This window comes from Chenopodium quinoa, unplaced genomic scaffold (assembly GCF_001683475.1).
Source record: "Chenopodium quinoa cultivar QQ74 unplaced genomic scaffold, ASM168347v1, whole genome shotgun sequence".
Taxonomy (NCBI): Eukaryota; Viridiplantae; Streptophyta; class Magnoliopsida; order Caryophyllales; family Amaranthaceae; genus Chenopodium; species Chenopodium quinoa.
This window is the reverse complement of record NW_018744620.1, coordinates 2,105,459-2,177,547: the sequence shown is the minus strand read 5'-3', so window position 1 is coordinate 2,177,547 and position 72,089 is coordinate 2,105,459. Positions and strand designations below refer to the sequence as shown.

The 72,089-nt window shown below is 36.8% G+C and overlaps 2 protein-coding genes and 1 long non-coding RNA gene across 3 annotated transcripts; 2 read left to right on the top strand and 1 right to left on the bottom strand.

Annotated features, from left to right (window-relative positions):
• Positions 1–11,613: 11,613 nt before the first annotated feature.
• On the bottom strand, positions 11,614–29,313 carry LOC110700176 (OPA3-like protein). Its single transcript, XM_021877685.1, has 5 exons — positions 28,813–29,313; positions 26,504–26,638; positions 19,521–19,607; positions 12,051–12,239; positions 11,614–11,827 (listed from the first exon to the last, which is right to left on the bottom strand). The coding sequence occupies exons 1-4, from the start codon at positions 28,939–28,941 to the stop codon at positions 12,090–12,092; spliced, it is 501 nt and encodes a 166-aa protein (XP_021733377.1). The 5' UTR covers positions 28,942–29,313; the 3' UTR covers positions 11,614–11,827; positions 12,051–12,089.
• Positions 29,314–52,361: 23,048 nt separating this feature from the next.
• On the top strand, positions 52,362–55,972 carry LOC110700175. Its single transcript, XR_002507162.1, has 2 exons — positions 52,362–52,944; positions 54,959–55,972. It is a non-coding gene; the product is annotated as an uncharacterized LOC110700175 (long non-coding RNA).
• Positions 55,973–57,012: 1,040 nt separating this feature from the next.
• Positions 57,013–57,461, top strand: LOC110700227 (B3 domain-containing protein At5g57720-like). The gene is made up of 2 exons (XM_021877735.1): positions 57,013–57,072; positions 57,162–57,461. The coding sequence occupies exons 1-2, from the start codon at positions 57,013–57,015 to the stop codon at positions 57,459–57,461; spliced, it is 360 nt and encodes a 119-aa protein (XP_021733427.1).
• Positions 57,462–72,089: the final 14,628 nt, after the last annotated feature.

Here is a 72,089-nt window from a genome sequence, read left to right as displayed (position 1 = left end):
GCTTCGTCACCATCTCCATTCTTTGATTCAAGGATCCCATCACTGGGAGTGCTGGATGCATCCGGAGGGGATCCTCTTGCCTCTTCAGCCTAATCTATCTCAGGCGGCACACCTTCTGTGCTCTCTTCCCTATAATCCGGATATACAGCCGTCCATCTAGTCCGAGCCATAGTGTCCTGCACAGACACAGAGACGGTCAAATTTGGAGATGAACAAGAGGGGTCCAAGCACCCAGAGGCGGCACCTCCAGTCCTAGACTCAGCCGTACCAGGGGACCGGCTGCCTACTAAACTAGGTTGTTCCGTGTGTGCTGTTGGTGAATCCATTTATGGAGTGATATGCACACAAACGGAAAAGGTATGAAAGAGCTGAGAGGGGTAGAGACGGTACCTCTAAGGTCTGCTGAAATGAAGTCCAGTGTTGACCGGCTGTAACCAGCAAGCGGAAATCGAGCAATTGCTTGCAAGATACACTGACGGATGACCGGATTTACCCACATGGAAAGCAAGTGAATTTGCTGATAAGTACCAAGACGGTTATGGGAAGTTCTGCTTGTTGGGTACACAGGCAGATGACCGGCTATAAACCCTTGAAAAAGAAAATTGTTTGCAAAGTACCAAGGCGGTTCTCAGAAATTCTCCTGTCTTCCAAAAGCACAGACGTTATACCGTCTGTATCTAGTTTGAAAAGAGAATTATCCTGAAGATACACAGGCAGTTTTCAGATGCTCTCTCTCTAGAAACGGTTAACTCTCTGAATTTTGGAAATGTTCGAAAAAAGAGGAGGGTAAAAAGCTATTTAAGGAAGGGTAATTTTAGGGGTACCCTCGTAATTTCCCTAAAAGGTAAATAGTTAAACTAATCACCAATATACAAGTGACAAGTGTCACAGGTGGCACGTGGCACGCCACGTCACACCTGTGAAGGGCAAATGTTTTGGGTAAAAATACCCAAGGCCACATGGCCCAATAAAATGGTGACATGTGTCACCCTACGAAAGGTTCAAAATGAACCAATCCTCAGTTGACACGTGGCATCTCCAATCATTGAGAAAAAGACGGCCCTAAGGCCCAATTCCCGAGTAAAGGCCTGCAACGTTGTAGCCCGACATTCCCAAGACTCTATAAATAGAGAGAAGTTCCCTCCTAGGGAATACGGGGATACACGTACACACATACATTCATTATTCACAAAAAACCAGAGCAGTCGACGATTGCAGATAATTAATTTTCGACACCGAGAATATACCTGATCTCAAAATCTGAGAGGTACCCACCTTTCTTTCCGCACTTTTTACATCTTCCAAACACGTTCTAACTTGATCGTCGGAGGCAGAACTCCACCCAACCGGAGTCTCCGTTGTTTTGCAGGTACAGGCGCCTGAAATCCAGCCTTGGTGTTGTAACTCTTCCGAGGAACACAGAAAACCCCGAAACAGACATACCCGATTAAAATCATCCTGAATTGAATCTCTTAGCAAAATAGCAATTTAGAATTATAATTGAAAAATTAGATTAGATTAGAAGTGAACATTCAAGTTAACCTGAATTTAAGTAAAATTAAACCCCCTAATTTAATTGGGCAGAGACCCTAAAAAATGATTCAATCAAATATATAATTTATAATACTAATACAGGCATTAGGAACGACACATGTCCACTGGCAGAGCCAATGGACATTTAGTGCTAGTAATAACTATACTTGTAGTCGGCTGGCGGAGCCAAGTGGGTACAAGGGGGGACAATTGCCCCCCCCCCCCTATTTCTTAGAAGAAAAAAAAGTTATAACCAATTTGTGTGTAGATTAATGATAAAGAAGAAGTGGTTGTCCAGTGGTTAAAGTGATTATTAATTTTTTTATTTCTTTTATTTTTTGTATTTTTTTTACGGTATTTATTTATAAAAAAATAAAAAAAATAAATTCTTCCTTTTTATTTCTCTTATATAACATCCAAAAAGAATTGTTCTTTTCCCAGCCCGCAACCCCCATTGATTCAACTAGAATTAGTACAAGTATTATTTAGTGAAATCTTGTTCTAACTTAAAAATTACCTTAGCAAATTACGTAATTTTTTAAATAATTGGTCAAATTACAAACCCAAATTATTGGTTGTAATAGGGATTTTGGGCAAAAGTATTTGATCTTATTAATATTTGTCAATTTAAATTAAACTGTCTAAGGGTTTTTGTCAAATTATAGAACGACTTTTTTAATCCGTCCCCCCGCTATGAAAATCCTAGCTCCACCACTGCACATGTCACTTCCTAGCTAGTTATGTTCTTTCCCTAGAAAATTCCCCCTTTTAATTATTTTCTCATTTACCCCCATTTTTAGCCTATCCCACCTACTATAATATATATATATGTGAAATATTCACAAAATCATTTTAATATTTGTAGTAAGTTTGATTCATATACTTTCTATATTTGTAACAAAACATTTTCCCTATCATAACTATTACGTCATATCTTATAACTATTACACTATATGCTATATCTCTAAATAGCACAATCAGTTACAGAATTATGCGGGTAAAGTACTGCTCTCTGGTGTGAGACGTCTGCGGAGTTTTAGCTGTCTGATGTTGTAGAGGCAATGGCAATTAACTTTGCTCTGAAGTTCGGTCAGCGTTATGGTATGCGAAGGGTGGTGTTGCAATCAGATTGCCAAGTAGTTATTTCAAGACTTGATAGAGCTGCAACCTTCTTCACCGATTTAGATAATATCATGGATGACATTATGTGTATTAGCTCCTCTTTTGAGTATATTAGTTGGTCTCATGTAAGGAGGGGAGGGAATTTTTGTAGCTCGTCATTTGGCTAGAGTTATTTCGTTTGGTGTAGAGCAAGTTTAGGTAAACCATTGTTCAAGTGATGTAGCTCCGTATGTTTTAATGGACTCTATGTCCCATGATTGATTGATTAATAAAGCTCTAATTTTCCCTAAAAAAAATTAAAAATAGCACAATCAGTTACAGAATACTAAAAATAACACGTGTCACTTCTTAGTGCTTTTTTCCCCCCAAAGCCATCTTCTCTTATTTTTTTTTTAGTCAAATCTTCTTAGAATAATATTAAACATATTAATTATTTTAATATAAAATTCCTATTTGAGCACCATAGTTTTATCATGTAATAATAATAAAAAAAAAATTCATGTCATTTGTTATAGAAAATATGTGAAAATTATAACCAAAATATTATATTAAACCATATATTGCTAATATAATTTCTAATTAAATCCTTAAAAATATATTTAAATTCTATAAGTAAAATTGACAATTTTTCAGCTAAATATTCTATCATCACCTTAAAGAAAGATTATATCAAATATGATTAAAAAATAAATATTATTTTAAACAAAGTATATTACATGCTAGATCACGTAGTAAATACATGCACTAAAAAAAACGTTGTAAAATATGAATATGAAACTTTGCCATGTAATTATGTAAGTAATGTTTTATTTTTATATTTCTTTTACCATGTAATTAATACGTACTATTGTACTTTTTTTATACGTAGTATAAACAATGTTGAATCATTCAAAGTTTTAAAATTAAACTAATGCAACAATCAAGATAATTCAATTTACTACCTCCATTAATTATTATGTGCAACAAAGGATTATTTTATATCTCACAAATGATACCCCTTTGTTGCACATAAGAATTAACGGAGGTAGTATATAACACTTTATTAATGAAATTCAAGGAAATATATTTATTTTATAATGGTTTGACATACAAAATTAAGTACAAATGGACAAACTTTATTTATAAACCTTTTATTATATTGTTGTGTAAGGTTTATAATAATTTTTTCTGTTTTGTACTCAAATTTTATGTATATTTTTACATAAATAATGCTTGATGTATATTTTTGCATAAAAAAAGGTCGAGATATATTAATATTTTTTTATTATTATTTATGATTAAGATAACAATAAATGAAGTTTTAGTTATAACCGTGAATGGCACGGGTTCTAAGCTAGTATATAATCAAATTGACACCCAATTCAATTCAAATAATCTCGAATTGAGTCTTTGATTTCAATCACCGAAATCCTAAAAATTATAGTTAATAAAAGCTCAAAGTGAAAAGAGAAAGAGAGATAACCTTGGATGTAAAGAGGAATGAATATCTGTAGAAATTCAGGAAAAACCAAACCAAAACCTTAGAAACCCAAGCACAATATTTTCACCGTCATGCTTTTCTTCAGTTGAAAAGTTTCTAGCAATTTTTCATGTTCGCACGTTAACTATGAAGTATACAAATATTGAAATACATATACTTAAATACCTTTTGTTTTGTCAAAAAAAAAAAAAAAAAAAAAAAAAAAAAAAAAAAAAAAAACCATACTTACATTCTTTTTGTTACTTTTGTTTGTTGAAGGTCTAATAATGTCTTCAAACCACTACAACAAATTAGCAATTTTCGAGGTTTCTAATGGTACTCTTTGCGTTAGAGGTCCTCCGCCCAAAGTCTTACCTTAAGGAATTGTTTTACTTACAACCTCTTGACCATTTCGGGACCGGAAATGTGAGTACGATCCTGTTTAGTCAGAGGTATTTTATCGATCAAACCTATTGGCTGGCTCAAAATCAAACAACCTAGTGTTGGTTCATATCGAGGGAGAATATCTAATATCTCTTAAGGAGCAGCAAATCGGAATACTTGATGAAGGTGCCACAAGGTTTAATGTTATAGTACTATACATTGAGATATAATAATTTTATAAGTTTTCCTCTTAAATTAACTTGCACTATTTCTTTTTTTGAATTATTTTTTACAAAAATCCTGTTAGATTTCTTGAATCATGTGGTAATGTTTTCATCTTATATAATTATAATTCTCACGACGAAAAAAAAAATTACTACGTAAACTAAAATAATTACTACGTCAATACCACCTGAATTTTTCTAAATTCTAATAATCAATTTAAATGGCTTTTATACTTTGTAGCTTCAATTTTATGGCAAGTTTAAAGCAACGAATCCAATTGACCCTACTTAACTCATATAAATTTACGTACAATAATTAAAATATAATAAAACAATTAATCATTATAAGGAAATAATATGTTTGATCAAAAAATTTAATTTACTCAAACTTATATGGGCCAATAGATGCAAACAACATATTATGATACATGTACAATATATGTACAAAAATAATATAATTTTAAAATACGTAGTATTTTGGATTTGTAGTTGATAAATTGTGAGTTATGAAATAAATTTGTAATGTTATGATTCGAGCGTAAAAATTTAAGGAATCAATAAATATAAATTTAAAAATTAATTTTTTGTAATTAAGTAGTAAAAGTATCTATGTTCCATTAAATTTTAATATTTATTTATTTGAACTCACTTGAAAAACTTGTTGGATCTGTCACTTGACATAATTTTTTTTTTATCACGCACGTTTAGTAACTTTTACAAAAAATTATAGGGGTCAAATCCCTATGAGCCTTAATGAAGATCCTCCCCTGATTACTTGTGTTATTTTGTAATTATAATGCTAGTCACATGGTTTATACTGAAATTGCCCCCACCTTGCATTGGGACACTAGCCTCCTCGGCCCTGATTTTTTACAATGACATGGACCAAAGATGGGAGAATATTTATTGTGAGGTGGTTAGCAACGATTTCAAGGGGTATTGTATGAGTTTTATCATTATTAAAACACTTTATCAAAATGTATACTAATATTTGACTAATAACTTCCTTCTTACTTTATACTATTATATACAGGTTGTGAATAAAAGGTGTTATGATAGAATACAACAATCCTGGTATCTAATCAAGAAAATTGTTGCACAAGCTTATGGTCTTATGAAACTTGAAAAGATTTTCAACACTTGCGGGAAAATCATAAGTTGAGTGATTATTTTAATAAAAATTTATAATGCTTTTTCCTTCTTATAAAATTCTTTGATAATTATATCTTATTTTTGTTTTGTCCTTTGTTGACCCTCAATGAGCTTACATTGAGTCTAGTCGATATGTACAAGTTTGCGACTCAATATAACGAGTGGTTCAACACACTTATAAATGAAGTTTGTACGGAGATAGTTCAAGCTTCGAACACAAACATTGTAGGAAGTATAGCACGTGCAATTCTTGTAACTCGAAGAGATTCGTGCCTTGAAACAGACCATGCATCAAAACTCGTACGTGTGCGTGGTCTAAAACCAAATGCAACCAAATCATGAAACTGGCAGGTAACTAAATTAAATTTTAGAATTGATCAAACATAAATTATACTCAATAAATGCACTACATCCTTTCAAACCAATGTTGCCTGTTTTTTTTATTAATAGATTTTTTCCGAGTTAGTCATGCACCAAGGTTGTGGTATCGATACGATGTTTCCACCAAAACTTTACAACATGACAAATCATATTGACTATTGCATTCAAACTTACAGTGTTGGTCCATGTTTACGTTGGATATCAATTTTCTATGGTGCCAAAGTAAGTTTGTGATCTATTTTGATATTGATCTTATATAGAATAATTACATCTAGATAACATGTTTCAATTGAATTAATCGTAGGACATGCAATCATCACTTAAGGACTTCGCAAGTAACATTATTTTCTTAAATCGGCTTATGGATCCATTCAGTCCTTTCGGGTAAATTTAATATCGATTATTATCATATATAAAGTACAAGTAGATTGATATGTGATCTTTATTTGTCTGTCTCATAATTTTTTTGGGTAGATCCAATAGGCCTAATAGGGTGTTGGAAGACATCTCAGATACATTAGTGGCAATAATAACTGAACAAGGTGTGATCTGTTTTGAAAATTTAAATTTTAGTATAGGAGTTTAATCAATATGGTCATTTATTTACTCTTTTTGTTGTGTTTTTTGTCCAAAGGGTATTACTGTTTGGATTATGATGGCACAAAACCAAAAGATCTAAAATGGTTAAAGAATCAAAGAGAAGAGGAGATTGAGATAATGGCTAAATGGATTCAAAAGAGCCACTACCCTAAGACAAATAACCTAACATGGTTTGTTGGACTTGTTATATTTTAATCTCTCTTATACCCTATTAGTTTAATTGTGTTAGAATTAACTATTAGCACATAGTGGTTATAGTAGACATAGCTATTGATGCTAGCAATTTAAAACACTCCCTTTAAAATGTATGAAGTATTATATTTTAATATACTATATGGAAATATCATTACAATCAACTAATTACCAAAAAGTTGATTGAAGATAATTTAAGGAAAATTAAATCTAATACGAAGCACAAATTAGAATAACATTTTTTTTTGTAAGTATTAACAAACATGACTTAGATAAATATTCATCTTTTTTTTTCTAAACTATTGTTGCTGCGCATGAGTGATCTCCAAAGACAAACCTATTCAAGTGCTATTAATTGGTAATGACCTTGATCTTGTGCTCTCTGTAGTTCGATGATGTAAGGTCTCTTCTCTCTAACTTGTTTGTGCTACATTTTTTAAAGCATTAAGATTTCTTACTAATTTGCAATGGCGGATCTTAGACTAAAAAGTATGGGGGGTTAGGTTTTGAACTTTAATAACTTCTAATTAAAATAATAGATAACTATTAACAATAAAACAATAATATGTCGAAATCAATTTTAAGGCAATAAAGTCAATCAACCCTATTTAACTTTTATAAAACCTTGTTACAAACATACATTTAACATATGATAATTCAATAATTAATCACTGTAAGGAAACAATATGCGAATTTGATTTTAAAAAATTTAATTTATACAAACTTATATGGGCTAATAGATGCAAACAACATATTAAGATACATATACACTATATGTACAAAAATAATATAATTTAAAAATACGTACCATTTTGGATTTGTAGTTGATAAATTGTGAGTTACGAAATAAATTTATAATGTTATGGTTCGAGCGTAAAAATTTAAGGTCTCAATAAAAATAAATATAAGTATTAATTTTTTTTAATTAAGTAGTAAAAGTATCTATGTTAGATTAAATTTTATTTTTCATTTACTTAAACCCACTTGAAAAAGTTGTTGGATCTGTCACTTGGCATATTATTTTTATCACACGCGTCTAATAACTGTTACAAAAACTATAGGGGGCGGACAGCTATGAGCCCCAATGAAAATCCTCCCCTAGGCGCACGACACGTTGAATGTCAACCAAGACATTTTCTAAATTGCCAAGGTACTATATATGCATATTAAAATATTATCCTCAATATATTTGCTCACATGGAATGAATTCACAACTCTCATTAATTGGTCATTTGGAGCCTCACTCTTGAACATCCTCCAAGAGCTAGTACATAGGCTCGTAAAGTAGGACTAGCTAAAGTCCCATGCAATGCATGAGTTTTACTAAATTATATAACAAACTGCAATATTAATTCTCTCTATTTTTCTTGCATCTAATTGGTTTTTAACAACTCACTTGCACGAGGAAGAAGAACGAGGTACGCACACAGCGGGACTTAGCAATTACTCTATACTAAGAAAAAAAAAATCACATTTATAAACTAAGTAAAACAAATTTAATTTATTTATTTACCTATATAGACATCAAGGTTTTTTTTATTATTTATTTTTTATTTTTGACAAAATGATGAAAATCTAGTTATGTGTTAGACTTTATAAATACAAAAATAAAAAAATATATAGGGACAATTGATTATTTAGAACCCATGCTATACATAAACTATCATGTCCCTATTTTGTTGACACGATTCAATATAGACATTGGTTTATGCAAAATTAATTAACTTTTATTTTACTTTTCTATATATAGAATCAAAATTTTAAACATAAGTGAGTAGTAGGTTTTTATTATAATTAAAAGTAAGGTGAGGATAATAATAATAATAATAATGATAATGATAATAATGATAATAATAATAATAATAATAATAATTTTAATAATAATAATAATAATAATAATAATATGGAAAAACATATATAATCGCCCAAATAAAAGGAAATATTATAGGCTATAAATACTATTCATGAAGTATTGAGAAAAAAAAGGGAAAGACAAAGTTGATGACATGTGTCATCACTGGTTTTGCTTTTTGTATTAAACTAGATATAAGCGCGTGCGATGCACGGGTCTTTATTAATAACTAGTATTTAGCCCGAGCGATGTCCCGGACCGATACTTTAAATATTATTGTATTATAGTTTTCATGTGTTATATTTTATGTAAATGAATTTCACTTTTAATTTTATTTTTTGATGTACATAATAATCTTAAGTACATCTTTTTAGTTTAGATTTAATCTAAGAAAACACTTTGTGTTCTAGTTAATATATAGTACGGAGTACTCCTTACCACTTAACAAGAAGCAATTGTAAAATTAAAAATAAATACACTGTCATGGTCTACATTAAGTATATTTAAGAAGAATAAGTAAACAACATTATTAGATAGTTATATGGTATGACTTCTTATTCATTTTTCAATTGACCCAAGTTCAATACTTGCCACAAACATTTTTTAATTGACGTGTACTATTTATATTTCTAACTTGGTGACCTCGCATATTGTTGGTTTCTAATTGGATGATGTGGTATCCAATTGGTGGAATGGAGGGTGACACGTGGCGTGTATCCTTAATTAGGAACGCCTTTTAATATATAGTATAGATTAAATTTAACATTTAATATAAAATCGTAATAACAAATATTAATACAAAATACTACTAATTTTTCTAATCTTATACAATTAAAATTCACACATATATAAACACTATATATTTTGTAACATTTTCGTTTAAACAACAAAATAAACCAATTCTTGAAGAAAAATTAGAAAGAAAATAAACTACGTGAAGCTAGCTTTTTTCAAATTGTGTACACGATTAAAATGAATGACCTTCCACGATCCTTTGTAAATCAATTGCTAATTGTGCCGATGAGTAGCATATTTAATCCCGCCCCTTGCAAAATTAATGATTAAATTGATCTGATCACCGTTCATCGCATTCAAGATGTTTAACCAATAAAATAAGTTTATTTGTCTATAAAAGTTATACGTTTATTTGTGTGGGACATTAGATGGGTTTATTATATAGGATAGAAAAAATGCTTAATTTATAGTGGTGATAAAGTTTTATCATTAGATATGATTATCTTTAATATGAAAATTTTGTTAATGTAGTGTTTAATCTTTTCATTCAATAAATGATAAATGATGAGCGGATAGATTTTTTTTTTTCAAGATAAAATTTAAAAAGAAAGGATATTAGTTAGTTTAATACAAAATATATTTTATATTTAATTCAAAACTGAGTTTTTCTAAATGAACGTGGTTTTAGTTTTTTTTTTTTTTTAAAAAAAAAAACATAAAAAAAAGCATAGTTTTAGTTGAAAACAATATACAGTAAGTTTTTATGAAAAAATACTAATCCAAAAGAACCTTTTGATTACCTTTATCATTTATTTTTTAGTTCTTTAATTTAATGTATAATTTAAATCCAGTTTAATACGAAGTACATTTTTATTTTTATTTTTATTTGATCCAAAATTGAGTTTTTCTAAATGAACGTGATTTTCGTTTTTTTTTTAAAAAAAAAAAATGAACGTGGTTTTAGTTGAAAACAAAATAAGTTTAATATTTTTTTTTTTGAAAGAATAATTTTAATATACTTTAAAATTTTTTGAAAGAATAATTTTAATATACTTTAAAATATATTTTATTTAATTCAATAGAACATTTTTTTTTACCTCTATCATTTATTTTTTTAGTTCTTTAATTTAATGTATAATTTAAATCCTAAAATCTAAATATAATTTAATTTCTATCAAAAAAAAAAAGATAACTTTTAGTTTTTTAAATAATTTAAATCTTAAAAAATTACTATTCGTTGTATTTATCTACATGAGGAAATTCTGAAATATCGTTTGTCACTTTTGCTTAGGTGGCGTGTAAATTTTTTAACTTTAAAATAAAATACAAATTTAATTTTTAATTGGTCGAAATAATACATTTGTTTATGTGGCGTGCCGAATGCTCCCGAAAAATGTATTCTTTATTTATATGATGATATATTAGATTATTGATTTGATTTTGAAAAAAGACTATCATAACATAACCTTCACCTATCTAACAAAATGTTGGCTACATATCACTAATCTGCAAAGCCAGATTTTGTAGGCTTAAAAATTGTCGTAACACCTACAAAACCAGTTTTGTGTTGGCTCTAGATACGCATCACGCAACCGGCTATCAAGAAGGTTAGTCAGCACTTATTTCTCTCACCAACCTAATTTCTTGATATCTTAAATGTCCCAACAACTAACCATTGCTAAAACGTAAACTCTATGTGTAAGGCCCTTAAAATCCTCCAGAAGTCCAGATGTGAAATTGACTCCACTCTGCAACTGCAGTCGAAGCAGAGCAACCAAGCTTACATTCATACAATTAAGAGACAAGAAGTTAGGAAAGTTATTAGCGCTTAAAGCTGTCTTTCCTAGCAAGGCTGAAATCATATATCAAAGAAATCAATTCTTCAAAAACCACTGCCAACAGACAGGCATCTCCTCACAATAATTTTAGAAAAAAATGCAGAAACCATATATATTTAACTACTTAAGGATTGCCACCAGGAACTCAGGAAGATGTTGGTATAAACAAGCCAACATGGATATGAATTACAAAATCTAGTATATAAGCCTGTTTACAAACAACATTTTATCATATGAATTAGTTTACAGGTACAATGAATTATTTTAGACAAAATGTTTTGAGATTTTTCTGTCCGCAATTGTGGACTGTATAGATTCTAGATTGGCTGAACACTTTTCACATCTGTCAGATATTCTGCCATGAATAAAGCATCAAGGTTAGAAATGAGAAGGATAATCAAGGAATAAAACAAGAGTGAGAATCATATTGCAATAAATCAGCTTGTACATATACTTGATTTTGAATATGTTTCATTCTAACATCAATAAGATAGAGAGCCGAGAGCCTAAGCTAAAGTTATGCTCAGAAAGGATACGATGAAATACATAAATGTACGATTGACAAACGTAATCCTTACCATGATTAATTAAAATAAGTATCTGCATGGTCAGTCAGACTATTTTGGATCCTGTGCTACAGGTGGCTGTTTGCGGATGCTGAAAATTCCACTTTTTCCTTGTTCTTTCGCCAGTTTTTCTATCTCTTCAAATCTTTGTTTAAGAGCCTCAATTTCTCTAGTCAAATCCTCATCTCGCTGTCTCAATGCCTAAAAGAAGCAAAAATGGAATTGTAAAATTGTTCACCAAGAAGCAGATTGAGGAAAGAAAAAAAAAGAGGGAGCAAGACACTATATTTTGACATGCAATTTGTGTACCATATTTATAATTTCAATAGTTGGGTAGCAGGTGATCATTAGTTAATGAATAGAGACAGCAAAGATTAATCTGCTACCCAATTTGTGTACCATACTTGTGTATGTACAACAAGCTATTACTGTTGATGTATACAGGAAACTATGTCCAAACTAGTTTTATTCCAGTGCTATGGATAGAGAAGATTAATCAGGCCAATAAGGATCAAAGGAAAATTCGAGTTTCAAGATGAATCAGAAGGGAGAATAGCAAAAAGTAACACTTTAAAAAATGAAGTAAATAATAATCTTTGATGATAAATTTATTACATAAATGAAAATAGCAATTTGGCAATTGCACTTAATGCCTATTATTAACTAGATGCTTGGGGAAATTCAACAAGAAGAACAATGTTGACTCTGACTAGTAAGACATAAATACAAGATCAAGTGAGTGTTTTCAATCTTCTCATTATTCAATTGAAGTTGAACAAAATACAATCACATAAAACGACCCTGAAAATTTTCAAAAAACAAGAAATATGACAAATTCAACTGGTTTTTTGAAATCATCCAGCAATCCAGCTCTAAAGTGCACATTGACGCGGGAATATGAACAATAACATTCAGATAGAATGATGCTAGAATAACATCACAAGCTTGGGCATAGGGACTATGATTTTTACATCTCAGAAATCCTTATATGGAAACAATAAACTACATTATATTAGTGACTTGATTAAGCATTCTACGTTTCTACAAGTATAACACAAGCCACGTCTTCCTAGTAACTTGTCACTATCATCTGCCTTTCGTGATCGAATACAAAATATCTACAACCAATCAGAGAACTGCATCAGGCTTTCACCACAAAAGTCAAAGCACTATACTACGTACAAAAGATACGCTAAACATTAAGTATTCCTAAACACACTTTGTTTTAATTCAACTCCTCAGAGACTAAATCCTTCTGATTATCCTCCTATTGGCGCATCATCAAAAATGTCTGGAATTAAATTTAAAGTTCTAAATCTTCACCATTAAAAACATATTTAAATTATAGCGAAATCTTATAATAACCCAGGGCTTAAAGACTTCACCTTCTTCCTAGCTTCAACTCATATTTGTGTCTCGCAATTATTGGAGATGAATGTTATGCACCCACCAAATGGATCACCTGTGCACTTCACAGGAAAAAGGAAGAGGGTATATTTGGCAATACAGGTGCTTCAGCTTACATCTTTTTGGGAATGGGGAGTTTTGTTATGCTTGATTGTTTCAGGAGGAAGGCAGGGGAAAATATGGGCAATCAGTAGATATCTAGCCAATCTAGGATAAGAAATTGTAAAATAGAAGGGAAGAGAGAGGAGGGCATTAAGAAAATTGTACTGAATACTTGTATTGGATAAAGCTAGCTTAATGAATTGTATCTGCTAGTATTAATAAAAACCCATCTTTCCTAAATTTCTTCTTTCTGCAAGTTGCTTTTGCTTCTTTTCTCATTACTTTTTATGTCCTTTTTCTGAATAAGTTCTTTAGAGCATGAGACTGATGTAAAGAAAATATCTACAGACTGTGATCTTCAAAGGGAGTTTAGTAAAGCCCGCAACATTTGAAATAAGTTGTTTTAAGTTACCCAAGGTTTGGTTTATGTATTCAAATAACTGCCCCTATTGACTTGTGTGGTTAGTGGTAGCCCTGGTAGGACTGTTGCTCCTCATCTTTCATACTCTGTAAAACCAGACTTTGACATTCTTAGTCACCTGTAATATAGTGACTAACAGAAAATCAAGGCCAGCATATAAATTGTTATTCTCAGATTTCTCAGGCATAATAACATCAGTAATCTATGTTGGAAAGTTTTACCTGACTGCTCCTCACTTTATCTATCTAGTTGAATTCCTCAGTATCTTTTTAAATATTAAAGGTCACCAAATCATCATTGTGATTTTTAGAGGTGCTATTATCATATATGGTTGTTCTAAATTATTTAAATACACATCAATACACCATCCATGTCCCTTTATCTAACTGTTGAGTCAGGAGTTCATGACCCCATTCCTTGAGGTATTGGAAATTTGGAACTGATTCTGCAGCCACGTTCTTCCAATTTCCATAATCACTTCTTTTTCGAGATTTTCCTTTTTTATGAAAATGTGTACCATATTGACTTAGTAATAGCCCTCATTTGTGTGTGCAAGTATGGGCAAAAAGAATGTGTTTTCTAGAGAGAGAGAGAGAGAGAGAGAGAGATAGAGAGAGAGAGAACCATTTCAACCCTACCCTCTTTCAGCTTCTCACAGTCACTCCAGCTCCTCTGGTCACCAGAAAGCCAGATTGCGGTATCTTGGAGCTGCCTTTTCTTCTTCTAATTATTAATTGTAAGGTATTTACTGTCTGCTTTAATTCAAGGAAGTTAATTGTAAAGCCGTAACTTTTTGTGTAGAGACGAAAAAGCTTTGTATTTTTGAATTTACCATATCCCTGCAGCTTTATCTTGCATTAAGTGCATTTAAGCTCAATAAGTTCTCTTAAAGATTAATGCTCTTTTTTGTTGAATTTGGATCCATCAAATTTCAAATCCCTATACAGAAAGGCAATATCTTCTATGGAGACAAGTGGTTTTTTTGAAGTTAGGCATGCTTTAGTCAAAGCAGCTCAACTACATCCTAAATTACATCCTAAGTGTACTGCAAGAGTTAGAATGTTAAATATTATTGAAAAGTAGCTGATTTTTGTATCTATTAAAGGAAAGTGCTGGGGAGTCGCTTTTTCCAAAGGAGGATAGAAAAAGGAAGAGAGTTATATCTTATGTAGTCATGGCTTCTCCTTCTAGGAGTGTTAATTTTACAAAACTGAGTTGCATGTCCGGAGTATGTGACGTGCATAATGGGAGTACCACTTCACAGTCCAAGGGATGTTGAATTGGGAGAATGACTCAATACACGTCCCAGTTGGTCTTGGATTTGGGTTACCACCACCAAAAAGGGAATCAAATCAAATTGGTGAAGGGCAAGAAGGCTTATCCAATAAAGATTCAAATATTATCATAAAAGATGCTAATGTGCAGACAATTTGTGATAGAAGTACTTAATTCAAATGAAGTCAGACTTCAAAAAAATCTTAGTCTCTTACACTCATGTGATGTGGGTACTAGTTTTAGGAGTTTGTGTTCAACGAAGACCTTTGATCACAAAGAAGTAATGGATTTATAACAAAAGAGGGCAGGGTTCCATTATGATGATTCCGAAGAAAGTTTATCATCTGGTTGTCAAAAGGAAATCTGTTATCTATTACAACCCAAAGATGGGTCAACCATGAAATTCAAGTTATTAATGCTACGAAGGAGTCGCCAGGGGAAGATTGTAAAAGCAAATTGAGAGAATTGCAAATTCTGATTCTTCATAAGAAGTCTCTCAAAGCTCACAGGCTCAAGGGTCACCTATGAGTTCTACAGAGAAATGGAGAGAAGTAAATGCAGGTTCAAATTCTGGATTGGATTGGATTGCATCACATGTGAATCAGTAGGTCCTCTGTTCCCCTTAGGTTCAAATTCTAAGGAAAGTCTTCAGAAAAAGAGGTCCTCTGTTCCCCTTAAGTCCAAAAAATGCAGTGTTCATTCATGGATTCACCTCTATCAGGAGACCAAAATGAAGGTACCCAGTGCAAGGACGAGAACTACTTCACACAGTCATTGAAAGAGACCCATCAGAAGGTCAGCGTGAGGGAAAGATGCAGCAGGAATTTTCTGTTCTAATTCTGAATTTTGTTGCATGGCATGAAGAGGAAAGCCTTCTTCTTAGATTGCACCAAACGCCCAAGGAAAAAGAACTATTCAAGTGATAAGTGTATTGATAGTGGGATTGGGTCAAATGTTAGTTATTTTTGGAATGTTTTTTCTCTAGATCATAGTGTCCAGTCAACTGTTTGTGTAACCTTGGAAAAGGCTCTGAACTATAAGCAGTGGGTATCTTTGTACTGTTTTGCCATTTCCCTAAAATTCACTAGATTTGTTGTATTTATTACCTAAGAATTTATTAGTTGTCACGATACACATTCCATCTCCCCCTATTTCAAAATATTCTCATGAACAATCTTTCTTGGATTAGAAATTAGATATTTCCTTGTAACAATGACAATTCCTAAAATATGAAAAAGCATTAATACTAGTCTTGTTCATTGAATTGTAAGGAACATTCCTTTGGGCACCACGGTGTTAGGTACGAAATTCTTTCATGCTTTAGCCACTCACCTGTTAATATTTCATCCCAAATATTCTTCCAATTTCAGTCTAATTGCATTTGCAGCATCATAAAAAGACAATCTAAATTGTATCCACTTCTTATGTTCCATTTGTAGGAAACTATGATAACCAACACCTAATTAGAAATATAATATTCCCTCTGACCTTAAATGTTTGCCCTATCCCCCAATTTTCACTTTATTAAGACTTAAGCAAAAAGTTTTGCAAGGTGATGGGGTGCCTTTGTCTTTTTACACTATTTGAGTTTATTCAATTGGGATATATGGAGGAGACCAACTACCAAAATTAAAATGGAGCAATCTATGTGGGACAAACTAAAATGAGAAATGAGGCAAATCAAAGATATAAGCCTATCTTAGAAAAATACTCGTATATTATGCTTGTTTATTGAAAATCAATCATTCCAATAGTTTATAAAAGATAATATCTTTAACCCCAATGATAAAACCACCTTAGTAGGCACCTATTGAGAGGCATTAGTTTATCCATTTATTTTACTCATATTTTAAAGGAAATACCTAAGTTCATGAATTTAAGTGGAATGGAACTACTGAGCTAATATGGTTTTGAGTCATTTGAGATTATAAACTAAATAAGGGTTGAGCTAATATTATTAACTTGTACGTTGAGATGTGCATATTATATTACAATGAACAAGTCATAAAAAATTGATCCTGATAAAGCATGAAGATGAGTACAAAAACTATAAGTGAAGTTCTTGAGGGGGAACTCCAAAGAGAAGAAGTTAATTGTATGGATATGTAGTTGGACTTCGGATGAGTGATAGAGAAGAGGTGGAACAAACAACATGCAAAGGAGCATGGAGCATAAAGACAAAAATTAAGAGTTTATTTTCTAGTATTCATGTATGTATGTAGAACCTGAAGGATTATGGAATAAAAGTGCTAAACGGAACTTGATGGAACAGAATGTGGTCTAATAATATAAAACAATTTTTTTTTTTTTTCTATTTTATTAGTGTCCTTATTATAGAAATTCTTACAATATTAATTTCGAAAAAACAAATTTTACAAAAATAAAGGTGTGTTTTTCACATGGAAAAATAAGATAAAAGATTAAGTTTTGGAAAACATATATCTTGGTTCTATTTTACAAAAATTATCTTTTTCTCAAGGATTTTGTTTTCACAAGATATCTTATTTTACTTTTACAAAGCTATTTTTTCTAAAAATTATTTTTGAGAATAACTCAATGCATAAGACCATAATACCACACTTTTCAACAGACTTGTTCTTGGGCTTATCCCTTGATTTAAAAAACACAGTTGTTATGGGCATCATGGGAAAGTGGGTTGGATGCTGATGCACTAAAGGATGCATTCTTGTTCACTCCAAATTATCTAGCTTTATGGAGTCATATAAAAAAGTTATGACTTAAGGCTTCATTTGTTTTGACGAAAAACATTTTTTTGAGGAAATGATTATCATATTTTCTATTGTTTGGCTTGTAATGGGTGGAATACACTTTTCCTAAAGGTGAAAAAAAGTTTTCACAAAGAGTGGAAAACATTTTCCTTTTGAAATGAAGGAATGCCACATCTTCCACCTTTCTTCTAACATCATTTCCCCTTCTCCTATCCCTCTTCTCTCATCCACTCTCATTTTCTTCTGTCAATTACTCTCATTTTCATCTTCCTTTATTATTTTTCTTGCACGGAGACAAAAAAAGGATAATTATCCTTACAAATTACAATTGATTCAAGAGATAACGTTTTCTGTCGAAACAAACGGAACCCAAGTGGAAGAGTATTTTATTTCTAGAGAAATAATTTTGTATTTCATGTAGCTAAGTCCTTAAGAGTACGTAGTTCATTATTCTTCTTATTTCTACATATTAAAGTCAATTCAATTGTCAAAGTGTATGTTTTTTAGAGTTGGATAAGGGTTTGGGTGAACTCTTGTAATGGGAGATTGATCCGGGTCTAAGTGAACTCTCATATTCAGTGAGCTCAAGTTCCTATGAAGAATAGGTATTAGGTGAAGTCTAATATAGGATGAAGAGTTTGAGTGAACCTTTCTTGTGACATTTAGAGTTAAGTCTTGAGTAGAAGCTAGAGTGAGAACAATGTGATTCCAACAGTGGGGGTAAGCTTGGCTGAGTTCCAATAAGTTGTAACTGAAGTGTTTCCCTATTTAGTGGAGTTTGAGTTTAAATAAAGAGTGAATCGTGGTCTTTCTTCTTGTTGGGCACAAGAAGGTTCCACGTAAAAAATTCTCTTGCACTTCGTCTTCCTTATAGCTTTTGTTAAATTCCGTATTATTTTTGCTATAAGGCCTTGTCTACTTTTCAACCCGCCTCTCGTAGTGTTCGAACATTAAAATGAATTTGTAACATCATAAGGATATCGAAAACTGAAGAGTGAAAGAGTGGGACCATGGAGGGGTTAAACAAGGAAGAGGAAGACCGAAAATGACTTGGTTGGAAGGAGTTCGGAAGGATATGAAGTATATGGATTTGCATGAGAAAGAGGCATTTAATCGTAAGGGGTGGAGGAATTTTTTTTTTTACTATATGGAATAATCATTTTTGGTTCATGTAGCCGGCCCCACTTATGGGATTAAAGCTTTGATTGATTGATTGATTACTAAGGATATTGAAAACTAACAAATAAAAAACAAAGCCCTCACCTATGACAAATTTAACATCAAAGTGTACCTTTAGAACATTGGGTTTTTTTATAAAGGTTGTGCATTCAGCAGCCTATTACTAAAAACAATATATGATAAATGACAATAATGAAGCATGGAGTCATTGTTTGTACACTACATTTATGACCATCAAAGTTCCTACTATGGCAAAGCGAATAGATCATTTATGAGCTTTGGCATTAACTTCTGTGGCCACATTGTGGCACTTAACAAGAAAAACACACTCCGTTATCATTTAAACTGACTGCTTTTAAAGAGATGTACCTGGAACTCCTGCGCACGTGCTTCTTCCTTCCTAGCTTCTGATTTAGCACTTCTCTGCACCTCAAAAATAACAGCAACTCCAGCAACCTGCATATATGCAAGTTGCTATTCAAATTGGCAAGAGGATCACAAATCACCAATGCTAAAAGCAGCCTTATTGAAACTAGTGTTACTCAGCCCAATACAATTTGTTACACTCACAATAGTCACAAATATGAGGTGTGGGTGGTGAAATTACAGTGTAGTCTCTAGTGTTCCTACCATCCTAATTATGTAAATAAAGATGTCAAATAGTACATCACATTGCATGATGTGCAAGTAAAGCTTAATGGAAGATATGCATGAAACATAGCTTAAAAAAGCAATTAGCTATATCCATACTGCCATGAGGATTGCAAACATCGTTTTAGAAGCAGGCCTTCTAGATAATTGGATATTCTAAAGCCATTAATACTTTATCGAAAACTCTAACTGCGCATGTCAAGGATAGAATCACGATGTTGTAATCCCTGTCCCTATTGAGTAGCCATTTCAACTAAAGATTTCAAACAAGCAAAGGTCTGAAATAAGTGTAGAAGCAAACCAGCAAATAAGACTAACAGGTTAAGAAATTTTCATGGTGACACACAGGACCAGTAGTCTAATGAGCTGGTGGTTGGTTTGGTGCAAAGTACTAAATATATATTCACATGTAAACTGCAAACAAAAACATTTAAACTGAATCCACCCAAGATCAAAAAGATAAAATATCAGTTTAGAATGGTTAAGATGGTCATAAATTAGTGGATGCATTCATGTTATTTTTGTTCCATACATATTCTTAGATATTTATAAGGTGATCATAAAAATGAGCTAGCCAAGAAGTAAATATAATTATTTTTTTTTAAGGAAGAAATTAATAAAGCATAGTTGGGCTACCCAAATGGGCAAGTAGATATAATTATAAATATAACAAGGATCCATGCTATAGTTGATAATCATAATTTCATTGCTTAAAAACCCTTCCTACATACTTCCTCCACTTCAAGTTAGTTGACACGTATTCCTTTTTGGGAAGTTTCTCTTTAGATGACGCGTGTCTACTTTTTTTTGTTTAGAGAGCCACAAGGGCGGAGGTGAGAATTGATCCCAGGATCTCTTGAACCGGGAGGGAAGCTCTAACCACTTAAGCTATCCCTCACTCTCACATGCGTGTCTACTTTGGGTAAGTTTTATATATTGAAATGTGAACTTTACCCTCACCCTTCACTTTTCCCTTCCCAATAACAAACCCAGTCACTGCCTTCTTTTATAGATACCACCATGGGCACAGCAGCCCATTTTCACTCTCCTCCCCCACAACCACCCCCACCCACACAACCCCCTGTGCAACCTCAAAACCGCCAACACTCAACCTTTATGCATACCTTCATAGCGACCACCACTCCACCTCTGCTTATTCCTTAATTTCATTAATGGTCAAAGTTATAAAGCATCACCATATGCGGTACAACAGGCAACAACCAATAAAAAAAAACCGATGGTTGTAGATATTACAATCATCAGCATGAGTGGAATCTTGCACCGCATCAGTATTTAACAAAAATTACACAAATACATAAACCTTTACTTATATATCTGCAATAGACCCTGTGAGACCTCGAGTGGTCCTCACCTACTCCAGATTGAAGGAGCACACTAAGAGGATCACCAACAAACCTCAGACCTCTGACAATAGCAGAGCAGCCAAATGCACCCACCCCAATCAACACAGAACAGATGGCAGCAAATAATGGGAAAGAGGGCAGCACATAAGACAAAATCAGCAGCCAGCAGTAATCATTTAGGAATTGCTTGTACATATAAAAAAGGGAGAGTAAGATTGAGGAAGTAGGAAATTTGTGAGTAATCTTTTGTGGACATTGGTAACCTAAAGTTACCCTTGGAGAGTGGCGGGCTAAACCCACCGTTTGTAAGAAACTTTTGGCTGGTGCTTTAATCAAAGATTCAATCTTTCTTCCTCAAATTTACTTGTTTGTGCATTTTTGTTTGTGAACTGAACTGATTCCATTACAAGTAGTATCAGTGCAGCAGCCACGATCATGGTGCAATCAAACACACACCGTATAGAGCCCTGGAGCAGCAGTTAGCCAGAGTGGAAGGGAAGCTGACTTCTCAAGAGGAGTCAATTAGCAGAGTGGTTTCCCAGGCAGTGGCCGAAGGTGTAGCAGCGGCTCAGAAGACCCTTGCTGAGCACCCTTGCCGAGCAGCTGTTCACGGCGCTGGATGCTGGGAAGGAGAAGACTCAGAAGGAAGTGGAGGAAGCTGTCAACCACCTTGAAGAGGTTCCGAAACACCCACGAAACAGAGGCAAATATGGAGAGGAACAGAATGGAAAAGTTTAGAGGAAATCCGAACCTTGGTGGGTGGCCAAGGACAACAGGCGAACGAAGCTGGAGGAATGAATCGCCGGAGGGATGGTGAATGACGGTGTCGGAGGATGTGGAACCAACTGGAGGTATCGGAAGCTTGATACCCCTCTCTTTGATGGAACCGACCCAGACGGGTGGATCCTGAGAAGCGAGCAATACTTCGAGTTTTATCGTTTGGGAGATGGTGAGAAATTAACGCCCTACACGCGGCAATGGTATCGCTAGAAGGAGATGTGTTGCGTTGGTTCCAATGGGAGAATTGGCGACGACCGGTGGCGGGGTGGCAGGACTTGAAAAGAAGGGCTCCAACAATTCTGATCGGCCAATGCGGGTTCACTTCATGAGCAGTGGTTGACGGTGGCTCAAACCACCATTGTTGTGGAGTATCGCCGTAAGTTCATCGAGCTTTCGGCACCATTGGAAGATATATTGAAGACGGTAATGCTGGGTCATTTTATAAACGGGTTAAAGGAGGAAGTCAAGTCTGGTTGCTTAACTCGTTAAATCTGGAGCAAGCCATGGATCTTGCTCGGTTGCTCAACCCGTTTAATCTGGAGCTAGCCATGGATCTTGCAATACAGGGTGAGAAGGGTTGGCCAACTAAGGAGGACTGAGATCAATCGAAACCCCGGCTGAAATCTCTCTTTGCTCGGTCATTGGGATTTCTAATCCTCGCACAATGAAGCTGAGGAGTACGGTGAATCGGGTAGGAGTAATAGTCATGGTTGATCCCGCAGCAACACATTTTTGTGTCAACGTAGAAGGTGGAGGAACTGCAATTAACAATGTCTGGTACGGGAGAGTTTGGAGTTTCGTTGGGGAATGGTGAGATGATAAAGGGAAGAGGAGTGTGTAAGGGAGTCAAGGGATTGGAAATCAAAGAGGATTTTCTGCCTATTACCTTGGGTAATGATGATATTATTTTGGGGGTGCAATGGTTAGAGAAGTTAGGGTCAGTGGTGGTGATGAATTGGCGCACTCATGTAATGAAATTTCGGAGTGCCGGTGTCCTTAGAGGGGGATCCTAGCTTCAAGAGATCACAAGGGTCACTTAGGGCCATGATTAAAGCAGTAACCCTAGAGAGAGGAGGGGTGATTGTCAGAGTTGAAGGAAGGGTAGAGGAGGAGAGAGAGCACAAGGATGAGGGATTTCTGGAGTTTATAAAGGAGGTTCTGGCCGAGTTTAAGGGTGTGTTTGAGGCCCCAAAGGGGCTGCCACCGTAAAGGGGGCACGAGCATGCCATTAATCTGAAGGAGGGTAGGTGCGCCAGTGAGTGTGAGGCCCTTTAGGTACCCCCAAATTCAGAAGGATGAATTAGAAAAATTAATTAGAGAGATGTTGAAGGCTGGGATAATCAAACCTTTAACAAGCCCATTTTCCATCCCTGTATTGTTGGTGAAAAAGAAAGATGGGTCGAGGCATTTCTGCGTAACTGAGCACTTAAAAAAGAAACCATACCCGATACCCATCATTGATGAGCTCTTGGATGAGCTGTTTGTAGCTACTGTTTTATCGAAACTGGACTTGAAGGCAGGGAACCATCAGATTTTGGTGAAGCCCAAAGATACGCATTAAACCGTGTTTCGAACTCATGAGGGCCATTACAAATTTCTAGTAATGCCCTTCGCTTTGACCAACGCGCCGGCAACATTTCAGTCGCTAATGAACGACGTGTTGTGGCCGTTGAGAAAATTCGTGTTGGTATTTATGACGACATCTTCGTTTACAATGAGAATGTGGAGGCTCATGTGGAACATATGAAGTTGGTGATGGAGAAATTGGAAGAGCATAGGCTGTTTACAAACACGAAGAAGTGCGAGTTTGGTAAAAACAGGGTGGCTTATTTGGGTGACGTGATTTCTCAGGAGGGTGTAGCGGTGGATATGGAGAAGATTAAGGCTATGCTTGAGTGGCCAGTCCCTAGGAGTTTGAGGGAGCTACGGGGATTTTGGGTCTTACAGAGTACTATCGGAAATTTGTGGCTGGGTACGCACAAATTCCAAAATTACTGACTTAGAAAAGACAGTTATGGGTGGACAAAGCAAGCCTTTGAGAGATTGAAAGGGGCTGTGGTAGCTGCTCCAGTGCTAGCCATGCCAAATTTCAGGCAGCCATTTGTTGTAGAGACGAATGCATCTGGGTATGGGCTGGGTGCGATGTTGATGCAGAATGGGCGGCCCATTGCTTATTATAGCAAGTTGCTCGGGGTCAAGCCCAAGATAAGTCCATTTATGAGAAAGAACTTATGGCAATATGTCTTGCGATCGTGAGGTGGAAGCACTGTTTAATGGGCCATAACTTCATAGTGCATACGCATCAGAGCTTGCGATATTTAACCCAACATAGGGAGATAGGGGCTGATTACCAGAAGTGGGTGCGCAAGCTAATGGGGTACGACTTTGAGATTCAGTTCAAACGGCTGCCAACAGAGTGGCTGATGCCTTGTCTAGGAAGGGAACAGACGCAGTAGAGTTGGGGGCAATGATTACAAGTCAGTGGGTGGAATGGGTAGAATTGCAGAAAGAGATTGAGAAAGATGACTGGCTGAGACAGTTGAAAGAAGATTTGCAAGAGGAGAAGGAGGTGCAAACCGGGTTTGCCCGGGAAAATGGACAAGTCCTATTTAAAGGCCAAATGGTGATTCCAAAGAATTCAGCCTGGATTGCGATTCTGTTGAAGGAATATCATGCCACACCCATGGGTGGGCACTCAGGGGAGGTAAAAACATATCTGAGGTTAGCGTCGGAATGGTTTTGGATAGGTATGAGGAAGATGGTGGGAGTGGGAGAGTATGTGCGGAGATGTGCGACTTACCAACAGAACAAAGCATCTCAATTAAACCCTGCTGGGCTTTTGCAGCCTCTACCTGTGCCTACAGCCATCTGGGAAGATTTATCATTAGACTTCATAGAGGTCGAAGGGTTTTGACACAGTGTTGGTAGTTGTGGATAGACTCTCAAAATACGCTCACTTTATTGGGCTGAAACATCCCTTTAATGCCATGATTGTAGCGGAGGTTTTCATGAAGGAAGTGGTGCGTTTGCATGGGTTTCCCTCTTCTATTGTGTCGGACAGAGATAAGGTTTTTGTGAGTCACTTCTGGAATGAGCTGTTCAAGTTGCAAGGGTCTGAGTTGAAGAAAAGCACAGCCTACCATCCACAAATGGATGGTCAGACTGAAAATGTGAACAAGGTCTTAGAGAGCTACTTAAGATGCTTTGCAGGGGAGAAACCAAAGCAGTGGGCTGCCTGGTTAGCTTGGGCAGAATTCTCTTACAACACCGCCCCTCACATCTCTTCAGGGATGACTCCTTTTAAGGTGGTCTATGGTTGGGACCTGCCAAAATTGATTAAGGTGGGAGCAGGACAGATGACAGTGGGGAGCTTGGATGAGTGGTTACAAGAGCGAGACTTCATGATTGATGAGTTGCGCGTGAAATTACTGAGAGCTCAGCAAATAATGAAAAATTACGCTGACAAATTGATAAGGAAAGAAGATTTTCAGGTTGGAGAGGAGGTATACTTGAAAATCAGACCGTATCGCCAGCACACCTTGGCTAAGAGACGCTTTTAGAAACTTGCTGCGAGGTACTATGGGCCATTTGCAGTTGTACAGCGTGTAGGCAAGGTAGCATATAAGCTTGCTCTACCCCCCGACCGTCAGTTACACCCAGTCTTTCATGTATCCCAATTGAAGAAGTGTGTTGGAAGCCATCCAACATTCCAACCACACCAACTATACCTCAGCAACTCACCCCAGAGCTGGAATTAATATCTGAACCAGAAGAGGTCCTGGAAGTAAGGAAGAAGAAACAAGGCAGAGAGGTGGTGACTGAAGTTCTGATCAAGTGGAAAAATTTGCCCCTGTTTGAAGCAACTTGGGAAGAAGCAACAATGGTGCATGATCGCTTTCCCTCCCTTCACTTTGAGGACAAGGTGAGACTTCTAGGCAGGGGTGATGCAATAGACCCTGTGAGACCTTTAGTGGTCCTCACCTACTCCAGGAGGACGGAACGCACTAAGAGGATCACTAACAGACCTCTGACTACAGCAGAGCAGCCAAATGCACCACCCCAATCAACACAGAACAGATGACAGCAAATGATGGGAAAGAGAGCAGCACTTAAGACAAAATCAGCAGCCAGTAGTAATCATTTAGGGAATTGCTTGTACAGATAAAAAAAAATTAAAAAAAATAAAATAAAAAATAAAAAAAAGGGAGAGAGACATTGAGGAAGTAGGCAATTTGTGAGTAATCTTTTGTGGAGATTGGTAACCTAAAGTTACCCTAGGAGAGTGGCGGGCTAAACCCACCATTTGTAAGAACCTTTTGGCTGGTGCTTTAATCAAAGATTCAATCTTCTTCCTCAAATTTACTTGTTTGTGCATTTTTGTTTGTGAGCTGAACTGATTTCATTACAATATCTTACAAATCATCCTATCATCTCATAAACATGCATAGTTATTTCATTTAACTGTAAATACAAATCAACAGCATAATGCGTAAGCAGAAGATAAAAATATCAAAGAAAAAGGGAAAGAAAGAAAAAGGATTTCTGCTACAAGATTACCGTGAATACAAAGAGTTCTCCAATGAGATCAGCAGCAGCTTGGACAGCTTTCTCTTCATTTAAAGGACGAATCTCAACATCAGTTCGGTGACCATAAATGCGCCGTTGTACCTGTGTTGTAATTCGATGATTTACCTGGTTCATCCAAACATACTTGTTGTAATTAGCAATCTAGAAGTTACAAAATATACAAACTAACATTTTTATGTCATGAAGTTAGACATGTGGTGAGAGTTAAGATTTTCACACCAATATGTTACATCAGGCTATTCAGACTCTTCATTTTGAAAGAAACACACATTAACTCACTAGATAGAGATTGCTACATTTCTTAAAAGAAACAAATTAAACAAAATGAACTTCTAATTTATAGTGAAGCAGTAAGCAGTCATAGGAGTTTGGGTCAAGACCTAATTAATAACCTATAATACTCGGACTCTTCATTTCACCTGAAATACCCGTGTTAGACCCTTGACACTCGGACATGAGTATTGAACACTTCATTTTTTAGTTTAATATCAGGAAAATTTCTCACAAATTAGCCGAGTCGGACACTTGGACACGTACCCATGTAACATTTAATAACATCTCTAGGTCACAAGGACAAGATTGTGCACATCCGAACCCCTGACCTTGCCCTATGTGGTAGCCTTTTAAGAAACATTGGGTTGGGTAATATTACATGTATGATGATGATGACGACAATGATGAATCACCCCATTACATTGTTTTAACTTTTAAGTCAATTAACTATAGTAACTTCTCCAATCCCATACATCAACCTTGAACAAGATTGAGAGTCAAGCAAAAGATAAGCAATATGACAAACACAAAATCAACAAATAAAACTTTCACAACAGAAAGTAGATATGAAAGAAGAAGTGATGCCAATATGAAGAACATATTAATTCAGAAAGAATGGCAAAGGGTTTATCAGTGTAAAAGGCCCCATGAATTGCAAAGGATTCACAATATAATTTCTATCAGAATAAGCTATTTCTGCAACCCCAAAGGTCGGCTCAGAGCACATAAGGAAAATATGCAGTCCTACAAGTTGACAGAACAGTACAAGATAAACAAAATTTAAATATAACAGGACTATGCTGATACATGAGTAACTGGGAAGTAAAGGTCATACGATTATTTAAAATCGATTTCTCCATGATAGTCCAGCAATGCATTGAAGAAATAGGAATATAGGCCCTCTATTTCCTATTCTGAAAAGTTCATTGATATGTATCCTAGTGTTAGTGGGCAATTAGAGGTGTATAAGTTTTCACTTTGCAAAGAAGAGCAAAATACTCTGAATCGTGCACAGCACCTAACTTCACTCAGTATCATGGTGACAGCTAGTAGCTACATAATGTCAAGTACTCCCTCCATCCTTAATGTACCCTTTCCATCAACTCAACATTCTTGCTGCCAAACCCTAAGCCTTTAACAAGTTTTCATGGTTTACAAATTGTTATAGCAGCGATGGAACCTACATGATGTTCATATTATATTGACCAAGACCCAATCATCACTATGCATAGAAAAGGTTGTAAACAACTAGCTAATAGTAGCAGCACAAGTCCAATGTGATTGGTAGAGGAGAAGGTGATGGCAGGGGCAAGCATTTGGGTAGACACACACACAACAGTTTACGCCATTGTAAAGGTTCTAAACCCTTTTTTTTTTCTTTTGTAAATTTAGGTCCCTAATCCAAAAGATATGGCAAATAACACTAAAATAGCTGATGTGTCGTTCTCCAATTCAAGAAAATCCATAAGCATGACAATAAATATCAAAATTACCAAAACCGAAAAAAGGAGCATAATTCTGCAATGCTCTGCAACCATCAGACCCTTCAAATCTCTATGCCCATATTCCCATTAGCATTTATACCATAGGTGAAAGCGAAATCCGAATATTCCAATTCTAATCACCCTTAATTCCTTGTTAGCTCAATATGAAATATTGACTACAAAACCATTAATCACATTCATAAATCACTTACTTCCTTCAATGGAGGAAAAAATCATCTACAAATCCCCATTTCACACAACAATCATACCTCTTAAAACAACAATTAAATTCTAAGAAATAAACAAAAAAAAAGAAAACAATACCATAGTATAGATTGATCATCAGTGTCACAGTGTGAAATGAAGAAAAAATCAGCTCGAAAATCAAATATAACAACATACATAGCCGCACAAAGTTGAATACAGGAAATCACAATGTGGGTATTATAAAAAATAAAAAAATAAAAAATAAAAAAAATTACAAATGAAATTGGAAAACAAAGAAAAATATGATGGAATTACCTGAGCAAAATTGATGATATTTTGACGGAATCTGGGGTGTAAACTAGCCTCTTTCTTGAGACGATTAGCAATGGGTTTGCAAGCAGTTTTTAAAGCAAGAGTTCCAAGCTTTACAAGAGGAAGTACCATTGCTGAAAGTCACAACAATTTTGGGAAGAATTGTTGGAGAAAAAGGCTTACATGTTTCTTTAAGCTTAAGTCAGAAATTAAGAAACAGGGGGGAAACAGGAGAGACGACTAAGTCGGAAAGGTGGGCTGATGGCGTCTGATTCTGCAACGCTGGAAAAAGAATATTGAAAAGTGGTAGTTTAGGAAGGCTAAATGTACTCTTAGGCCAAAGTGGTTTTTTTTTTTTTTTTTGTTTTTTGTACGCGAGCCATGCTCGGATTTTTAAATTAATTAGATTAGGTCTCGTATCATGCACGATAATTCCACTAATATTCTAAATTCAATACTATATTTGTAAACAGCAACAACAATAACAATATACATCATTGTTTAATATGTTACAAAATTACTCTATACTCCATACAAAATATATTGCATTGAACATTGAACATTTGAAGGTAGGTATAAAATACTACATATGAAGTATTATCATATATGGATATATAAAATGAAAGGAAGGACAGCTGAAGTGATTAGAGCTCCCCTCCCGGTTCCATCCAAAATATAAAATAATATTTTATTCAATAAAAAGATATGAAAAAATGTTAACAATTTTTTAGGAAGTGAATCACAATTTTATGATTTGGTGAATATTTTTTTTAAGGAAGTGAATCACAATCATAACAAAATTTTTTTTTTTAAGAAAAAGTTTTGGAGGGAAAAAAACAGCACCAAGAAGTGACACGTGTCATTCTTGGTATCTATTTTAGTATTATGTTATTGATTGATACACAAAAGTAATTGAAATATAAAAGTCTCTATATAGACTATAGAGTAATAGATTATTAGGGTGGCTAACATGTGCAATGTGGGCTCCCTAATTAGCCATGTTTGAAGAACTCTTTTAGTTGTTGCCATGATGGAAAATATGTAAACTACGTAATATATTTTAGGGGTATAAATGTTTGCATACTATTCTTAAGATTTTGAAAGTAAAAAGTAAATAACATTAATGGGGCAAATAAAATTTAAACATTTTACTATGTACAATTGTCCAACCACTATTCATTAGAGTTAAAGAATTAAAACACATGCACAAGGAAAAAGTTAGAGGCAATTAACATCATATGAATGGGGACATACAGGTAAACAAACATTTTAGGGATAAAATTGTTCTCACACTATTGCTAAGTGTTTTCTCACGCTTTTTAAAAGGTAAGGAAGGAAACATGAAGTCACCTAACTATGTTTTTCTTTTTGATGTAAATAGATGAAATTTTATAAGGTAGGCAAATCATTCAAATCTAATACAAAGACCTCATGACAGTTTGAAACAGGAAGTCACCTAACTATGTTAATTTACTATAAATTCACAAATTTGACTAAATTATTATTATGATTATACATTGATTAAAAATAATCACAATTAAATAGACTTAAGAGTAAAGTTCATCACTCTAGGGTTAGTAAGTCCTTGTTTTACGGTTTGGTTTTCTTGGGTTACAAAGTTAGTTTCTAGTCGTTTTCAAATCGCTATTAGCATTCAATCTCTGATTGTAAGACTATGGCGGAGGATTTACTTCATGAATTTTAGAAATCCAAATTAACAGAATACAATGAGAAGGTTGTAGGAGGGAAGGAAAACCGCTCAGTAATCAGTAAGAAGCAAAAGGTGAATTTTGTTAAGGAAAACGTGGTGAGCCTCACATTTCGGGCTCTCGGTGACTTATGAATTACATCATATCATGGTATTGTAGGAGATTGGGGAGTACTTCTGCAGTAATTGCGTTAAAAAATATTGTTACTTTAGAGAATCCCCAATTGATCTTTTTTTTTTTGGAAACTATACTAAAATCTCATGAAATGGAAAAAATAAAAAATAAAAATATTTGCATGTTAGCTGTTAACTGTGAGGGAGTAGAGAGGAAGAGAAGGGGTGGATTGGCGTTGATGTGGAAGGATAGCCTGGATATTGTGGTGAAGAGTTTTTCTCTTAATCATATAGATGTGAAGGTGAATAATGATGAGGTGCATGGAAGATGGAGGTTTACGGGTGTATATGGCTTTCCTGCGGAAGAAAGTAAGTGTAAAACGGGCATTTTAATGGAGTGCCTTTTCCCTAATATTTATAAATTATGGTTATGTGGTGGAGATTTTAATTTAATGTTGGTGTCGAGTGAGAAGAAAGGAGGGAGGGGCTTATTTTTTACGAAGTTGATTTCTTAAGTGAAGCAGTGAGAACTTGTACTTAGAGAACCTGGGATACATTGCCACGATTTTACGTGGGCAAACAATAGATCAGAGGTGGGGAACATAGTTTACAAGAAAGATTTGATCAATTTTTTGCAAATCACGCATGGAGAACCTTGTTTCCTGGGTCTTTTATTTCTCACCTCTCGAAACAAAAGTCTAATCATCTTCCAATCTATTGTTTATGAAGAAAATATTTAGGTTACTAGAAGAAGAAGAAAAAAAAAAGGGAAAATGTACTGTTTCGAGGAAATGTGGCTAAGGGGGGAGACTTGAGGTGACATTATTTCGGGTGTATGGTAGAAGAAAGAGGATATCTGCTAAAAATTGCCCATATTTCTCTACAACTAAGTGCATGGAGTAGAGACGAGTTTGATGATTTTTTCAAGGAATTAAGGGATTGTCGAACTCAAGTGGTAAAATTATATGTCACTTTTGCTACTACTAGTTGAGCAAACGTGCGCGTTAGCTCAAAATGATATTATCGGGTTTGCATATTTTGTCACGTAAGTGTGGGTATGCTAGTATTCGGTGTTTTTTTTTAAAAAAAAAATAAAATTGTTGTATGTTGAAAATTATAATTAGGATTATTAATAAGTTTTAGACATGATTATTGTGTTAGTATTTACGATAAGTGTTTCGGGGTTTTCTGATGTCCTGCGGGAGAATTACAATTCCGAGACTGGAACCGGACGCCTGTACCTGCAAAATAACGGAGACTCCTGTGAGCTCCGCCTCCAACGGTCAAGTTAGTACCTGATTAAGGAGTAATTAATGCGGAAATTAAAGTGATTTGGTCTCTCTAGGTGAGAGTGTTTAATGTAGGTAATCTGCTTTGTTAGCGAGATCAGCCGGTTATTACTGTGTGTAATTAATGTGTTTTTTCCGTAATGTTTCTGTTCTCTTTTTTGTAACTTTCCTTAATGAGGATTAAGGGAGGTATTTATAACCTTGGGAAACGTGCCCATCCTAGGTTTAGGTAAACCTAGGGCCGATTGGGCTTCCCTCGGAAGTTGGGCCTGGGTGGCCGGTTTCTCCATTAGGCATGGAGTATGCCACATGTCTTGACATAATAGGTCCAAGGTGGACGAATAAGCGCGTGCCACGTGGGAAGCCCTGACTGTTCCAACTGGGGGACACTTGGCAGGACCTGATTGGTCCACGTGGCGCATTCCGATTGGTGGGAGCAAAATCCCCTAATCAAATCATTTGCCCCTCACAGGTGGCACGTGATTGGTCACGTGTTACCTGTGACAGGTGTCGCACTGTAATAGGCATAACTTGTTGTTTCTATAGTTGTTACTTTGTATATGTACTTGCTTTAGTATTCGTTTTATAGTAAAGGTTATATTTTGAAAAAAAGATAAGATAAGAAAAGAAAAGAAATGTATGTAGAGTAACTTTTGGTAAGAGGAATTGTGAATACTATTATTAGTGTATTTTTTTCTTTTTTTTTTTTGAGTTTAGAATATTTACCAATTAATTTTTTTTTTTAAAAGGAATGTGTATTTTTGTTGGTTATAGTTATTGGTTGGATTAAATTTGTTTTTATTTTAAGGAATCGAAGTTGAAATAACTCTTTTTTCATTTTAAAAATTTGTTTTAAATATGTTAATGAAACTATGTGTATATAAGTAATTAGATGTGAAATGGATTCTTTTTGGTTGATTTTATTGTTTTTATGCAATTGTTTTTCTTTATATAACTTTTGATAAGTTGTTGTTATTATTGGATTGTAATTGTTGATAAGTTATATTGGTTATCAAATTTTCTTCTTCTCTACTTTTATAATGTACCTGTGTAGAAAGATTGGATTGACTACGTCTTTGTATGATAATGTTGTTGAGAAAGGATGCAAGAAAATTGTGAGTCTATCTTGTGAAATGAAATTGGATGATGCATTAATACCATTTAAACTTTTAATATGGTGAGATGGCTGATGCATTCTAATTTGAAGAATATTTTCTCAACAAGTAAAGCAAAATGAAGCAGAAGACAATGTTGGGGCTACTAGATGTTCTTTCCATTGTTGTGATGCTACAAGTTTAGATTAATTAGTTTGTTAGTCTAGACTGAATTGGATTAGTTATCAGAATGCATGGTATACAATGGTTTCTTTCTAGTCTCACTTTTTTCTTAAATTCAGATTTATAACTATCTTCATCTGATGAGTAGCGCAAATGAAGCAAAATTGATAGAAAAGGCTCAAGCGAAGAGGTATTTCTGCTGGAGGAGGTGTAGGTGGAGGCAAAGCTTCCGTTGATCCATTGCCATTTCTGTTTTCTTCATGTGGATCCTTATTCTATCAAAGATTTGTTGCAACACAACAAAAGCATAATGAGAAATTGTGGATATTGTGGATCCATTTCCATTTCTGTTTTGGCACGATCGCCCAAAAATGGTATTGTACCGGGTGTGGATATTGTGGTGTGTATGCGTGGTTGTTAAGCGTTGTAGTTATTATTTGTTTTAAGTTTTTTAAAAGAAATTTGAATTGTAGTATAATGTGAAATTTGAAATTGTAAATTGAATATTAACATATTAATAAAAAATTAAGGGCCTTAATAGTTTAATTTTCATAATATTTTTTTATTGTTGATATTGTTTTAAGCTGAGGGTATTCCTTTCAATGGTTTAATTTAGGGGTCGTTTGGTTTGCACGGGGTAAACGGAATGAAATGAACAAAGGGAATGAAATGGAATAGAATGAAAATCTCTCAAATATAGTATGTTGTTTGGTTGTAAGAAAACAGTGGGAATCACTAGATTCACCACCACCACACCCACACACCCTCACCGCGTTTTCGAAGGTTGTGGTGGCTGGACGGAACCCTAACCCCCATCCCTACCCCTCGCCGCCCATCCCTAACCCCTCACCGCTCAGACCTAACCCCTCCAACTACACGGTGGTCGATTTAGAAGGGTTTCTAGGGTCAGGGTGGCATTTTCGAGGAGAGGGGGTGGCGTTTTCAAGGGCTATGCGTGGGTGTGGGGAAGGTTTTCCGGGGAGGGAAGGTAGTTTCAGGGGGTGGCGAAGGGTTAGGGAGGGGCGGTGACTGGTGCGACATGGGGATGGCCGGGATTAGGGAATTTTTTTGAGGGGGTTGAGGGAATGGCCGGCGAGGGGTGGGGAAGGTGCGACGAAGGGTAGGCGGTGGTGCGGTGGTGCAATTTTCTGGTGATGTGGGTAGGTAGGAGGGTGGTGGTATGGTGGTGTGGTGGTGGCCAAGGAATGGAATGGAAATACCTTGGGGGGGGGGGGGTGGGGAATGAACTTGGAGGGATTTGGGGGAATGAAGGGGGAAAGGGGAAATGGAAAAGTGGTCTAACAAACAACAACAAAGGGAATGATTCCCGTCGATTCCCATTCCCTTTGTTAAATACCCCCAACCAAACGACCTCTTAATTTAAAGGATAATGAAATGAGATTAGTCAAAGAACAAATATCACCTGAGATCGAGGGAGTAAATGGTTCTTGCTACGTAATGACCATTGAGGCCTCCAAAAAGTAAGGTTTGGTTGTGAATTATATTTTGAATTTAAAAAATTAAATATTAGGACATGTTATTTTTTTTTTATGTGTTATATTGTGTTATTGTAATTAGATTATTTTATAAAGAAGATATTATCATGTTGTGAGTATTTGTTATTTTTTTTGAAAAGGTAGGATTTTTTTATTCAATTGGTTTTGTAAGAATGTATTTTGTTGTCTTATGAAGTTTATGCTGATAAGTTCATACTTTTTATTACATGTAAATTATTTAATAATGAACACAGAAAATAATTTGTTTTTTTGTAAAAAAAAAAACATGTTCGCGGGAGAAATTGCGGTGCGACTCATTTTTGGTACGTTAATTTCGTACGAATAAGTACATATTTTTTTTTCTATTTTTAGAATGTTCTTATGCAGTATGTATATAATGCTACAATGAGAATATCAAGTGTTTCCTTGGAAAACATGAGTTGTGTTTATCAGTCATCACACTTCTTCACTGTAGCGTTTTGCAGATGAAGAGACATAGAAGTGAGAGAATGAGTATTGGTTTGTATTTATTTCTTCTGCACAATTGTTTTTTTTTTTAATTATTATTTTTTATTATTTTTAATATAGCTTTCTTCCACATTCTAAAAGTTTGTCTCTTAAAGTTTTCTCTGCAATTTTTTTTTTTTAGGTTTTCTTTGCAATTTCATCTTCTTGCTCAAAATGACCAGATTTAATGGTGCTTCTTCATCTAAGCAATCTGTCGTTCCCAACCAACCCGGGAACACGTATCATCAGTCGTTGGCTATGAAAAAAGCTAATCTTGAAGATGAATTGGCCGCGAATATGCATGTGCGTACAGAGGCTGATCGGAGATGTCGTGAATTACGCCGGCAATTGACTGATTTGGAGGCTGAGTTATCTCAGTGTAGGGAAGTTGAAAAAAAAAACAGGGTAGAAAAGGGTAAGGGTTGATAGTGATTGTGTTGGTGTGGTTGAAATTGATTGTGACAGTGATGATGGGGTGGAAGTTGGTTCTAAGTTTAGGGTGTTTTTGTCGAAGGTTGCCGTGGGTGAGACCTCTAGGGTGAATTCTAGGATTGGGGGTGGAAGGGATGTTAACGTCGAGGGAGGTGTAGTTGATATGGTGATTAGCTCAGATGATGAAGAAGTTTAATTTATTACAGAGGTACGTGGTCAAGCTGTTGAGCAAGGGCAGGGCAAGTTGCTGATCAGGAACCAGTGGTGGGGCTCATTAGGAACCACTGGTGGCTCCCAAGGAGGTGCAACCTGTGGTAGCTCATCAAGAGCCATGGTGGTTCCCTAGGGGTGGCAATCTGACGAAGAGGAGGAGGAGGATGAAGATGAACTGGAAAAGGAGGATGAGGATGAAGAAGAACAGGAGGTTGTGGAGTAGCAGAATGAAGTGGAAGAGGAGAAGGATGAAGAGAATGAGGATGAAGAGGAGGATGATGAAGACGAAGCAGAACCGGGGGAGTGGGATGTAAGTTCAGTGGAAGATGATGGTTACCCGTACCATTATTGCTCCCCTGAAGTTTCTGATGAAGATTCTGATGCGTACGGTTTTGATTCGCCTAAGTGACAGTTGGAATATTAGGTTTAGGTTATTCGAATATTAATGGTGTATGTTTTTTTGGAAGGTTTTTTTTTTTTATCAATTAGTAGTTTTGCTTAAGGGAATTAGTAATAATTGTTTGGGGTTAGTATGCTGTAAAAAAAAAAAGTAGTATAATGTAGTTAGTTATATGAAGTAGTACTATGTAATTATAAAGCTAATGAAATCATATTTCGTATAATATTTTGGTTTGTGTTTGAATATTCTTGTTTTGTTTGAAGTTGTTTTTTTATTTTTTTATTTTTTTATTTTATTTATTTTTTTTTTTTTTTTTTGGTGTCTTACAATAATGTATTTTTTGATAAGTTATAATGATAAGTTGTTGGTGTTATCAAATTCTTATTCATGATAAGCTGTTTAGATGTCTGGTTCTCTGATTTTCTATATTTATTACTTTAGTTTGGTTAGACACTATTTATTCTTATAAATCGAATCATTTGATAAACTTACTGAGATAAACGATTTCATTTATTTGATTAATAATGCAAATGAGGTCTAAATCTTACTCTAATTTATACTTAATTTAGTGTTAAAGATGTTCATGGTCTTGTATGTTTGAAAGGTTCTATTGTGTTATTTAGTAATAATAGGGAGAGTATAGTATCGCTGATGGGTGTAGTTCTGGTAATACCAGTCCTTGTAGTTATAGCACTGGTATAGCCAATGGAGACAATGTAAAAATTGATAGAAGAGGCTTAAGTGAAGATATTGACAACTTTGATAAGGAATTATATATCTTTTAATTGATTCTTATTGATGATGATTTATAAATGTTTATTTTTGGACAACAAAAGAGTAATGCTGAAAGTGTTGGTGACTGTATATTGAGTAACATTTATCCAGAAGCTGGTTTGAGTATTTGTGATACTTCAAAAGGAATGGAAAAGTCTCAATCTTCATGAGGACAGCCAAGGGAGACAATCCTGAATAAGTGTGTACTAAGTGTTGATGAATGGGATTTTGATTAATCAAAGCAACTTGGGAATTTATCTGGTTTAGGTTTTGAAGGGATCACCTTTGGAAAATAAGTGAAGTGATTCAACCTTAAAGAAGTCTACACTATATGGTGATTAATGGGGTTCTGATAAGTCAAAGCAGTTTGGGAATTCATCTGGTTAGGGTTCTAAAGGGACTAACTTTGGAATATGGTAACAACCAAGTGATTCAATCTTAAATAAGTTTGCACTAAGTGTTTATTAATGGGGTGTTGAAGCAGTCTGTGAATTTATTTGGTTGGGATTTTGTAAGGACCAACTTTGAAAATTGGAGACAGCCTAGTGATTCAACCTTGAAGAAGTCTACAGTAAGTGCTTATCAATGGAGTTTTGATAAGCCAAAGCAGTCTGGGAATTTATTTGGTGGGGGTTATCAATGGATTAACTTGGAAAATGGGGAAAGCCAAGTGATGTAACTTCAAAGAAGTCAGCAATAAGTGCTAATCAATGGAGTTTTGATAAGTCAAAACAGGACTCTTGGAGGAAACCAAATTCTTTAATTTGGAATAAAGAGTGAGTTTCTTCATTGCTATTGTCTATCATTGTTATTATGGTTTTACCTTATGAAAATGAATTTGATCTTAATTTTGTTTATAGTATAGATGACAAGCGCACTTTAGGGCGCGCTTTAGAGCATATTTTAGGATGATTTTGGATGTATTTGGGGCCGCTTTGGCCGATTATTACCTTGTTATGCTTACGTTCCCCATATTACGTGCTTCACGGGTTTTCGGTTTGTTTTTGATGTGTTTTCAGGTAATATCAACCGAGTTTAATCGGATCCCGAGCCCTTGATGCGTAATCGAGCTAGCCTTGACCGGAGTCCGAGGAGTTAAGGAAGTTCAAGTGCCGTGCATTGATTACATAGCACAGGCAGCACGACCGTGTTACCATAGGCACACCCGTGCTGGCCTATAAGCAAGCAACCCCAGGCAAGGCAGCACGGCCGTGCAAGCCAATAGCACGGCCGTGTCAGTATCCACGCACCCGCACGGCCGTGCAGGCCATTAGCACGGCCGTGCCAGATGTTGCACGTGCCCGTGTCAGCTTCAGTATGAGCCCCGTGCTAGAGCATATTCAGCACGGCCGTGCCATTTTTAGCACGGCCGTGCCAGGAAGCTGCACGGCCGTGCCATATATAGCACGGCCGTGCCAAATACAGCACGGCCGTGCTGATCCAGGGTTAACTGCGCGCTTGACTTCTCCGCATTAGAAGACGTATATAAGGCCCAACTTTAAGAGGATTCCTCAGACAGTTTTAGAGATAGTTTTGAGAGCCTTTGTAGAGAGTTATTGGAGAACGTTCTTAGTATTAGAGATTCATTAGTTTTCTTAGAGATATTTCTAGAGATTTTAGTTTTCTTGGATTGATTTGAAGCAAGATTTGCGAAGATTCTTTGTATTATTCATTGACGACGGATATCAAAGTTCTGAACTTTTCCATTGATTCGCATCAATACAATTGGTATTATTCATTCTTGTTTATTAATCAAGCTTTATTATTCCTTAATCAGAATTCATGTTTATATCTATTATGCTTTTGGAATTCATTATTGCTTTGATTATGAATATGTGTGAGTAGTCTCCTAGCTAGGGTTTCGGGATGAAACCCGGCCTAGGTAATCTATGTAATTGAGGATTGATTTTGATAAACGGATTGTGATTAAATTGATTATATGCGATTGCATGTTAATTCATTATAATAGGAGTAGCTAACCTAGAATCTTGAATTTGATTGCATGATATCCTTGATTTGAACAAGAGATTGTGAATTGAGTATTTCATTATTGAATGTGGTTTGATTATGTATCGAGTAATGTTAAGTGCATGAGAAATCCAAGCTTAGTATTGCCCGTTGTCTTCCTATCACATGATATTGATCAGACATAAAGTCTTTGCATATCCCGTTTGTCTCTGTGATTCCTTGTTGCGTAGTTACCGATGGTTTGGTGAATTCCCGTTCTCCCTAGTGTCTTAGTTTATTGATTTATTCCATCTTATTAGTAGTATTTTAGAACACCATTTTCCATTGATTTCGAACTAGCTTAGGTTTAGGATTGATTTGCAATTACTCTCGTTCCTCGTGGACCGAACCTTTATTTGCCATTGTACTTGGTTATAGGGTGTTCGTATAAGTATTGTTTGATTGAGAGTTAGATTGTAGCGACCGATTTAACCCTTGTCAAAATGGCGCCGTTGCCGGGGACCGGTGTTTGTTAATTGCTTTTTGATTTCTTGAGTCTAGTTCATCATAAAAAAGCACAAAAAGATTTTTCCCTTTTGGCTACACTTGTAGCCCTGCTATTTAATTGGTTTGGTTAGTGTGTATGCGCAGGTCTAAACAGAGAGAATTAATACCCTTCGATCTAGAAATCGAAAGAACTTTGAAGAGCAATCGTAAATCTCGATTGACGTCATCAAACTCTCAAGGAAAGGAACACAACACACAACAGGTTCCAATGGCAGACATACCGCGCCAACCCAATCAGCCAGCACCACGACCCCTTAAGGAGTTGGGAACTCCTGGGGCGTATAGAGCTTCAAGTGGGATTTCTCCACCCACTACTGAGGCCAATGATTTCGAGATCCGGCCGGCTATGATCACCCTCATCGAGAGAAGGCAGTTTAGTGGTGCCAAGCATGAGAGCCCTTTGGCTCATTTGAACGAATTTGAGAAGTACTGCAATACCATCAAGGTTAATGGGGTGAATCAAGAGTTCGTGAGATTGAAGCTTTTCCCCTTTTCACTTATTGGGAGAGCTCTCGAATGGTTAGAGAAGGAGGTGAAGCCGAACTCTCTACACACTTGGGATGATGTCACGACAGCATTCTTGGGAAGATTTTATTCCCAAAAGAAGACGACCGATGCTAGAGCTTTGATCCAGGGATTTCGGCAAAGGAGTGGGGAGTCAATCTACGAAGCATGGGAAAGGTACAAGGAGTATCAAAGAGAGTGCCCACACCACGGAATCCCAACATATCAAGTTTTACAGACTTTCTATGGAGGATTGAGTCCTCAAGGGAAGACCAGTTTGGATGCGGGAGCAGGTGGCCCCATTATGAACAAAACCGAAGAAGAAGTCATTGTTATCATAGAAGATGTGGTACGACACCACATGGATTGGCAAGATGGAGAGCGAGAGGCCATGAGCAAGAGTGAAGGAGCGGTCTATTCGGTAGACCATCTTAATGCAATCGGGAATTTGACATCGCAAATTGTAAATCTAGGTAAGGAAATGTCAATTATCAAAGAGAAGCTCAACGCTCCACCGCATCAGAATCTTCCATCCTATTCTAAGGGAGCAGGTATGCACTCTAACTCTAATAATATGCCTGCTGGATGTATATTCTGTGAAAACTGTGGGTCTTATGACCATGATACCTCTGCCTGTAACGTGGATTCCCAATTTCAATCCAACTATAATGATGGTAATGAGTGTGATAATGAACAAGTCAATGCCTTGTCTTATGATAATAGACCTAGGAATGACAATAACATATATTTACCACCTAATCAACGAGGGAACAATTATAATCAACAGGGTAATAATTCTGACTACCAACAGCAAAACCAGTGGGGAAACAGGAACCAAAGGGACCAAAATCCCCAAGGGTCTTATAATCAACATGGTAATTTTGGTAATCAGAATAATTACCACCAAAATGCAGGTAATCAAGGGCAATACAATCAGAACATGAATGCCAATAACAGGGGAAATTGGAATAACAATGGTAACAGGAACAACTTCCAAAATCAAAATCCCCAACAGTCTAATAATGCGCGTGGCTCCCGAGCCTCTAATGACAACTACAATGCTCAAGGACCATCGCAAAGGACTAGTTTGGAGGAGATGATGGAAGCACAGACCAAAATGTTCAACACTTTCATGGCCACCAGTGACAAAAAGTTTAATGAAGTGATGACACATAATAAAATGCTTGAAACCCAGATTTCTCAGTTGGCTAGTGCTATAAAGGATGGGGTTGGAGTGTCAAAACTCCCACCTTAAGGTATTGACCCTAAAAACTCTGTAAATGCTATCACCACTAGGAGTGGAAAGACATTGAGGGGGAGCGATGAAGTAGTACCCCCTAGGAGTCAATCTGTGACTACACCTACCACTGATACTGTTATAGAGAGTGAGGAGGAGAGGACCGGAGAGAATGATAAAACTGTAGAGGTCTTAAATGAAAAGGAAGTAACACAAGTCAAAGAACCCAATCTATTGCAAAAACTTCCTTACCCCCATAAGTTTGTGAGACATAAGTTGGATGTTCAATTCGGTAAGTTTTTAGATACTTTGAAGCAAATTCACCTTTCCATACCATTCACCGACGCTATAAAACAAATGCCTAACTATGCTAGGTTTTTGAAAGATATTTTGAGTGGCAGGAGGAATTGTGATGGGGTGGAAACTGTTAACCTCACCGCGAATTGTAGTGCAATCATCATGAACAAGATGCCTCCCAAATTGGGAGACCCAAGTAATTTCTCAATCCCTTGTGCTATTAATAAAATGAAAATTGATAATGCATTATGTGATCTTGGGGCTAGTGTTAGTCTTATGCCAAATTCTTTATATCAAAGATTAGGGGTAGGAGAACTTCTTCCTACCAACATTACCCTACAGTTAGCTGATCGTTCGATCAAATTTCCTAAGGGTAAGGTAGAAGATGTTCCCCTACGAGTTGGGAAATTTGTGATACCTGTGGATTTTGTAGTTTTGGAAATGGATGAAGATAATCATATACCTATTATTCTTGGGCGACCTTTCCTAGCTACCTCTGGTGCTCTCATTGATGTGAAGAGTGCCAAGATTTCTTTAAAGGTAGGAGAGGAGGTCCTTGAATTTGATCTGAACAAAAGCATGCAATATCCTTTGTCTACTTCCGAAAACTGCATGATGATTGACACTATTGATTCGATTGTCTCTAGTATGCATACACTATTGCTTTCTACTAACCATGATCTTGAGCCAAGTGATACCGATGAGAGCAGGTACATAGAGGAGCAAATGCTAGAGGAAGATGATGGTGATAACGGTTTCAAGGAAATTACACCCATGTATACACTTGCTAAGGCCACCACAAAAGAGGTAAACGAGGCCCCTAAGGTAGAATTGAAACCTCTACCATCACATCTAAGGTACGAATTTCTTGGCCCTGATTCAACTTATCCTGTCATTGTGAATTCTTCTTTAGATGCGGATCAAACTCGGAAGTTGTGTGATGTATTGAGAGAGCATCAAAGTGCCATAGGCTATACCATTGATAACCTCAAGGGTATTAGCCCCGCTATATGTATGCATCACATAACTCTCGAGGATGGTGCGAGGCCTTCTATTGAGAGGCAAAGGAAACTCAATCCTCAAATGGGGGAGGTGGTGAAGAAAGAGATCACCAAACTTCTTGATGCAGGTATCATCTTCCCCATTTCAAGCTCTAGATGGGTTTCCCCTGTGCATGTTGTCCCTAAGAAGGGGGGAATGACTGTAGTTGAGAATGAGAATGGTGAGCTCATCTCAACTAGAACGGTGACCGGCTGGCGGATGTGCATAGACTATAGACGTCTAAACGCATCTACCAAAAAGGACCATTTTCCCCTCCCTTTTATTGATCAAATGCTCGAAAGACTAACTAGGCACAAGTATTATTTCTTTCTTGACGGTTATTCGGGGTTTTTCCAAATACCTATAAACCCGGATGACCAAGAGAAGACGACTTTTACTTGTCCATATGGTACTTTTGCCTACAGGAGAATGCCTTTTGGACTTTGCAATGCACCGGGCACCTTTCAACGGTGTATGATGAGCATTTTTGGGGACATGTTGGAGGCCGAGATGGAGGTTTTCATGGACGATTTTTCTGTTGGGGGAGCCTCCTTTGATGATTTCCTAGTGAACTTGGGGAAGTGCCTACAACGGTGTGAGAGAGTGAATTTAGTCCTGAACTGGGAGAAGTGTCACTTCATGGTTGAAGAAGGTATTGTCCTCGGTCACAAGATCTCAAATGCAGGCATAGAGGTGGACAAAGCAAAGGTTGAAGTTATAGCAAAGCTACCACCACCGGTCAATGCAAAAGGGGTAAGACAATTCCTAGGGCATGCGGGGTTCTACCGGCGATTCATAAAAGATTTCTCTCTTATAGCCAAGCCTTTGACTGCCTTATTGCAAAAGGAAGTCGACTTCAAGTTCGACAAAGAGTGCCTACAAGCTTTTAACACAGTTAAGAAAGCTTTGATTTCGGCACCGATTGTGCAAGGACCACGGTGGGATCTACCTTTTGAGTTGATGTGCGATGCTAGTGATACGGCTATTGGAGGTGTTCTTGGGCAACGAGTTGAGAAGAGGGTTCACGTGATCTATTACATGTCCAAGACCTTAAATGAAGCACAAAGGAACTACACCACTACAGAGAAAGAGTTCCTAGCCATTGTTCATGCATTTGAGAAATTTTGGGATTACCTCATTGGTTCCAAAACGATTGTTTATACCGACCATGCTGCCATCAAGTACCTAATTTCGAAGAAGGAATCCAAACCACGCCTCCTCCGATGGGTCCTCTCTTTACAACAATTTCATGTGGAGATCCGGGACAAGAAGGGAGCCGAGAATGTGGTTGCGGATCACCTTTCGCGCATGGAGAGGGAGCAACAAGAAGATGATGGGCTGCCCATTTGTGATGAGTTGAAGGATGATGTTTTATACCTCCTCAAGGAGAAGATTCTACCATGGTTTGCGGATTTGGTAAACTACTTGGCTTGTGAGGAGTTTCCCCCCGATTACTCCAAGAACCAACGGAAGAAGATTAGGAGAGATGCAAGGCATTACATATGGGATGATCCAATTTTGTTCAAGAGAGGTGTAGATGGTCTCCTAAGAAGGTGCGTTCTGGAGGAAGAAGTTCATAGTGTGCTGAAAATGTGCCACTCCGACCCTTGCGGAGGTCACATGGGGGCTAATAAGACAGCCCAAAAGGTTTTCCAATGTGGGCTATGGTGGCCCCATATCTTTAGGGACGCGTGGACATTTGTGAAGACTTGCGATGCTTGCCAACGGAGTGGAAACATTTCCAAGAAGAATGAAATGCCTCAAAAACCCATACTTGAACTTGAGATCTTTGATGTGTGGGTCATTGACTTTATGGGACCCTTCCCTTCCTCCCGTGGGAACCAATACATACTTGTGGCTGTGGATTACGTGTCTAAGTGGGTGGAAGCAATTTCCTCCCCTACAAATGATCACAAGGTGGTGGTGAAACTCTTCAAGAAGATTATATTTCCAAGGTTCGGGGTTCCTAGGGCGGTTATAAGTGACAACGGGTCACACTTTGTGCATGGGGCCTTTCAAAGGATGCTTCGAAAGAATGGAGTACATCAAAGGTTCGGGACAACCTATCACCCTCAATATAGTGGGCAAGCGGAAGTCTCCAATCGACAGATAAAGTCCATCCTTGAGAAGACAGTGGCGAAGAATAGGAAAGATTGGTCCGATAAGCTTGATGATGCACTTTGGGCATACCGGACTGCTTTCAAGACCCCAATAGGCACCACCCCATACCGCTTGATCTACGGGAAAGCATGTCACCTCCCGGTCGAACTAGAGCACCGCGCTCAATGGGCTATCAAGAAGATAAATTTTGATCTAGCAAGCGCGGGAGAGCAACGGATGTTGGACCTTCATGAATTGGAGGAGCTTCGGATGGACGCATATGACAGTGCGAACCTATACAAGTCCCGATCTACGGAGTTCCATGACCGGAAGATAGAGCGGAAGGTGTTCAATGTTGGTGACAAAGTCCTCTTATATAACTCTAGGATGAAGCTCTTCCCCGGTAAGTTGATGTCAAGATGGAGGGGTCCATTCACTGTCAAAGATGTTTTCCCTTTCGGTGCGGTTGAGCTTTATGATTCTAGTGGGTTGCAATCCTTCGTGGTTAATGGGCAAAGGTTGAAGACATACTATGAGGGAGCCCATGTTGGTGTGATAGATGTGTTCGAATGCGGTCACAAGAGTTGAATGTGACCACGTCAAGCTATCGACGTTAAACTTAGCGCTTTCGGGAGGCAACCCGATTTTCTTGCTTTTACTAGAGTAGTTTCTTTTGTTTTGTAGTTGGTTTAGCTCCTAATTTGTGTTGGAATGAAGAGAGTGATGCGTGCCTTGAAGGAAAAGAAAACCTGCAGACTGCAGCAGACAGCACGGCCGTGCCAGAATCCAGCACGGCCGTGCCAAAATCTGCACGGCCGTGCCAAACCTCAAAAGCCCACTGACATTCTAGCACGGCCGTGCCATTTTCAGCACGGCCGTGTCAAGTACTAGCACGGCCGTGCTAATTTTAGCACGGCCGTGCCATCTGAAATTCAATTTCGCAAAAAGCCTGCCAAGCCAACACGGCCGTGCCAAATTCGGCACGGCCGTGCCAAACCTCAGCACGGCCGTGCCAGTTATAGCACGGCCGTGCAGCGCGGGTTCCGGATAGTTTTTCGTGTTTTTTTAAACACGATTTCACTCAAACTCTCTCATTATTACCCAACTCTCTAACACTCTTTCCTACCCTTTTTCTCTCTAAACTAACCCAAACCCCCAACCTCCTCCCTCAATTCCTCAAATCAAACCCTAATTCCTCATATTCTTCTTTCAAGATCTCGGCACCCTCCTTGCATAGGAGCATTTTTCAAGTGATTGGACGAAAAATTCGGCCCTCTTTGAGCTCGCCACAACTCCACTTCGTGGAGTCCTCGGTGAATTTGTTCTTAAACTCATTGATTTTCGCAATTTTTGTCCAATTTCATTCGTTTTATTGAATATTTGTTGTTGAATTGTGCTTTATTGTTGCAAGTTTGGGTGAACTAGTAGTGTTAGGGTAGTACATTGCATGCTAGGATAGTTTCTTGCTTGTTAATTGGTATATTGTGCTTAATTTCTTGAATCAAACATGCCTAGAATAAAGACATCGACTAGGAGACCGGGTCGGGACGATGCATCCTCATCCATGGTTCCACCCACGGTGGACACCATGGGTATTGTTTTTAATAACCCGTCCTTTTTGGACAAATTTGTAGGATTATCCCACCGACCGATCCGGCCTACCAAGTTCTACGACCCTTTAGCCGCTAAGGCTCTAGGGATCGAAAGCGACATGGTTCAACTATTTTCATTTACCAACTTTGATTCTTTCCTTACCATGCATGCTCTCACTTACAAGAGGCTTACCCTCAAATTTTTGTCTTCTTTGTACGTGCATCGGGATGAGAATAACTCACCCCGGTACTTGTCCTTTCAACTAATGAACTCGGCACCATTCAAATGTCGGTGGCCCAAGTTAATGCCGCCTTTGGGTGGACATCCGACCTGAAATATGGTCCTAAGGATGGCCACTCAAAACACTACAACTCCGGGTTGTTTTGGCGGCAAATCACGGGGAAAATGGATAGAGATCCCCGTAGGGATAAGGCGACTTCCATCGTCAATCCCGCCTTTCGGTTGTCCCACAGGACCTTCTCCTCTACTATCTTTGCTAGAGGAGATAGTTCGGGTGTAGTCTCCATTAGGGAGTTACAATTTATTTGGCACCTCACCCGTGGGGACGGGCGTCTAGACATGGGAGCGTGGTTACTAGACCACCTCGACGGTGTAGCCCGGGGTAGGGGTGATATTACTATCGGTGGCATGATCACCATTCTTGCGCAATATAATGGGATTGATTTTTCTGAATTGCAGGCTATCCCAGGCACTACGAGGCTTGATATGCGCACCTTGAGAGACATGCAGTGGCTTGAAGGGACATCCCAGCCGGATTGCTATTTGTGGCTCGTAGCAGGCAAGCCATACGCCTACTTGCCCGATCCGGAGAGGACGGTGGTTTACAACAAAGACAACTGGATCTTCGACCCCGACTTCGCCTGGCACGAGGACGGAGGCACGGAGTATGTAGACCGCAATCCCCAGCCTCACCAGGGGGATGAGCAGGCCCACAGGGGCCAAGGAGGTGACGATGCTGATGATGATGATGATGACGAGGAGGGTGGCCCGGATGCGGCCCAGCAGATCCCGGCGCAAGACTTCGCCTGGCTCCGCCAAGGAATGGAAGATTTGAAGCTCGAGGTAGCGGATTTGCGCCGGTCGAACGAGGATATGACCTCCGCCTTCAGAGACCTGAAGAGGAGTGTTGATGATATGGCCTCCCGTTTCCCTTATGGCCCGGGCGGGCCTAGCTCGTGATCCCTTTCCCTTTCCCTTTAGTTACCTCCCTCTCCTTACTATTGTAAGTCCTTGATGTATAAACATTGAGGACAATGTTTGATTCTAGCTTGGGGGGGGGGTCTTACTTGTATTCATTCTAAAACAAAAAAAAAAAATAAATAAATAAATAAAATTTACTGCTTTCCTAGACTAACCTTAACTTGTTTGCTAGTATGTCTTTCCTTTTTGCAGATTGGGAACATTCGAGACGCGGCATGAGTTTGAAGAACGATGCTATGGCCGTTAATTGGAGCTCCCGGGAAGCAAATTTGGTGAGATCTTTTCTTTTTTTTTGTGTGCTTAGGATAGTTTAGTTTAGGAAGAAGTTGAATGGTTTGAGGATGTTTGATCGGTTCTAAGGAACCTGGGATCGTTGATGTTGATATCATTCGATCACTTGTTTGTCGATTGGGATTTTATGTGATTTTTATGCCTCGTTATGTGCCTTTCAACTTATTCAGTTGGCTTAGTTGTACATATGTTTGTGTTAGATAGGAAAAGCTTCTGCTATGAGGATGTGTGGTTTAGCTTATATGATATGCCTCGTAGTCTTTTCCTATGTTTTTGGATCATAATAAACTTGTCTAATTGCAAAATTTTGGAATATTGTTCATGTTGGATTCGAAATGTGAATGAATGTGTATGGAATGTCTATTTCCACTTAAGCCAGTGATGAATACACAGTTCGAGTCTATTGTTGATCAATGTGGACGAGTCTAGGCGAAGGGTAGAAATAGAACACTTTTGTCATGTGAAACTCTATGCCTTTGGGCTGTGGTAAGATGGAGTCGCTTCCCGGTTGTGGATTTGACCCCCTTGATTGGTAGTTGCTTTATTTGTTAGATCCCGTGAGGTTTATTTGTTCTAGCCTTCATCATTCTTGTTGAGTGGCATATTTGGATCCTTGATTACGCATTTTTCGATCTTTGTGTTGACTAGTAGCTCCCGAGACCGACTTGACACTTTTAAGGGAGGAAGAGGGCACCTTTTTCATTTCTCTTATTTTGTTCCTTTTGTTTTTGTTACAAATTGATTTTCTTTTTACATCATCTTACTTGCTAACCATGTTGAGCTTTAATTCCATTCTTGGTTAACCGTGTTACAAACCCGATGGCCAATGTTTTACCAACCCTTAGTTGTGAAGCGTTTACCTAGATAGGTTTGTTGAGCTTATTGTTTACTAATCAAGAAATAAAGTTTGATAGTTGGTTTGAGCAGGTGTGAAAGTGAGCCTAATTGTAAATATGTAATGTGAAAGTCATTTTGCCATCAATAAAAAAAAAAGAAAAAAAAAAAAGAAGAAGAGAAAAGCCGTCCGAATTGTGAAAAAGGCAAGGACACATAAATAAAGTTTTGAAGTTTGAAAGAGATCATTTGAGTGTGTATTATATGGATAATTTGGGATGTGTAAGAATGTGAATCAATGAGATTGTGGAAAGTGAATTACATCTTTTGAACTATTGTTTTTGAGAATTGTGATTCTTGCGCTTCATTTAGGAATTAACCCCACTTTTTTAAATTGTTTTCACCTACCTTACCCATTGCCAATACATTACAACCCTTTTAAGACCCTTAGACTTTAGAGGTGTTCGGTTCTCAAACGGTGGAGGGAGATACCTTTCAACCCTATCGAAAGATTATGCGTAATCGAGATGTCGGGATACCTTTGTTATTTCCTCAAAACATCACTTCTTCCGGTTCCTTCGAGGAATCACGAGGGGCCAATTAGGGTGGTGATTTGAAGCAAAAGGGGAGGACGTGGCCGGTTTGGTCGGGTTTAGAGGGAAGCATGATTTCTTTGTTCTCTATGCTTGGTTTAGGTCTTGTTCGCATTTGATCAACGATATCTTGGATTGTGTGTCTCGTTGCTTGTTTGAGTGAGTTTTCCTTCCGTGCATGGTTGTTCTAAGTAGGATCCATTGATTTCATTCCGTGCTTAATTTGATTTGTTCGCAATGGCATAGTTTATTTGATCTTGTGTGTGTTTCCCTTGGTTTTTGCTCGAGGACTAGCAAAAGTGTAGCTTGGGGGGTTTTGACAAGCGCACTTTAGGGCGCGCTTTAGAGCATATTTTAGGATGATTTTGGATGTATTTGGGGCCGCTTTGGCCGATTATTACCTTGTTATGCTTACGTTCCCCATATTACGTGCTTCACGGGTTTTCGGTTTGTTTTTGATGTGTTTTCAGGTAATATCAACCGAGTTTAATCGGATCCCGAGCCCTTGATGCGTAACCGAGCTAGCCTTGACCGGAGTCCGAGGAGTTAAGGAAGTTCAAGTGCCGTGCATTGATTACATAGCACAGGCAGCACGACCGTGTTACCATAGGCACACTCGTGCTGGCCTATAAGCAAGCAACCCCAGGCAAGGCAGCACGGCCGTGCAAGCCAATAGCACGGCCGTGTCAGTATCCACGCACCCGCACGGCCGTGCAGGCCATTAGCACGGCCGTGCCAGATGTTGCACGTGCCCGTGTCAGCTTCAGTATGAGCCCCGTGCTAGAGCATATTCAGCACGGCCGTGCCATTTTTAGCACGGCCGTGCCAGGAAGCTGCACGGCCGTGCCATATATAGCACGGCCGTGCCAAATACAGCACGGCCGTGCTGATCCAGGGTTAACTGCGCGCTTGACTTCTCCGCATTAGAAGACGTATATAAGGCCCAACTTTAAGAGGATTCCTCAGACAGTTTTAGAGATAGTTTTGAGAGCCTTTGTAGAGAGTTATTGGAGAACGTTCTTAGTATTAGAGATTCATTAGTTTTCTTAGAGATATTTCTAGAGATTTTAGTTTTCTTGGATTGATTTGAAGCAAGATTTGCGAAGATTCTTTGTATTATTCATTGACGACGGATATCAAAGTTCTGAACTTTTCCATTGATTCGCATCAATACAATTGGTATTATTCATTCTTGTTTATTAATCAAGCTTTATTATTCCTTAATCAGAATTCATGTTTATATCTATTATGCTTTTGGAATTCATTATTGCTTTGATTATGAATATGTGTGAGTAGTCTCCTAGCTAGGGTTTCGGGATGAAACCCGACCTAGGTAATCTATGTAATTGAGGATTGATTTTGATAAACGGATTGTGATTAAATTGATTATATGCGATTGCATGTTAATTCATTATAATAGGAGTAGCTAACCTAGAATCTTGAATTTGATTGCATGATATCCTTGATTTGAACAAGAGATTGTGAATTGAGTATTTCATTATTGAATGTGGTTTGATTATGTATCGAGTAATGTTAAGTGCATGAGAAATCCAAGCTTAGTATTGCCCGTTGTCTTCCTATCACATGATATTGATCAGACATAAAGTCTTTGCATATCCCGTTTGTCTCTGTGATTCCTTGTTGCGTAGTTACCGATGGTTTGGTGAATTCCCGTTCTCCCTAGTGTCTTAGTTTATTGATTTATTCCATCTTATTAGTAGTATTTTAGAACACCATTTTCCATTGATTTCGAACTAGCTTAGGTTTAGGATTGATTTGCAATTACTCTCGTTCCTCGTGGACCGAACCTTTATTTGCCATTGTACTTGGTTATAGGGTGTTCGTATAAGTATTGTTTGATTGAGAGTTAGATTGTAGCGACCGATTTAACCCTTGTCAATAGAATATAGATGCACATGATGCTGCCATAGTCATCTCTAAGGTTGTTTGCTTCATTATCACATGTCAAGGTCTCACCTAGTGTTAGACCTGGCAAACGAGTCGTTTGGGTCGGGTTCGGGTCGGGTTAATTTCGGGTCAACATATGTTCGGGTCGGATCAATTCGGGTTTCGAGTCAAATTCGGGTCAACGTTTCGAGTCGAGTTCGAGTCGAGTCAAGTTCGAGACGTGTTTTTTCGGGTCGGGTCGATTCGGGTCAGTCAATTCGGGTTGGGTCAATATTCAGGTCAAGTTGTCGAGTAAATTTCGGGTCGAGTCAAGTTCGAGTCGGGTCAATTCGGGTTGGGTCAATTCGGGTCAAGTCAACTTCGGGTCTAGATGTTGGGTTAACTTTGGGTCGGGTCAAGTTCGATTCAGATCACTTCGGGTCGGGTCCGTTTTCAAGACCAACAATAATCAAGTGGGACTCTTTGTGAATTGCAAAATTACACATTACTCATACAGTTGTACCATTAATCCATTATTACATTAGAAACGTTTTTTGTACTATCTTCACAATTAAACTTAAGATTTGGTAAAAAAAAAATTGTCATTATGTGTATTAGAAGTATTATCATTCTTGTGTCTTGTTACATTAAATAATCAAGGAAACAAACAAACGCGTGTATAAATTATCGTAATATTATATGTGTAAATATTATGATATTTAATACTACAACCTTAGATGTTGTCTTATCTTCACAAATAATCAAATTGTACGATTATCTAAGATTATAAGAATCATAATTTAAAATTATAGGATAATACTATTCTTCCAATATACAAAGTATAAAACAAGAAGAGTTATTTATATCATTTTTCCTTAATTACTATTACTACTAGTAGTCTAATTGAGTAATAGGGGCAATATGAGTGAGCGTGTTCGTGAACTTTTTGTAACAAATTTGAATATTTGTTATAACATGCTTCGTTTTTATTATAAATTTATTGTTATGACTTATGGTCTCAAACAAGCCAATTTAAACTCTTTGTTTGTCTATTGATCATTACTCAATTATATCATTTACCACGTATATCAGTATATGTTAACAATATTACAAGTGTTAAGTGTACAACTAAACTAATATAACAAATTCATGGAATGTACTAATATAGTAGGAATAGTACGTCTAAGATATAGCGTTATTATCGCGTAGTATATTTACCAATTTTTATGTCTACTGTTTTGTGATCAAGCGCGGAGCACCGAAGGTTATTGGATAGTATGCACACTATTTTATATTTATATATAGTGAGATATTCGGATATAAATTTACAAAATTGCACTTGAAAAATTTAGAGGGAATTTTTCCTCCATAGACCATAATTAATTATTTTACTTGATTAAAAAGTACGCAGTAGAGGGTAAATCATCCCTCCGAAATAATTTTAGTTAAAAAAAAGTGGGAAATCTCACTCTTATTTTATTCCAATAGTAACTTTTTAATATTTAGAAAAAAAAAGAGTATTATTTTTTTTTTTTATTTTTATTTTTTTTTTTTTTTACAAAAAAAGGTGAGTAAACTCCATCTTCTCCATTCAAACAAACAAAAAGACCCAAAGCATGAAAAATAAGAACCCAAGAATTGGCTAGAACAACTGTTTTCACCCATTCTCTATCTTCTCTTCTTTCTTTTTTTTTTTTTTTCGATATACTCCATCTTCTCTTCAGATCTTAGTTCTCCTTCGTCACTGGATTTGCTCGACCGCTCAAGCATCTACTCCATTCTTTGTCTTATCAACTCAAGTGGGAAATGTTAGGTAATTGTGTATTTCTTTGATTCTTTTGCTTAATTGGTTAGAACTTACAAAAATGAGGAATGAATTTGAATAATTGCATATAGATATATAATGGATTAATGTGGAAAAACTAATATTTCTTTTAGTTTTGTTAAAAGGGGGGAAACAGATTGCTTTGGGATTACATGTTCAATTCGTTTATATGCTATGGATAGTAATGTTGCTCTGGGATTACGTGCCCAATTTACACTGGTAGTTTCTTAGAATTTTTCTTTCTCGAAGCCGAAACTTGAATATGATGACCAGATTTACATCCAACCAAAAGATATAACCCATTTATTATAAAGTTTTAGTAGCCTATGGTCATGTGCCAAGAATAATTATAAATTTACAATTTAGTCAGTTACAAATTAATAATTTCGTACAAACTTTAATGATGGTGACTTAAGTAGAGCACAACTCAGCCATCCACATGATTGGCATACAATGACGACTTTGCTCCTTGCGATGTTGCAAGCGCTTATGAAGAGGATATTAAGGCCAGCTCTGCTTGATTACATTAGAGGATGGCTAATGCTATCAGTTTTTCTAGCTTGGCTAATGCTCTCTGATTTGTATTGTTTTACTTTTGATTTGTATTATCTAATGCTATATGATTTGTATGGGCAGGAGAAGTTATTGGTTTACTTTTGGTACAATGCTCCTTAGAGCTTTTATTTAAGTAATTTTAATCTTTTCCCTTAATAAAAATATTCAATTTCGGAAAACAGTGGCAATATGTATAATTACGTAGTATAATGTATGTAATAAATTACATCATTTTACATAGAAATAAAAAAAATTTATAACTAATTAGTCCTAAATTAGTTAGATAATTTTAAGTACCAATTATTTTTGGTTCGAGTCATTTTGGCCTTCGAGTATAAGGTAATTATAGTTCGAGTCACTTCGGGTTTCGGGTCTGTCCAGGTCAATCACATCGGGTCGGGTCACTTCCGGTTTTGGGTCAGTTCGGGTCAGGTCAATTCGGGTCGGATCACTTCGGGTTTCGGGTCAGTTCGGGTAAATCAATTCAGGTTAAAATCGGATCGGGTCACTTTGGGTGTTGGGTCAAGTTCGGGTTTCGGGTCGGGTCATTTCGGGCATCGGGTCAAATTCTAGTCAACTCCATTTCGGGTCGGGTTCGGGTCGAGTCGGGTTAGTTCGGCTTCGGTTCATTTTCAGGTCAATGATTTCGGGTCAACTTTCGGGTAGCGGGTCAAGTCATTCGGGTCGGGTTAGGATTGCCAAGTCTACCTAGTGTTATAAATACCTATTGAGATTTTGTACTTTCTTTAGCTGATAGTAGTCAAAATAAGATAAGATTGATAGCACATTGGCAAACATTTGTTGTTTATTTTGTAAAAATTGCTTGCATGATTTTGCTTCTGATATATTAATTAAGTAGTGTAATAGAAGTGATACTTTATTTGGTAACACTATAAAGAACAAATGGATTGTATTAATAAGGCTGTTTTCAAACTTGGTTAATTTACCATTATTATTGTTGTTGCTGAAATGTGGAAAAGGTTGTCTTAAATGTTTAAAGGCAAAGGTTATTGGAATCTTAGATATCAGTTGTATTATCAAGGTCAATTGTCAAAGTCTTACTCTTTGATGTATGTGCTTTTATGTTTTTCTAAGTCAATTGTAATTAATTTTGTAGTTGTTTCAAAGTCTTTTGTTTGTCTATATATAACATCTTTTTGTTAAGGCAGTGACTACATTGAAATTTTTTGTTCTGTTAAATTTCATTTCTTATTGCTTTCACAATTAGTTGTTTTGATAAGGAATTTTATGGTTGATTTTCCAACTACATTTACTGTTCGATATGAAAATGATAATGAGCAACATGAAAAGTTAGAATGTTTTTTTGCTGTGTTATTGATGTTATTGTGTCTTCAGCAATTTTTAGGATATTGAGTGTGCTTGTCTATTAGATTTATAATATAATTTAGATTGTCTTTTTAACTTGTGATTTAAAATGTATGATCAGCGTATTCCTGCTTGCTTCAAAGATGTGTTGGATGATGGATTTATGAATATTGAATTGTCTTTGCGTGGTGGTGATAAATCTTGGTTTGTTACTTTAGTACATGAAGAATGTGCCAATGGATGGGGAACATACTTTGATGCAGGGTGGTCAGATTTTGTGGAAGATAATGGTTTAGATGTTAGTGAACGCTTTAATATTTATGTATTTAGGAGATAGTTCATTCTCTGTTGTGATTCATGCTGCTAGGAGAAGTAAGAAGGCAATAGGAGCAGGATAGAATAAGGATAGTGGTAGTTCTGGAAAAAGGCGTGGACGTAAGCTTGCTATTCAAGGGCTCTCGCCGAAAATGAAAGAGACCAACTCTGGGTTTGTTGAGCTTGCGGCTTCTTACCGTGAAGATTATTTCCTGTTTTCTTTTACTAAAGCTTATATCAATCAAGGAATAACAGTATGTTTGTCATTTTCTTTTCTGTCTTTTTGTCTTTTGTTTTTTAACTTGCTTTTCTATGTATTAATTTTTTTTTTGTTTTGATGATTTTCTTATGGCCGAATGCCCCTCTGTATTTTGCTAAAAAGCATTTCAATGGTTTTCCTGAGTTAACCGATGTAATTCTTCAGAATTTTGATACACAGTTTGAAGTGCGGCTGAAAATTGTGAAGAAGTATAATGCGATCACTCAGTGTACTATTAGGAATGGTGTTAAAGAATTCGTTGACCGTTACAATGTCCAAGTAGATGAAGGTGCTTTGCTTAAATTTAGAAAAGGAGATCCCATTATTTTTGATGTTGATTTAGCCTTAGTGTAAAATTTAGAAATGGTTGTCCTATTTAGGAGTTTGTGTTAGTAGGACTATATTTCTAGTTTTCTAGTAATGTCTTTGTGAAGGGACTAATAAGAGCAGTGCTAAATTTATATTTAGGAGTTGGTTTAAGATTGATGTCTTTTGAATTTGTATCTCAGCTTGTTTAATTAAGCATTTGGATATGTAAGTTTATTTTTGGTTAGTGTTAAATTGAATGTTTCCTTTAATCTTAAAGCATCGTAATTAGATACATGATTTGGCTAAGAAGCCTAATTTAATTTTCAGTAACCAAGTTTCAAACCGTAAGTGTAGATGATCTTGACAAACCATAAACTAATTGTAAATATTAACCACCAAAAAATATGTAAAATTCATTGTAGCAGAAATACAAAAACATATCAAACCTTGTTGATATATTTCTTTTCATAAAAGAGTTTAATTTATAAGAATAACAAAACAATCATCCTCATGAAAGTGAATTTGATCTTGGTTAAGAATATAGATCCACATGAAGAAAGTGTGTTCGATCTTATTTATATATGCATGTTTGATGAATTATGTGTAGATGTTAAAGATCTTTCAGCAAGGAGTAAAAAACCCATGTCTCAAATGAGTGACACTTGCAGTGTGCTTCTTTTTTCATATTTGCTTTGCCTTAGAAGCGCATTGCAAGTGTCACTCATTGAATCATGGAGATTTTCCTCAAAACTCCATGTTTGATGAAATTTGCATAGAAGCTAAAGATATTTCAGCTAGGAGTAAAGTGTTTTTTATGAGTATAAAGTTGTGTTCTTTAGGAATGAGTTTTTCTTTCTCCATTTTTTTTTTTTTTTTTTTTTTTTAAATGGAGTTTATACCCTCATTTAAGCTTTTATACAGATTTAAAGCTATAAGTTAAATCGCTAAAAAGATAAGTTACGTTGAAAATAATGCTTGATTATTTATTATAGTAGATTTTGACTTTTTAAATTGGTCAAGTGTTATTGTTAGTGAAAATAGGATAGATTTGTTTTTGAAAGACTGAATTGAGAGTCAAATTAGGATAAAACTGTTTCAGTCAAAGTGGATTGAAGAATACTATGACCTTTAATCCTATTTATAGTTTGATTTAATTAGGTCAAACATGTCTGTACATAATTAAGACACTTTGACAATGTAGTTAATGCTTGTTGTTAGTGGAATTTGATTCTGTATAAATACAGGTGCTTTTTTTAACATAAGTTATTTCTCATACTTTGTTAGTTCTAAAGATGTATAGAAGCTTTCCAAGTCATGTTGTTGTTTTTGGAGATGATTGTAGACACAAGCTGGTAAGTTATTTGCTTATTTACTTTGTTAGTCCCAAAGACTTGTAGCATGTTTTTTGTGTTTGGAAATAACTCTATGAATATTATTGTAGGTGTTTCCAGAGGATTGGACTGCCTTGTTGACTGGAGTTTGTAGTCCTGTGGAGGTTCTTCGAGGTCCTAATAGCCGTATATGGCCTATGCAGCTGGTGAAGGTTACTGAAGATACAAGAACTAATATGTGTCTTGATATTGGTTGGGAAAGTTTTGTTATTGAAAATTACCTGGTTGATGGTGAAATAATGATTATCTATTATGCTGGTAATAGGGAATTCTATGTCAGAATTTTTTCTTCTTTTATGATTGAAAGGCGAGCTAGAATTGAACCTATTCAAAGGGACGAGAATATGTAAACCTATGTAATCTAATATTTGGAATTTATAAATAAAGCATTGATATTGTCTCCTGAGTTGAAGTGATTGAACATCTTTTTTAAATTAAGTTATTCAAAGAAATATGTATGCAAATGATTGTATATATGAACTAAATAATTCTGTGATGGAGATTACAAATTTTGGAGATCATGATTAGATAATAGATATTATTATATTCACATAAGAAACTGAGGGTACATTTCCTTACAAGAGCAAGCCATTTTCTGAAGGTACTTTAGAATATAGCTTAAAGTTTCCTATTACATACTTGTTTAGCTGCTTACTTCTTCCTACAGACTTAGCATCCAAAAGCACTACTTGTTCACTTGACTTCCTAGCCGATAGCAAAAAATTTAAGTACAAAGTTAATGCCGATACTTAAATAAGTGGTGTTAATCAGGAAGAGGTAATTATAGTAATCTTGTTCCTAATCAAAGCCACTGATTACAGAATATTTAAAGTAGAATTCAAAGTTTATATAGATTCTAAGTTGTTGTTGAAGTTGCTTTCCATGTGATCTGTTGGAGCTACGATCTTCTATTCCCCTTGACCTTTTTATTCATCATCATGAAATTGGAGTGACCGATGCGTGCTCATTTTTTCCTACTTGATTGTTTGGAGCATAGTTCCTCCATGTGGTTGCTCCTCAAGCCTTCTTGCCTTACCTTTGATAGCATTAAGAGCAGTCTGCTGTGATTCCTTTTCAGTGGTGATAATTAACTTGTTGGATGCATTCTGGACTGGAAGATCTATGACATCCTTGGATGGTGTTTTGATATCTGTTTCTGACTCAGCATTATCCCTTTTTCCTCTTGTGGCCACGATCTTCTATATTGTTTTGGGAAGTTTCATTTTCTGCAACCATTTTTTCAGCTATCACACATGCATCTTCTTCCTCTTGGCTTAAGTTTGCAAGGTCGATGTTTTCTAGTGTCTATTTCTTAATCATCTTGCATAAATCTACCTTTGGTTTCTCTGGAGTTTGACCAATAACTTCAGCATCAGCAGTTTCTATGTTGATGGATCTCGCTGCATCATGACTTCTAGATCCCGACTCAGCATTTGTTGAGCTACTCCGAGGAGTGGTAGCTGTCAGCGTGTTTGCCAATTTTACATCCCTGAAGCCCCATAGTAAGACTTTGTTCTTTGTGAGTGCAATTTAGGTCCAATCTTGATAAAAAATGTGTTGTGGCTAGCCTAAAAGCTATCTCATTGAATCTGTGTGTATGTTCCTAATCACATATTCAATAAATAATAAGTGAAGAAACCAATAAGCAAAAGTAATAATAATTGATGTAAGCAGTAAGTTAATTGAAGAAACCAGATCTAGTAGAGTTAATTGTGCATTCTTTTGGTAGAAATCAATTAGGTGCTATATCTTATTAATGTACCTTTTTCCCTTTGAGATGGCCTATAGTTGTTAGAGTTCTTTCTGCTGAAGGATTACAAGCAGTATTCAGTCGTCTCTGCTGATCAATTAGCATAGCTCGATGTTTCTTTGCCCTTTATTGTACTCGTTAAAAAAAAAAAGGAAATATAAGAATCTAATGACACTTTAAATGAATATCTATACATTTTAAAATAAATAATTCAAAACAATTTGAGATATTATACTATTCATGTAGCTGTTGCTTTTTCATCTTCAAGATCTTCGATTATGAAAGTAGACATGGTTGATTCAAGCGCAAACCCTACAAATTGTAAAATATCAATACCTGTGTTCTTATATTTATAGTTCATAAATGTGCTACATTATAGGGTTAGTGAATGAATAGAGTTTATGTCATACCTTGGCGAGTGATAGGACGCAAAGTTGTGAAGCCAACTACTTTAGACTTGCTGTCTGAAACAAGCGTGTCACATTGATCTCCAGACAGATCATTCCAAGTAGACACTTTCATCGGTTGATCAGTACTGTAGTTAGAATATTAATAATAATTAGTGTGTTTTGATGAAATGAAAACCATTTATTGCAATTAGTTTAGCTAGATTGTAACAACTACTTTCGGTGATCAATCACCATTAGATCTCGAACAGATGCTTCTTCTATGACAAAAGAAACGAAGTTAATGTATGTATTCTTTATTAGGTATAGTTTATATATGTTTAAACGGAAGATAAACTCTGCATGTTGGTAGTTTAATTGAACTGTTTACCATGTCTCACATCATCAATAGGAACTATTGGGATAGATGCAAGAGATTGATATCTAGGATAAACTGATTCTCCCTTAGGGTCAATAGATTGAATGAGAGTTTAACTTCACAATGCCATTTGAAATGGAAGGTCATCTTCCCTACCTCTCCACTGTAAATCCAAAGTTCTTACTACAGCATCAGCCATTTCATAGTTGCCTCTAAAGCTGATAACATTCCAATATGCTTCAATTTGATTGCCAAAAAGTGTCATTTTAATCCGGTTTTTCTGTCAACAGCAATTATTACAAAAACATATCACAATATTGTTCTAATTTTGTGATTTATGATAGGGAAGATAAGCGCGTAATGATTAGAGTTATTGTACCTTGTCATCTTCCAAGATAATATACTGATAGCGTACATTTTTTTCAGATTTCTGAGGACGACCTTTTTCTACAACCCTTACTTTAACCTTATAGCATCTGCTTACTGTATCAAGTTCATCTAGGTATTTTCGTAAAGGTGCCATGGAGATGCCCTGACTAAGGCATGATTCAACATAGTTTAACAAATTATCGTACATAGTTTATATCTACATTTGATAAACATAAATTCTACTCATTTAACTATGGAAAAGGCAATAATTAATTTCACAGTAGATGACATAATCATCTTGCAACCAGATTTAAATTTATATGGAAGTAATCTATACAAATAAGCGTAGGTAGCAACAACAAGAATCCACTAATGATGGAGCACATTAAGTCAATATGGTGGCAATGAAGGAACTAAATAACATGCATGCCTAATCAAGTATATACATATTACTTTCAAATGAAGAATAATTCTATTTCCTGAATATTTTCACTTTATAATCGAGATCTTGGATTCAAATAAGAAATTTACAATATTATATTGATATGGTAACAATGAATACACTAAAATCCATGCATGTCTTATGAAATGTACAAATATTATTCTGATTCAAGCAAAAAGGTATTTTTATTTTTATTTTTTTTAATTTTTTTTCTTCAAATTTTCACTTTAGAGTTTATATATAAATTCAAACATATACAGTTTGAGATTCTGATCTAACTAATTTCACAATTTTCAGGATTTTAGAATGTGCTAACATTTGATGATATAAGCCCCCCCCCCTTTTTTTTCCTTTAGCATGTTTCAAAATAGTCTTTGATTGAGTTGAAAGCAGCAACAATTATACATGCATCATATAGGAATTCTTAATGTTATCATATTGTACTCTATATGATGCAATTTCTCACTAATTGCAATTAATTGAACTTATAACATTGCTTGAAATCTTAAACCTACTCTATAATCAATAGTAGCAATATATGCACAACTTTTAAATTCAACTACAAATTTGTATAATGCAATTCATGTGTAATTGATACCTGTGAAAGAGAATCGAATGCTTGGTGTAGCCTCTGCTGCAAATTTGTTTATTCTGAATGCTTTGTTTGTTTTTTTTTTTTTTTTTTTTTTTTTTTTTTTTTGTTTCAATTTTTTGGAATGAGAATAATGCTCAAGCTTAACAAAGCTTTTATAGTAAGGGTGTAATGTTAATTTATTTCCATTTTTTTAAAGGAATAGAATTGCATGCAAAAGACTGTAGACTGGAACAGTAAGTTGGATTTTGATCTAAAGGAAATGCACACATGCAATTTATGTAGCATGCAACAGTAATTTACCACCTTGTTTTGCATAAATCAAGGAAACCAAATCTTTTTTGTAGATAACATGTCTAAACATTACCTTTTGCAACTACTCTATTAAGCAAATGAGGACTTGGTATTCTGCTCACAAACTACATTACAAAGATTTAATTTTCCAAAAGCAAAAGAACTTGTCATTTTAATTTTTTTTTTTTTTTTTTTTTCCCCGCTTTTCCTATTTCTAGGGGGAAGAAAGGTCTAGCTAACTTTAGGTATTCTATTTAGTCTAATAATAATTATGTATGATCTTAAGTTGCTAATTGGAGTTCTCAAAAGTAAAATGAAAGATTTATCTTAATTAGTCTTCTTCACTTGCACTGATAAGTTATGTTCCATGCTGCTGCATCATTGTAGGAAAATAAACCATTAATTATATCATCAAACTAAATTAAACTTTTAATCACAAAGTTTCTTTGGATAGCCGTACTTACAATAACCAGAATTCTCTTTATACTTCATGCAAGGACATTCTGGATTCAGATGACCACAAGGACCATGCATCATATGTTTAACCACTTTTTCCTTAGATATGCATCTTCAACAGGTGGTATTTCAGCACTCACATGAAAGAAATGGTGTCTTTCGAACAAGTGTATTATTCTGATAGAGGGTTCGGAATTATTAGAAAGCTAATTATTCAGTGAGGTCAAGTGATCAGAACCTGAAAGCCACTTACGATTAGTAATATTAATGCATAATTAATATTACAGCTTAATCTTGACTGAACCCTTCGGGTCACACCCAATCAAGTAACCATACCGAAACGACGAATTAATCCGAAGGATTAAATGAATCATTAGAGTATTACGAACATAAACGTCGGATTCCGAGCTTAGAGTGTCGGAAACCAAGTGTCATAAGTCGAGTCAAATTTAGGAATCGACGAGATGAGAAATTAAGCAAACAACAAGTCATCGCACGAGAAAATCCTAGCCTCGAAGTGGACTAACCAATCGAGGGCTAGGATGGCTAGCATGGCTAGCCAGAGCCATTGCCGCAAGGCAAGGCTCGGCTGTAAGCTTAGCATGCCTAGCATGGCCGAGCATGCTGGCCGAGCCAGCTATGCATGCAAGGCAGGGCCTACAAGGGGGCCAGTCGCACATGCTAAGCATGGTAGTAGCCAGCCCGCACCATCGCAAGCAAGGCCAGCAGCACATGCTATATGGGCCTTGAGCTTTAGGTAGCAGCGTGCTAGGCTGCACCTAGCACGAGCATCGCAACAGCAGCAGTAGCACGCAATGCGTGCGTGGGTTGCGTGCTGGGCTACGCGCACGCATAGCGCCCAGCTAGCAAGCCCAATCGAGCACCAGGCTGCCAGCGTGGCACGCCTTGGTGCCCAAGGCTGGGTGGCCAACTGACATGCGAGTATTGGCCGCGTGTGTGGGGAAGCCGGTTTGTGTGGGTTGCTTGGGGAGCAAGGGGAGGATGGTCCCCCCTTGTGGTCCTCACCTAACCCCTTGCTCTCCACTTATCACTTGTTGTTTGTTGATTCATTTGCATTTTAATTTGATTTTAGAATAAAATTAAATTGAATAAATGCCTTATTACTAACTCTCCCACATTGATGGGAGATTGGATTTCAAGGGCTCCTTTCCCTATAAATACCAACCATTTGGCATTGGGAAAGGGCACTTGAGTTGTGAACTTGAAAGGATCTCCACAAGCGAGAACACTTTCGTTCTAATACTCTAAGTACTTTTTGTCTAGCCCCGACTAAGCTTTGGGGTAGGAACCGTTCGGGTCGGGTCTCGAGGGTGAGAGCCGTAGGAGGCTTGCGCATTTGCGAAGCTCTACGCTTTCAAGTGTGAGCTCTAAGAAAGAGCGAAGCATGCATCAAGGGTATGATCGTCTTTTCTTCTTTCTCTCTCTTTGTTAATTAATTATGTGATTGTTAATTAATTAATATGCATGTTTAGTTACTTTAATTTGTGTGCGGATTTTGGGCGGGTTCCCTTCCACGTGATGTTGGACATCACGAAACCCAACAGCGATATCGGAGCCGCGCTCATTTAATTATTGTAACTAATAATTAATTAAGGTGATTTAAATGGATTTAAATTTCTGGTTTTGCTTTCATTAGATTAGAAGATCGTTTTAATTAGTTTTAATCTCGTTTTAATGCTAATTTTGGCTATAGAACCTAGATTTCAACTCAAAAGTAGTGAATTTAGGGTGGAATCGATGTTGTAAATCAGTTTTGACCCTCTTTGAGAATTGTCCAGAAGCCAAAATCCACCTAGAAACATGTTTTTCGAGGGGTTTTTCGTTTTTGACGAAAAATTTTAAATGTTTAAACCTTGATTAATTATGGCATGTTAATGTTAGATTATGTGTATGGTTACATCATTAATTTACTACAATAATAACCCTTATTAAGCATGTTTATGAAGTCATATTTGGTGCTTAATTTGGTGAGTTCATTTTTCACATAAACTTGCAATTCACATCTTTGCAAATTAATTGCTTCAAGTGTGAATGTTTATGGTAAATTTGTAATTTTGAAGTCCTTAAAGTGTTAAAGATCCAATCTTTAATTGTTTATTTGGTTGGAACTTTACTTTCTAGATTCTATGTTGAACTAATTTTTGATTTAATCATTTTCAGTTGATTAAAGTCTTAAAAGTTCAAACTTGTGATTGGAATTTAATTAATCTTCATATTGGAAGATGTAATTTTTCAAGTTTACACAAGTTAGTGTTAGAAATTTTTCATTAGATGATTGTGTTTTTTTTTTTCTTCTTTTTAACCCCTTTAATTTTGTCAAATCTCATTATTAATTTATGCTTGGTTAGATTAATTGTGAGAATAGCCCTTCAATTTTGTAGCATCAAGATGAACCAAAAATAATTTAAAGAATGATTCTTGAATTAATTTTGGCTTGTGCACTAAAAATTGAATTTATTTAAGTTGGACTTGTTTTATTTTCATTTTGCTCAAATGTTGTTTCTAAAAATAATTGAGAATTAATTTTAATATCACACACACAAATCGAGATAAAATCCCAAAGGCACGAGCACGCAAATCGAGACACACAAGCCCCGAGCACTCCCTCGGCCAGGTGGGCTGCTTGCGCAACTCACATGTGGCTGCCGAGGTGTGTGGGGCTGCTGATGCATCGATGCGCGACTCGTGGTGCATGTATGCGAGCATGGTGCGTTGCTTAGTGCTCCATAGTGCAGCGTGGTACGGTGCGTGGGCTGCGATGTGTGGCTACGACCAGCACTAGGTCGTGGAGCTAAGGCCGCTGAGGCCGTGACTTGTGTGCGTGCAAGTGCGCTGATGTGGTTGGTGTAACGCGCAAGCGACATCGTAACCCACTCCCACATGCTTGGCCCACCAAGCGGTTGTGCGAGCAGCAGCCACGCAAGGCACACCAAGCTTGGTGCTAGGCACTTGGGCGTTGTTGGGCTATGTGTTTTGCGATTTTTGCCGTTTAAGTTATTTATTTAATTATTTGATTATTTTATTTTAACAAGGCTAGGCTTCGGTTTTCCGGCATTTGCAAAATAATTTGGCAAAATTTAGGTTAACTGGCTTAATTAATTGGATTAATTAAGTTGGATGCAGAATTTAGTGGGAGCTTCATTAATTACTTGAGCTAATTTTATTGCGTTTAATCACATAATCGATTGACAATTTTGACTAGTTTTAATTAGGCGCGTTAATTGGATTAACCACCTAAGTTAGCTACTAGTTTGCGCGTGTTTTGCATTGTTGCTTGTTTTACGTTGTAAAATGCATGGGCCATTCACATATAGTGAATGGATGAATGGAATGAATGTTCTATCACAGGTTTTATGAAAATGGCGACTAGTGGGGCCCGATTAGGATAGTAAATACGGAATGCTATCCGTTATTTATTTTTGTAAATCTAAATAAGGTGTACGAACTGCTGCGGATTTTTGTACCTTAATATTTAGATTAGTCCTAGTCATAGTAGTTGCATTATTAATGGCGATGTCTCGAAGATGGCGATTCTTAGAAGACGAGGCCAAGATGATGTGATGAAGACCCTTGAAGACTTGGAGACTCAAGGGGTCATGCTAGTTGCCAAATGCATCTTTTACTTATGTTTTCTATATATAATTATGCTTATATATGAATGATATTTTAGATGCATGTTTAGGATTTCGAATGTTGCGATGATTAATAAAGTTCACTTAAATCAACCAACATAGAAACCCTAGGCCCCTATAAAATTGAGTCAAATTTGCCATTCCAAGATAACACTTACCAAACTATTGTGAATAATGATGGGCTATGTCAAAGCAATGAAAGGAATGGTGTCCTTCCAACAAGTGTATTATTCCGATAAAGGGTTCGGAATTATTAGAAAGCTAATTCTTCAGTGAGGTCAAGTGATAAGAATGCCTAGGTGGAGGCTGCTTCCGATCAGTAATATTAATGTATGATTAATATTACAACTTAATCTTGACTGAACCCTTTGAGTCGCATCCCAATCGAGTAACCGATCCGAGACGACGAATCAATCCGAAGGATTAGATGAGTTATTAGAGTATTACGAACAAAGACGTCGGATATCGAGCTTAGAGCGTCAAAACTGAGCGTCATAAGTCGAGTCGAATTTAGAATTTGAAGAGACGTCAAATCAAACAAGCGACAAGCACGAGCTAAGCCGTAGCCTCGCATTGGCCTAGCCATGCGAGTGCTAGACTAGCCTAGGCCACCAACCGCATAACAAGGTATGCCGCAAGCTAAGCATACATATGCGTTCTAGGCTTGCTGGTCGAGCATGCTTGTGGGGCTGGTGCTCGTGGCCGCAAGCAAGCTAGCAGCTGGGCATCATCGCAACAGCTGGGCATCGCTTAGCACACGCACATCGCACAACACACGCGATATAGTAGCAGCAGCCTACATTGCGTGCGTGGCCTGCTTGCAGCTGGGCTGCCTTGGCAGCCTAGGCAGGCTGCCAGCCAGCTGTGCGTGGGCCAGCATTCGGTCAATGGGAAGATCGATCTTGGTGGCTTGCTTGGGGAGCAAGTGGTGTTTGGTCCCCCCCTCCTTAGTGGTCCTCACCTACCCTTGCTCACCACCACATGGCGCTTGTTGATTCATTTGCGTTTTAATTTATTTTTGGATTAAAATAAATTGATCAAAATGCAATTCTCCCACATTGATGGGAAATGGGAAATCAAGACTCCTTTCCCTATAAATACCCATGTTTTTGGTTTAGGTAGAAGCACTTGAGTTGAACTCAATAAGGCATCTCCTTATAAGTGAGAAAACCTTCAACTTCGTAATACTCTAGTATTTCCTTGGTTTAACCCCGACTAACCTTCGGGGTAGAGACAGCTCGGGTCGGGTCGAGGGTGCGAGCCGTCGGAGGCTTACGCACTTGCGAAGCTTGAACTTTCAAGTAAGAGCTGGTAAGCGAGCGAAGCACGCGTCGAGGGTAAGATCGTCTTTTCTCTTTCTCTCTCTTTTGTTGTTTAATTATGTGATTGCATGTTTAGTTACGTTAATCAGTGTGCGGGTCTTAGGCGGGTTTCATTCCGCGTAGTGTCGGACACTATGAAACCCAACAGCAGTATCGGAGCCGCGCTCATTTTAATTATTGTAACTAATATTTATTAAGGTGATTTAAAATGGATTTAAATTTCTGGTTTTGCTTTCTAATTAGATTAGAAGCTCGTTTTAAATTAGTTTTTATCTCGTATTTATACTAATTTTGGCTCACGAACCCAGATTTCGACCCAAAAGTAATGAATTTTGGGTGGAATCGATGTTCTAAATTGTTTTTAACTCTCTTTGAGGGTTGTCTAGAAGCCAACATCCACCCAGAAACATGTTTTTCGAGAGATTTTTCGTTTTTGACGAAATTTTTTAAATCTTTAGACCTTGATTAATTATGGCTTGTTTAAGGTAGATTATATGTATGATTGCATCACCAATGTACTGGAATAATAAACCTTATTAAGCATGTTTATGAAGTCATATTTGGTGCTTTATTTGGTGAGCTCTTTTTCCACATAAACTTGAATTTTAACATTTTTTCAAATCAATTGCTTCAAGTGTGAATGTTTATGGTGAATTTGTAAATTTGAAATCCCTTAAAAATGTTAAAGATCCAATCTTTAATTGTTTATTTGGTTGGAACTTTACTTTCTAAATTCTATGCTGAACTAATTTTTGGATTTAATCATTTTGGAGTTGATTAAAGTCCTAAGAGTTCAAAACTTGTGATTGAAATTTAATTAATCTTCATATTGGAAATTTTTGGAAGATGTAATTTTTCAAGTTTACACAAGTTATTGTTGGAAATTTTCATTGGATGAATGTGTTCATTTTTCCAACCCATTTAATTCTTTGTCAAGTCTCATTATTAATTTATGTTTGATTAAATTGATTTGTGAGTATAGCTCTTCAATTTTGAAGCATCAAGATGAACCAAAAATAATTTGAATAATGGTTCTTGAATAATTTTGGTTTGTGCACTAAAATTGAATTTATTTAAGTTAGACTTGTTTTATTTTCATTCTTGCTCAATGTTGGTTTTAAAATAAATTTATAATCAATTTTATTTCACACATATATCGAGATTAAATCCTGAGATAAAAGCACGCAAATCGAGACTATGACTGCCCAAGCACACCATACGGCTAGCCAGGCTGCTCATGCAGCCCATATGTAGCTGCCGAGGTGCTCATGGGGCTGCTCATGCCTAGAAGGGCTGCTGTTGTGTGGCGTGTTTGGCTAGGTGCACGCTTGTTGCTACACGCATAGTGCGGTGTGTGCGTGTTTGGTGCATCGAGGATGCGAGGGTGATGCGCACAAGATGCTACGATAGGGGTGCGTTGGTGCTGCGATGTGTTGCTAGGCAGCATAAGCTTGCATGATTTAGGACCTTTGAGGCCATGTCCTGTGTGTGTGCAAGTGCACTGATGTGGTCGGTGTTGCGCGTATGCGGCATTGGAGTCACTCCCACGTGCTTGGGCCACAAGCGGTTGTGCGGGTGCGGCCATGCAAGGCACCTCGAGCCTTGGTGCTAAGCACTTGGGCATCGTAAAGCATCGTTGGGCTATGTGTTTTGCGATTTTTGCCATTTTAATTATTTCATTATTTTAACGAGGCTAGGCCTCGGTTTTGCCGGCACTTGCAAAATAATTTGACAAAATTTGGGTTAACCGGCTTTGAATTAATTAAGTTGGATGCGGAATTTAGTGGGAGCTACGTTAATTACTTGAGCTAATTTTATTGCGTTTTAATCACATAATCGGTTAACAACTTTGACTAGCTTTAATTAGGAGCTTTAATCGGATTAACCACCTAAGTTAGTTACTAGTTTGCGCGTGTTTTGCATCGTTGCTTGTTTTACGTTGTAAAATGCATGGGCCATTCACATATAGTGAATGGATGAATGGAATGAATGTTCTACCACAGGTTTTATGAAAATGGCGACTAGCGGGGCCCGATTAGGATAGTAAATACGGACTGCGATCCGTTATTTATTTTTGTAAATCTAAATAAGGTGTACGAACTGCTGCGGATTTTTGTACCTTAATATTTAGATTAGTCCTAATCACAATAACTAGTTGTTGCATATTTGGTGGAGATGTCTCAAAGACGGGGTCTCTAAGAAGACAAGCCAAGAGGATGCATCGAAGACCCTTGGAGGGTTGAATGCTCAAGGGGTCATGCTAGTTGCCAAATGCATCTTTTACTTATGTTTTTTATATATAATTATGTTTATATATAAATGAATGGTATGATAGATGCATGTTTAGGATTTCAAATGTTGTGATGATTAATTAAGTTCACTTAAATCAACCAACACAGAAACCCTAGGTCCCTATAAAATTGAGCCAAATTTTCCATTCCAAGAATAACACTTACCGAACTAATGCGCATAGTGATGGGCTAAGCCAAAGCGAGGCATCACTAATTCCCTAGGAACGTAAGGTATACTAGATATACAAGTTAGTCTTGGTTAAGCTCAACGGGTATCAGTAAGAAGTCCTTAGATGTCATGGCAATGGAGATAAAATGTCTAGAAAGCATTAGATGCGACGTTTTATCAAACCAAGAATAGCTTAGAGCAATTAGCAATTGGATTGCTTACCTTAACATATTAAGTGTTAAGACAAGCCAAAGCATGCTTAATCACTTTTTGATTTTTGGGATCTTGGAATCGTTTTATTCTCGCCTAAAAGGGACTAATATTAATGCGTGGATAAAACGCTCAATAAGATTGAAAATTTGCATGTATGCTTATTGGTTTATGAACGGTTTTTCATTTCAAATTCTTTCAATTGTAGAATCATGTCTGCATCTAACAATTAACAACTCAATGTGCTCGGAACTCCCCGACAAGTTGGCTCTTAGCCTAAACTTGGTCAACTTCAAGGAGCAGGAAAAGGAACATCAGACAACTCTTCGGAATTGGTCCATGGAGTACATTTTTGATATTCCCATTCCAAGCTTCTTCTCTAAGGGATTCATGAGTGATGAAGCTCATGATGAATGGTCTTCCAATTGCAAGAAAGTCTCACGACTAATGGCTAATTCCATCCCGGAAGAATGGAAGGAAAAGTTCTCCTCCTATTTTCCAGACATGTTCCTCAAAGCACTTGAGGACGTTGTCAATGGAAACTACGATGGACTCGTGTTTGATATGAGTACGTCACTCTCAAACATGAAGATTAAGCCACCGAAAGGGGGTAGCCTTGCTAAAGAGAGGTACCGGCTTTGGTCAAGGGTTTACAATACCAAGTTGAGACCCGATATGCCCCTCCAACCTCATGTGCTAAGAATGACTAGGCTCTTCAATCACACGGAGCTTCTCGGAATCCCATTGGAGGATGAGATGGCGGGTCATATATTGCTTGCTTCACTCCACTCGGGCTATGATGCACTTAGGATGCATATAGCTGCGGGAAAGGATATACACTCTATAAGAGATGTAGTGCAGCTTCTACGCCAAGCCACCTCCTGTGGAGCAACCAAAAAGCCCTTGAGAGCAAAGAAGAAGGAGTTCAAGAACAAAGCGAAGATGCGATGCTTCTATTGTTGTGGGCAAGGCCACTACAAAAGGGAATGCAAGATCTTCCAAAGGGATGAGGAGGAGAGGAATGTTTCATCTACCTCAGGTATTTTCATTAACACTTGTGTATAAAGCTATTCATTGGTATTGGATACCATGTTTAACTCACTTTATGTTCCCATTTTCAGGGACCAAGTGAGAGGGCTTCACAAGTGGATGTGCAACTACGAGCGAACAATGAAGATAGTCTTTTCGATGTGCTTGTAGGCACATTATTTGTCTTTTGCTTGTAATGAACTAATTCTTGTTTATCATGCCTTTGAACATATTTTGATCTATGGTGTTAGACACCGGGTTATTTGATCACAATACTATAACAATGGTTGTTTTTCGAATGTCTTGCTTATATGTTCTATGAAAATTGCATATTTTATATGTAACTAGACATACAAGTTTATAATGTTAATGATACCATCAAAAGAACTAAGACCATTGAGTCGAATCAAACCTACTTGTGGCATTGTCGTCTTGGCCACATTAACATCAAACGCATCAAGAAACTACTTCATGAAGGTATTCTTGACTCATTTGACTTAGAGTCATTTGAAAATTGCGAAGGATGTCTATTAGGCAAGATGATAAAGCAACCATTCTCCAAGTTAGTAGAAAGGGCTAGTGACTTATTGGGTCTTATAAATACAGATGTATGTGGACCAATGAGTACACCCGCAAGGCAAGGTTATCGATATTTCATCACCTTCACCGACGACTATAGTAGATATGGTTATGTCTACCTTATGTCAAACAAATCTAAATCTTTTGAGAAATTCAAAGAGTTTTAGAGTGAATTGGAAAATCAACTTGGCAAGAAAATCAAAGCACTTCGATCAGATCGAGGTGGCGAGTATTTGAGCCACGAATTCGACAATCATCTGAAAGAAAATGGCATTCTATCAAAATTAACACCTCCAGGAATTCCACAATGGAACGGAGTGTCCAAGAGGAGGAATCGAACTTTGTTAGACATGGTTCAATATATGATGGGTCTTAGTGATCTTCCTATCTCTTTCTAAGGACACGCACTTCTAACCGCGACACTAACACTGAACTGAGCTCCGTCAAAACCTTTCGAAAAGACTCCGTATGAATTCTGGACGAAGAAACCTCCACGGTTGTCTTTCTAAAGATTTGGGGTTGCGAAGCATATGTCAAGAGATTAAGTTCTGACAAACTTCACCCAAAATCAAACAAGTGTTTCTTTGTGGGATACCCAAAAGAATCCAAAGGGTATTACTTCTACAACAAATTCGAGAACAAAGTGTTTGTTGCTTGTGATGGTGTCTTTTTGGAGAAGGAGCACCTTTCCAAAATGACAAGTGGGAGGAAAATCGAACTCGATGAAGTTCGAGAGGAGAGCAACAAAGCCAACCTGACAAAACTGACAATCAAAGTGCTTTAGAAGCAACTGTTGACATTGGACAGAGTCAGACCGACAATGCAAATGCTCAACCTATTACCTTACGTAGGTCGAAACGACCAAGATCTCAACCAGACATATACCTCGGTGTTGTCTTAACCAAAGATCAAAACATCCTAATAATGGATGGAGATGAGCCAGCGACATAAAAACAAGCTATGACGAGCCCCAAATCTGCAACATGGCAAGAGGCCATGAAATCTGAGATGGACTCCATGTTTGAAAATCAAGTCTAGGACTTAGGTGATTTTCCCG

Coding starts and splice junctions, on each gene's coding strand:
- LOC110700176 (XM_021877685.1), bottom strand. CDS start 28,941: ATGGTACTTCCTCTTGTAAAGCTTGGAACTCTTGCTTTAAAAACTGCT. Junction 26,639..28,812: donor ATATCATCAATTTTGCTCAG/GTAATTCCATCA, acceptor TGGATGAACCAG/GTAAATCATCGAATTACAAC. Junction 12,240..19,520: donor CACGTGCGCAGGAGTTCCAG/GTACATCTCTTT, acceptor TGCTTCTTTTAG/GCATTGAGACAGCGAGATGA.
- LOC110700227 (XM_021877735.1), top strand. CDS start 57,013: ATGTATAGAAGCTTTCCAAGTCATGTTGTTGTTTTTGGAGATGATTGT. Junction 57,073..57,161: donor ATGATTGTAGACACAAGCTG/GTAAGTTATTTG, acceptor ATATTATTGTAG/GTGTTTCCAGAGGATTGGAC.